The following is a 70,407-nucleotide window of genomic DNA, read 5'->3' on the forward strand; positions in this document are numbered from 1 at the left end:
GTATTTCCCCTTTAGCTTTTTTTTCTTCTCACTTTCTTTCTTCAACATTTCCCCCCTTCCCTCCCACCTTTACCCACTCTCTCTTTTACATTTTATCGCCTGGATACTCGAGCCCGTGATTGCGTCCACCTGCAGGGGTCAGGTGCAGAGACGCGAGTGGGCTCTCGCCTGGGCAGTTTGTAAGCCGTAAAGCGCTACCGGCCCGGTGGAACCTGGTTCAATCAGGACCTTAACGCAGCAGGCACTTTCCTTCCTGGAGTGATATGAGGCTGCAGAAAGGGTTTTCCGTTGTTAGAAACCAAGGTCGGGGCCCCGTGGGGGAGGGGGCTGGAAGCTGCATTCCCCTACTCACGGGCCTCAGAATCAACCAAGATGGTGTTTATTGTAAGTCAGATTCCAGATCCCCCTCCAGACTCACGGACTCGGAATTTCCCCACACCCGGGCAGGTCTGCATTTTCACCACCGGTAGGTGTAACTGCCCAGGAGTTTCAGACCTTCAACCGAAGTGCAACTCGTTCCACTGTAACTCTGCCCATAAGCGCCTTCACTCTGCTTTTACAAAAATGAGCAACTCTTATTTCCGTTAGGCCAGGGTTAGGGGGATGGGTGATCTTCATCTTGCCTGTAAACTCTGGGCCAGCCCACTTGAAAAAGAGCCCAGATCTCCCAGCGAAGCCCCGCCTTGGGTTATGTAAACCTCTGCCCTGGGTTTTTCAGTTTCTTTTCCGGACCCAGCAGTGGCGCCACGGATCTTCGCGAGAAAGACGCCCCTATGCTTGTGAGTCCAGGGGTCCACAGGCAAGAGTGGAGGGAAAAAAGCAGTTTATGGGGCAGAGGAGAAGGGGCCTGGAAGCAGGGTGGGGTGGAGGGGAAACAATTTGTACAGAAGACGACCTGAGTGGCGTGGTGGGGGAGGGACAGCCACACCTAGATTATGGGGAGCACCCCAGATCTGGAGCCCTAGTCCATCAGAGCCTCTCCTACTCTCCAGTAAGAGGAGGATTGGCTTCATCTCTGTTGCAACAATCTTTAAATGCCTTGGAACAAACCTAGCATATTATTATTGTTGTTATTATTATTATTATTATTAAAGTATTAAAAGTCTTTTTTGGGGCGATGGATGAGCTGATTGAGACAGTTTGCTGGAGCTGCCACACTAGGAGGTCCTCAAAGAGGGTTGACATCATGGAGGGAAGGGCTTGCGACCAGCCCTCAGGAGAGCTGGGTTCCATCTGCCTCTCTACACTCTCAATCCCCTTGTGACCTTTAGCAGTGACAAGAATCTCTCTGAGATGGGACAGTACCCAATCCCTGTCATGCTAAATAAATTGTGATGTTCAAAGTAATTAATAAAAATGGATGTGAAATCTAAGAAATTGTTAAAACTTTCTGAGGCATGACTTTTCTGTCCACAGAAAAAGTGTAGAAGGGTCTTAGCAGAATGGTCAGTAATGATGGGTATAGTTCAACTTTAAAAAAGCATTTGCAGGGGAGACAAAGGTGAAATGAACTCAGTTCCTCCTCCTGGAATGGCTCACTGTCTAATAGGGGGAGGATAAGTTGGTAAGATGGGGTACAAGGCAGGGCACACTTGGTACCATCAGGGAGGTTCAACCATGGGCTAGACCAGTGGTTCTAAAACTTGCCTGCACATGGGAATCACTGAGGGAGCTTTAAAAGATACTAAGGCCTAGGTCCAACCCAAGGGATATTGATTCAATTGGTTTTTGCCTTGTCCTGGGCATAGGGATAGCAAAAACTCTCCAGGTGGTTCTAAAAAGCAGCTAAGATTGAGGACCATGGTCAAGAAGTGCCAAAGACCAAAGATGGGTGTTGGGGGTAAGACAGAGCTTTCAGTAGAAGGAGGCTTTCAGGATAGCATTATTCTTATTATTATTGAGACATAGTTCATATGTCACATAATTCACCCTTTTAAAGTGTACAGTTAGGTGGATTTTACTATAATCCCAAGGTTGTGCCACTATCACCACCATCTAATTGGAATGATCTTTTAGGATGTGCAGGTCTGATGGGCTGGAAGGCAGAGGTGAGAGTAATCCAGAGGAGGGAGATGCTTAAGCAGTGGCATCCTGGTGGGACAGGGTAAGGAGATGGGGGGAGTCCACTTTTACTGCAACCCAGGGGACATGTCCAGGGGACATCACCTCCCAGAGAAATGGGAGGTGATGCCAGGCAGCAGATGTGGCAGCTGTGGGCTTTGATGGTGGAGTAGAGGCATTATGTGTTAAATTCAGCAGAGGGGGCAGCTGTGGATGGTGTGGGGCCTAGTGGTTATAACTGGGGACAGGCACAGTGTTCAGGAAGCCTTTGCAATTTTCTAGGCTGAGGTAGATGAAAGCCTGGACTAAGGAAGTGGCTGTGGGATTGAAAGGAGGTTGGAGGAGCTGACTTTGAGTCCATGAGGCAGGGGAAAGGGGAATCAGATGGGACCAAGGATAGTAATGCTAAGAGAACTAAGGGAGGAGGAGAGGCTGGTGTGGTGGGAGATGTGTAGTTTCCTTGTAAACCTGTTGGATTTGAGGGGCAGATGGGTCCAGAGGTCCTGAGGCAGGTTGGAAAGGGGAGTCTGGAGAGTCATTGTTGTTGGAGTGGAAGGGGGGAAGCCACCTCATTGGGCTGTGATGCCCCAGGGACTGACTAGAGAGGCCACCCCGGGAGAGCTCTGACCCTCACAGGATGTGGCCGCAGGAAAGGAGACCTGGCTGGATCTGGAGTCACTGGGAGGTAGAGGAGGCAGCAACATCTAAGAGAGTTTGAAATGTGAGTGATTCAACTGGGGACCTTGCTTCTGAGAGGCAGAGGTTGCTGAAATCTGCAGACAGGTCTGCAAATCTGCTCACTGGTGATGTTGCCAACAATGTTGTGCTCGGTTAGGGAGGGAGATGTGTGTGGGACAGAAGGTTGTTCTGGAAGGAAGAAGCCAGGGAAAGGTCAGCAGTTGGGTATCTTTACAGGAGCTCTGTGAGACCAGCCTTGCTCCTGCGCAGGGAGTCGCCTTTGCTAGGGAGGGCGGCAGTGATCTGGGTGCCTCTGAGGTTGTGGCCCTAACATTCAGCTGCTCAGAGCCTGTCCCTGGGACATTTGGCTGTACTCATCTGGGGTCTTACCTGCCTGGGGATCCTGAATCACAGGCTTTTCAAGCCTGGGAGTTTTTCTTGCCTCTGGGGCCAGGCCCGCTGGCTGAAGTTCCCCTCTTCCTTTCTTGGGCTTTTCTGCTGTTAACAGCAAAGCCCTCCCTCTGCTGCTCATTGGACGGTCTGTGAGCCGCGCCAAGGGATCGCGTGTTTTGGTAATAAATTTCAGAGGCGGGCTTCCCTCTGCTTAGTTGACTTCTGCTGCTGCCTGGGCCTCTTCAGGTTGACAAAGTCAGGGCCATGGGGCTGTACCATGTCCTGCCCTTTCTGGCTGTCGCTGCCATTTATGCATCCATCGGTACTGCCGCTGGTGAGTGGGGTTCATTGGGGTCCTCGGCCTAGGATGAGCTTGGAGCAGTTCCCCAGGGAGGGGCGGGTACTGGACGAGGCCAGTTGCCACCACCTCAACCCTGCTATTCTCATCTTTTTTCAGCAATCTTATTATTATGATTGATAACCAGGACAGATCAGAATTTTAGTAATGTTATATAATTCAAAACACCTATATTGGTAACATTTACCAACATAATATCATAGGTTCCCATGAAATAACGTTTAGCTATCCATTTAAACAAGGTGACAACCAAAGATCTTGAAGGCAAAGACAGCCAAATAGTTAAAAAAACTTTTATCTTTTATACCTCTATTTAGTTTTCTTGTCCGTAATAATTATAATTAGATTGTCTACAAAAACCTCATGAGACATCAGACAGAAACAGTTATTATTCTGTTATTAATTTTGATGATAAATTTTGTAAGAGATAACATGTCTGTATCATGTCCAATGTTGATAACTTTGAAAACATATTTATTTTAAATCAAACCAGCAAACTTAAACAGGCTTTTATTTACCAAAGATCATTTTATATTATGTTAACTTGAAAGACATCTGGGCTAGCTCTATTACATTTAGAAATAACTTGTAAAAGTGTTTCCTCCAAGCCAATTAAATAGAGCTCCTTTAGAAACTGTACCATTCGGAGGCAAACAAATAAATATAGATACAGATAAACACCAACAGAGATTTTCAAAATTTTAGCCATGTCTCAGGTACAAAACTCAAAGGAATAGTTAGATCTAAACTATTTTTCTAGCAGGTGGATCTGCTCAGATGGCCAAAAATATTTACTACGGATTTTTTCCTTTTGTTGTAAGGCCTCTTTACAGCTGTTTTTGGAATAACTTTGTCTTTTCGAAGTTTCTGTATATTAATCAAAGATTGCATCCCATCGTGAGAGGATTTGAATCCTCTCTTTTAAGGATGACCCTTAAGGTGGACTCATCTGAAACAGAGGTTTCCCAGAACGGCCATTACAATTCCAAATTATCTCAAAAGTTTACTTATTTTCACTTGCTCAATTTTAGATCGGGAATTTGGGGGAGTTGAAGTGGGGAAGCTCGGGCAAGAGGAGAGAGGAACAGCAGAATCCTTCTGCTTCCCCTGTGGGCATGTTTAATTATTTAATTATTTTATTTTAAAGTGGCAGTACAGTATTCCTGATTTCATTTAGAAGCCTGAAAAAATTAAAATAGGCTTCCCGTTGGTTGTTTAACTCTGTGGCTGGCTTTTTCCAATTGCATATGTAAATACACCAGTTTGGGTAAACTGAAATTGCCCCATTTTGGCGATTTTCAAGTGAGATCTCCTTTAGCGTGTTTAAGTAGCATTGTCTGAAGGGTAGATTTATATGCTTTTACAATATCAGGCAGTGAAAACATTCCCTTTCCCCAGTGAGACACAATGTCTCTCCTCATAATATAATCTATAATACAATCAGACAAAAGAGATGTAATCATTTTACATAAAGCCTATTTAAATATATCAACTTTTATAAAACTTTATCTTAATTTTATCAACTCTTATACCTCTAACTACAACGTTTATTAGGATTCCATTAACAAGTTTCAGTATTACAATAGTGTGTAGGGGGAAGCATTCCCAGTCAGACATAACAGATAATTTAGTCTTTATCTTCTCATTAACCTGAGCAGCCTAACTGTTGCCCCAAACAATTGTTGGTCGGGTTTCTCATTGTGATTTCTGCCTTTTGGCTTTTTAAATTTTTCAAGCTGCAGTCAATAGAACAGTCTTGTCTGAGAGCCTTTAATGTTGGGGGGCTGATAGGGGATCCCTTTTAGCCCAGCCAACCTTAGGCAGAGTTTTATTAAAACCTTTGTTTTAATTTCATTCATGTCTGTTCCCTTTATCCTATTTTTCTTTTCTTTGTTTTGGGGGAGGAAGATCAGCCCTAAGGTAACATCCAATGCCAGGCGTCCTCTTTTATTTATTTATTTTTTTTGCTGTGGAAGATTGGCCCTGAGCTAACATCCGTGCCCATCTTCCTGTACTTTATATGGGACGCTGCCACAGCATGGTTTGACAAGCGGTGCATCGGTGCATGTCCGGGATCTGAACCTGGGAACCCTGGGCCACCTGAAGCGGACCGTGTGCACTTAACCGCTTGCGCCACCGGGCTGGCTTCCTATTTTTATTTTTAATAACTAGAGATTTCCATCCTGCTGAGATGAGTCCTGTGACTCCTCTCTTTTGATTTTTCTTTGTTTTCCCCCTTTAATATTAGTCCGATTTAATCCATTATCTTATTTACTTATTATTATTTTTTAACTCTTCTAAAAATTTCCAGCTTGTTGAGAGGAGTCCCTTTTTTCCCTCCCAGCTTTCCTTCACTCCTCTGTTAACTCTATGCCTTCATTAGCACGTGTAAGATCATGGAAGGAAGCTGAAACCCCAAGTTTAACTAAGTTCTTAAGACTAGTCATTGTATTTTCCTTTTAGTAGGTACCAGTAAAACAGCTGTTTATGACCAGAGCTCTTTAAAACTTTTCCAACTTAAGGATCCGCTGTTTGGCCATTTTTTTTTCCTCTGGACTCTAAAGAATATTGTGTCCACGTGGTGTTACAAAAGAAAATCATCCCTTTTTAGACATTGGCTTATAACTGTAATTAGACCATCTACTCAGAATCAGCCCCAAGGAGCTCCCGTTGGGGACAGATGGCACATTCCCATACAGAGACATGGACAGACGCACAGATCCAGACACAGAAAAACCAGATACCAGTGAACCGGTTCCCAGATTTAGGGTAGAAAGTCCTACAACTGTTCCCACTCCAGTGCGTGCCCAGATGGCCCCTCCGCGAACAGAAGGAACCCCAGATGGAGGGGAAGAGAGTTCATGGGTGTCCCCAAGCCAACTTACCCCATTTCTGCTGAGTCTGCTGGCTCACCAGAAGCAAACACAAACAGACAAAAAATTCTAGAGCCTGTTTCCTAGGGCCAGTGGTGCCGGGTCAGATGGAAAGTACTGGGAAGAGTCCCTAGGGCAAATCACCTAGGCAGCTGCTAGACTGCTTCCCAGGAAATCCCAGTCAGCCTGTAGCCGCGGAGCCACGGATTCGCCAGGAAATCTCAGTCAGCCCGTGGCCACGGAGCCATGGGCAAAGAGCCTCCTGGCTCCCTTGCCAAATTGTTACCAGATACATACCCAGGTTCTTTACCCGCCACACAAGAGGGGCCAAATAAAGCTGGAACATCAGGCTTATGGCAAGACAAGAGTTTTTATTTTAGGTGACATCAGCCGGGAGACAAGAGCTCTCAAATTTGTCCCATCTCCCCAAAGGATGGGAGGCAGAGGGGTTTTAAAGGTTGTGAGAAATGTGGCTGCTTGTAGGGAGGGAGAGCCTATGGCCTTGCTGCTCAGCGCTTTCCCAGCTGTCTGCCTTTGGCCTTGTGAGGCTGCTGGCAGGGAGGAGGATGGCGAGGTAAGGGAATCTGCAGGTGTCATTGGTTTTCTGTCTCCGTGGTGGGTGGTGGATTCTGGTGCCAGGAAGCCAAGGAGTTGAGGTCTGAGAAGCTTTAGCTTCTTGATATTCACAGGATATCAATTTCCCTGTAACAGACCTAGAGAACTGGTAATTAGCAACTTTAGAGAAGCAGGGAAAGAGAATGAGTGCTTTTGGTTTTAACCCCATATATGCTGGGTTTAATGTAGGGGAACTGATATCAGGTCTGGCATCATTTCCCTGTGCCTTCATGTTGGGATGTCTCGGTCCTTCTGATGCCCTGGGCCCTGGGCTGCCGCTTGAGTTGGGGCTTTGAATGACATTGAAGGGCCCTTAGAGGTGTGGGGCTCAGGCCACACTTCCCACCAGTTTGGGGGGGCACCCTCTCAGGCCCCAGAACACTGTCCTCTCTGCTCATGTCTCAATTCCTGCCTGGGGTGACAAGGATTTTCCAGGCAGGCAGCTCTCAAGGGCCTCAGTGTCTGGAGTTAGGGGCCTTTTTCTAGTGACCAGGAGCTCTGTGGGGAGCCGAGGCTGTAGCCACACTTCCTCCTGCTGTGGGCACTGTGGCCCCTTTGACTCTCACACTGAGGGAGGGTAGAGTCTGAAGGCTTCTGGCCAAGGCATTCCTCGTGTGACCTCTCTGGTCTCCACCATCCTCCTCCCCTCTCACTTCCCTTTCCCAATGTTATCTCTAATTTTTTCATATGCCAATGTTACCACGCCATATTCTCTCCTGGCCTCCTCCCCTGCCATCTCATGTGCCCCCTCAGTCCTTTGACCTCTCCCCTCTGCCATCCCCTCCACAGGTGCTGGGCTCCTCTCCCTGTTCCCTCTGCACCCCTCCCCCCATGGCACCTTGTTCTAATCCCACCCCTTGCCCACTTGTCTGGGGCCCTCACCAAGGTCTCATCTCTCACAAGCCCACTCTGGTGGGGCCCTTGCAATTACCACCCCACCCTCACCCAGAACACCCCTCCTCTCCTGTCACCACCCTAACCCAAGTTACCCCAGGGTCATCCCTGCACCATGCTCATCCCCAGCCCCCAAGTCCCAGGCCCTCAGCATTATCTTCCCTGCTGCCACTAATCCTTTCAATCTCTCCACTCCTTGCAGACCTGCAAACTGTTCTTGGTCCAACTAATCTTTGGCCTTCAATCCCCTGCCCCTTTTGGTTCCTTGACCCTACTGGGCTCTCACTCCCTACACCATGTATCCAAAATCCTTGTTTATGGCCCTTAATTGGCTCTGGTCTTTCCCTACAGTGGGCCTTCTCCCAGCACCACCCCAGTTAGACCTGTGCTGGAGGTCTAACCGAATGCTCTTTGGAGGTAGGAACTGCCCCACCTCACAGAACCACTCCCACTATGTGGGTCCTTCCCCCGGCCGTGCACCTTGGCATTTAAGTTCTATTTTCTCTTTCATCCCTCCCTCTCCTTTCTAACTCTAAACTACCTGCGGACACACTGCACTGACTCTTTGAGATCCTGCCACCCGACTGTCCCCAGGTGACACAGGCAGGTCCTCTACCTCCCTACCTGAGTTCTCTCCATGCCTCTTCCACTCTGGGCCCAGGCCCACACCTTCACCTCCCCCAGCGGTACTGGCCTACCCTAAACACCCTTGTGTCACAATCCACCCCTCATGCCCTCTGCGTCACTGCCACAGCATCCCTTGGCCCTGCCTTGTCCATGATGAGCCTTCACCACAGGCAGCAGCCCTTCGCTCCCCATCTCACCCTAACCTGCCTTTGTACCACAGTCAAACTGGCCATGGATCCCTCCCACCCTGGGCCCCTCACGTCCCCTCACTGCCCACTGAAGAGACCTCCCTTTCACCATGGCCTTCTTGCCTCTCCCTTCCCCCCTGCAGGCCAGCCTCTCGCCTTGACCTCCTACCTGTTCCCTTAGGCAGCCTGTGCCTCCCTCTTCTGGCACCTGTCCCACATGTTTGCCCATCTCCATCCCCTTCTTTCCATTCCTCAATTCTCTCTCCCTCTTTACCCTTTCCTACTTTCCTACATTGGAAATATAATTCTTGTCCCTTTGCACATGTGCATTTTCTGCATCCTCAAGACCTTGAGAAGCTCAGGACAGCAGAACTTTTCTGTTAAACATCTGATGTGCAGTTGTTTCCAAGAAGTAGTTTCATCTGGTGTCCTCTTTGCCAGGGTCCCACAGCCTTCGTTATAACCTCACAGTGGTGTTCCACAACAGATCTGTGCAATCAAGACTTTTTGCTGAGGGGCACTTAGATGGTCAGCCCTGCCTGCACTATGACAGTGAGAAAGGCAAGGCTGAGCCCCAAGGACTGTGTGCAGAAACTGTCCTGGGAGCTGAGACGTGGGACACAGAGACCAAGGACTTGACAGAGAAGGGGAAGGACCTCCGAAGAACCCTGGCAGACATCATGGCTCTGCAGGACCAGAAAGGAGGTGAGAATGGGAAGAGGGCACAAGTGATACGCAGCCTTTTCCAGGAAAGTTTGGGGCAAACAGCAGGGACCTGTGCCTTTCCACGGGATTTGGATGGGGGTGGGGGTGAGGACAGGGGGCTGTGGAGTTCAGCACAGAGGTGGCCATTACTCAGCCAGCACAGGAAGCCATGGAGGAGAGAAGGGAGGGCCCCTTGGCTGGAGTTTCTCACTTGGTCAGGGAAGGTAGAAGGACACAGGGAATGGAGAAGTCACTGCTGGGTGGGGGCAGACTTTCATTCCCTCCAGGAGATTTGGGGCTGCGAGATCCAAGAAGACAACCATGCCAGGGGCTTGAGGCATTTCTACTATGATGGGAAGCTCTTCCTCTCCTATAACTCCACGACCTGTGGATGGACAGTGCCCCAGTCCTCGGCTCAGACTGTGGCTATGGAGATCAAGAAGTCCTGGGACGCAGATGGCTTTCAAAGCAAGGATTACTGGGCCCAGGTGCAGGGAGAGCTTTGTGGAAAACTGCAGAGATATGTGGAATCCTGGATGGGCTTCATGGAGAGAACAGGTATGATCCTGGGGCAGGGCCCTCCTCTCCTCCAGATCCCTTCCCCCAACTCTGCCCACTGAAACCCTCCCTGTATACGGGATGCATACATGTTCTGTTTGTGTGTTGTGTTGTGATTTGCCTGTTTTGTTAAAGCCACTGGATAAAGACACCACACAGGTGGGGAGAGGAATGAACTGTCCCAGTGTCCATAATCCTGGAAAGCAGTGTGCCCTCAGACAGAACACTGAACCTGGGGAGGTGGGTGTCAGGCAGGAGAGGAAGCCCTCAGACTGAGGGGCCAGTCCCTCTGGCTCCCAGCCTGTCTATCATAGAGAGACGTCCCTCACATCCCCCTCCTCAGCGTCAACACGTGGATCCAGGAGAGTGAACCTCAATCTCACCCATTCTCTTTCCATTCTAAAGGAATTTGGCTTCAGGGTACAGGACAGACTTGGAGAAGGTCTGGGGTCCATGAGAGCTTCAGCCAGAGTTGGAAAGGTGGGGAGGGGCAGCCCTGTTCTCTCCATCTCCCTTAGGAGGGAGCAGAGCTTGGCCACCAGCTTCACTGCCTTTGTGCTTTCTTCCCCAGTGCCCCCAGCAGTGAACGTGACCTGCAGCCAGGCTGCGGAGGGCGTGGTCAACGTGACGTGCTGGGCTTTCAGGTTCTCTCCCCAGAACATCTCAGTGACCTGGCTTCGGGATAAGGAACCCCTGAACCAAGATGTCCAGCAGTCTGGGGGTGTCCTGCCTGATAGGAATGGGACCTACCAGACCTGGGTGGCCATAAGGATTCCCCAAGGAGAGGAGCAGAGGTTCACGTGCTACGTGGAACACAGTGGGAACCACAGCACATACCCTGTTCCACTCGGTGAGCCTGGGGTGTTCCTGGAGGGGGTTCCAACCTCGATAGGATCAAAGGCCATGAGAGGAGAGCAGGCCTGTGGCTCTGGGTGCCCAGGTTATAATAAGGCTGTTTTTCAGGAAAGGCCCTGGTGCATCAGAGTGGATGGCCAGCCATTCTGGGTGTCACTGTTGTTGGTGTTATTGGTTCCATTACTCTGTTTGCCCTTTGGTACAAGAAGAATAAGAAGACAACATCGGCTGCAGAGAGCCCAGGTGAGAAATCTGGGCAGTGAGTGGACATGGGAGGGGCTCTGCCTGGGATGTAGGAACCCTCTTATCTCCCTCTGCACAAATAGGAGTGGAGACGACCAGCCTCTGTAACGGGAGCTGCAAGTTGGGGTACTTGTGAGGAGAATCGGAGCCACCTCTGTGTCTATACCTTTTAGCCCTGCCCACAACCAGGGTCACGTTGGGGCCCTTGAGTGTGCAGCTGTGGCCTCTCCTTGCTCTGGATAAGGACTGGGCAGCAGGGAGGACTGTGACTCCCTGCTCTGCTCTCATCCCTGTGTCTCTGTAATTCAGGCTCACCAGCTCGCCCCGGGGGATGTGTTGGGAACATGTGCCGATTGGGGAGGGCCTGGGTGATCATGGAATCAGAGGGGACAAGCAGTAAAAGCGTCTGTGACCAACTCGGAGGGTTACACACTGGGGAGGCATAGGAACGAGAGGGGATGCCTCTAGTCCCTTCCTGCCTGTACTCACTGCCCCCAGTCCTCCAGCCACCATGAGGAATCCAAGTAGAAGACGCACGAGGCCCAAACTATGGGTCACTGGATGGTGCCAGAGCCCTGCCTATGACATCCGCTGGGAGGTCCCATTTACAACAGACAGATGGGTCCTTAGCACTGGTGGCCATTTTCTGTCCATCTTGCAGACCCTGTGCTTGGATTCTGTGCTTGGGGCTTCACCTGGCCCTCTATGAGCCTGTTCCCTTCCTCATGGTGGTCACTGGCCTGTAGGTTTGGAGGAAAGGATGGTCAAAATAATTTCCCTTGAGGGGAGAGGAAACAGTAACAGGGATTTTTCTGTTTGTGCAAAGAACAAGCCAGTGCGTCAAAGAGTGAAGGGGGTGAGGGATGCAGGGACTAGGGTCTTTTGTTCCCACCACATCGATGTGAAGGTTGTGGGGGGTGGTTCTCACCCTTGAGACTAATATCCTGACGGTTGGCCCTCAGTCCTGAGCAGACTGGAAGAGTTTATCTCTCTGCCCCACAGCAAGGGGCTCTGTCCATGTGGCACTCAGAGCAGGGGCCCCTGCGGGTCTGTGGTTGCTCCTGCTCTCACCTGGGAAGCCCCCACAGAAGGATCAGCAGTTCTGGTTCCCTTGGGGCAGAAACGGTTGCCTACTTTGTCATTGGAGCATTAGCCAAGATAAGAGTGTGCAAGTCACATGCTCATTTCTCAATATTCTTAATTTAAATTTTGATGTCCAAAAGAAATGTTTATGATTTCAGCTGGCTAACCTTAATATGATTTCCTCCAAAACTGTCCTCGCAATGCATATAGAATGAAACGAGAATTCAGCTAGGGAGCTCCATGTCTAGGAGGGTTTCATGTGGGAGGTGGGTGTGGTGACAGTGGCAGTCCCAGGTGCAGAGATGGGCCAACATAGCCTCAGGCTGAGGGGTCTCAAGAAGCCCCGACATGAGCCAGCCCTGATGGCCTAGCAATTAAAGTTTGGCAGGCTCTGCTTCAGTAGCCTGGGTTCAGTTCCCGGGCCCAGAACCATGCCACTCGTCAGTCAGTAGCCATGCTGTGGTGGCGGCTCACATAGCAGAACCAGAAGAACTTACAACTATACACAGCTATGTACTGGGTCTTTGGTGGGGGATGGGGAGAAGAAGAAAGGAGGGAGATTGGCAACAGATGTTAGCTTAGGGAGAATCTTCCCCTGCAAAAAAAAAAGAAAGAAACCCAACTCCAGATTGAGAAGCAGATTTCCTACAGGCAGTGAGGGCAGTGCCCTGTTGAGTCCCTGCTAGAAATGGGAGCAGGAAGGCCTGGGCAGCCTCAGCCTCGCAGCAGCACTCGGGGTGGAGGTGCCATTCCAGGAGCCATTGGGCCAGAAGGAGCAAAGAAGACCAAGTGCAGCCTGAGAGCCTGGGCCGGGTGTGAGGGTCAAGGCAAGGCTGGGCCTCTGCGAGCATGGGGTCCTCCAGGGTCAGGTCAGGTCCAGACCCCACAGCAGCCCAGTTTTTCTGGGCTGGGCCTGCTGGTCACCTGAGCTTCCTGATGGGTCTTCCAGTTCAGAGCTGCTGGCTCAGGGCAGGAGGCTGAGCTGCAGGGGGAGGTCAGTGCCTGTGGTTGAGTGGGGCCAGTGGAGCAGACCCCGGCCCTGTGGGCAGGTGCTTGTGCAGGTTAGGAGGCTGAGAAGTAAGGAGAGGAGGAGCTGTGTGTGACCACTCCCAGGCCTGGAGGACCAAGGAGCAGGGGCCTGTCTTTCAGGGAGGCCTCCCACTGTGTTGGGGGATTGGTGGGGGCTGAGAGGAGGGGAAGGCAGTGGGTTTCCAGTCCTGGGTGTTGTCCTTTAGTCCTGTGGCCCTTTCTTGTTCCTGCATGGTGAGTGGTGGAAGCAGGGACTGGGAGACTTGGGAGGAGACCAGCAAGGGCTGGGAAATATGTGGTGAGAGGGAGAAAAAGTAGGGGTGCTATCTTCCCTAGAGAAATGCAGAATCTGATTCTGGGGCAACTGAAAGAGCATTCCTGAGGGAATAAGAAACAATATTCTGCAACCAACTGTACATTTATTGGCTTCTCTTTCCCCCAGAGCTCCTTAGCCTACAACACCTGGGTCACCGCCAGATGCCACCAACAGACCTGAATGACACCAGCCAGCTGGGATTTCAGTCTCTGTTGTCAGCCCCTGAGTCCATTGATTCAACTGAGGGAGCACAGAGTCTGCAGCCAGGAGGCCTGAATTCAGCTCCCTGCTCTGGTCTTACCAGCACTTTCCCTCTTGGTGCCTCGGTTTCCTCATCTATGAAATGGGGGAAATAACAGTATTTATTTCCAGTTTTGGTTGGCAGAATCAAAACTGTTAATATATATAACACGTATATTATGTCATATATAACATAATTTGCAGCTCAGTACATTATTTAACAATATTTTTGTTATTTTATGTTACAGTGTATTACCTCTATAATAATTATATTATTGTCACTGAGCATTATCTGTAAGTTCCTTTGTCATGGTTCTTCCTGAGGAGTCCAATACCAGCTTTCCTGGCACCTGGAAGTCCATTCACCCCCCATCATACTCGTATATGCATTACTTCATATCTACCACGTCTGTATAATTTCCTATTGTAAGTGTTTAAATGCTCTTTCAACATACATATCTGGTCTGTGTTTTACTTCACGTGCCTGGGAAGGGACAGAGTGTGAGGTTCTGGGGAGAGGGGGAGGTGTATCTCGATGCCTTGACACAGCACTAAAACATCTCCACCTTCCTCTCCCCCAAGCTCCCAGTGAGTGACAGGTTCACAGTAAAGTTTAAAGGGCTGGGAGAAGATGGGATGGGACATCTGGGGCCAATGTTCAGGGGTGACCCTGTGAGGGGAAAATCTGCCTGCGAAGTTGAGACCCTCGTGATGCAGCAGAGCTGAGGTGTGATACCAGGGGAGGGGGACAGTGCTTTCGGGGTTTCCTGGTTATGAAGATTAGGGGCCGGTCTGCTTCCACAGTGAAGTGACTGCTGGGGATATGTGGACTGAGGTGATGAGAGAATTAAATGAACACAGAATGTGGGTGAATAAATCAAGCATCAGCATCTCCCTCCATCAGTTCAGGCTGATTTGTGCAAGGCAGGTGGGGAGGTGAGATATTCCTCACCTGATGCTCTGCCCACCTGACTGCTGGTCTTGGGGCACACAGATGGGTGGTGTCTCATAGAAAAAAAGATCAGATTTGTGGTTTCCAGAGGCGGGAGGTGGGGAGTAGGGGAATTGGATGAAGGTGGTCAAAAGGCACAAACTTCCAGTTATAAGAGACTCGGCACTGGGGATGTAACGCACAACACCAACACGATGACTGTAGTTAACACTGCTGGAGGGCATGTTTACAAGTTGCTGAGAGAGTAGATCCTAAGAGTTCTTGTCACAAGGAAAAGAAGTCTTTTTTTCTTTTTCTTTTTTTTGCATCTATATGAGGTAATGAATGTTAACTACTTATTCTGGCAATCATTTCACAATATATGTAAGGCAAGTCATTATAATGTACACCTTAAACTTATACAACGCTGTAGGTCTATTACATCCCAATAAATATGGAAAAAAAGAATTTTGTTCATATTTCTATTGCAATGTATGTCATTCTCAGGTTTGTTGAATTCCTAAATCCATTTGGTATTTTTAATTAAAATTTAGGTAAGTTCTTCAGCAGATGACACTTATAGAAAAATGTGTTTTTGTCAAAACAGAAATAACATTATGTCAATTTCTTGTTCTAAATGCATTCCGGATAATTATTTTTTAAATTGATACACATACGTATCAGTTAGAATTTGTCTCAGTTGTAAGGTAAAAAGTAATCACAGTCATAGAAACAAAGAGGTAGAATTTTTCCCTTATGTGGTTATATTTATTAATTAGTGTCCAAACAGCGCTTTCAGAATCTATTTTACTCCTTTGGGCTGCAGAGTCAGAAATATTTGTGTTCAGATAATCCACCCCACTTTAGGACAGGATGACTGTGCATAAGCTGCCCTGTGTTTCTGATGCTTAGCAGCCCATACTGGGTCACGGCCTTAAGACAATCCCTAGAGTACAGTCAGCCAGGAAGCACAGTGATTGTCCTGTGGTAGGAGCGCAGGCCTGGTGCTGGCGGCTAAGGTTCTGGGGAAGCAGTGATATTAATGATTATAAGTAAATATTCTCCAAAACATTCTCTCCCCAAATTTCCAAGCATATACCCTGTGCTATTTCTGGTCTATTTCTGTTTCTGATCTATTTCAGATACTGGCTCCTTTGCTTGATCTCCTGTTTCTGACTGTGACGAAATATCATTCTATATCCAGGAATTGTCCAGATGCTAAGATGAGGACCTTACCCCCTAGCAGAGATGGTAGAAAAATCCATTAGGAGTAGAGACACATCTAAGTTCAGGAATAGAAATCTGCTGTCCTGGCACTGCATCTATGAAGAGCTTAGTGCCTGCCTTGCCCCAAGCCCCCTTCTGATAAAAGCATCCCCACAGAGTTCATCCTGCAAGGTATAAAGGCTTCTGCCCTGTGCAACCTGCTACCTGACCATAGTATTTGGGCCCAGACATGGATTTGAGCCAAGTCCACCACGTGCATACTATCTTGAGGGACTGACTAGTAGATGAAGGAGACTCACCTCATCAGATCTTCTCTGTTGAGTAGCAAAATACTCAGAAACTCCAAGATATTAACTTAGGGTTGTGTCTCATAATACAAGGTTCTACTGAGAAACCAAATGGCAGAATTAGGAAAATATCTAATTTTAGAAATTCTTCAGCTAATAAATGAAGAATGAATTAATAGATTTAGTCATTAAAGAGCAATGGCAATTAACATTACAATAAAAGAAATAACTGGAAACTAAATGCCTCTTGGTAGAAGAACACAACACCCTCAATAAAGTACTCCTGCGCCCCCACAAAAACAATCAAACTTGAATATAATCAAGCTTCTATATCCAAATACCATTTATAAATATACAGACGACAGAGATACATATTCAAATAAACTGGAGATGGGGGGAGTCAGCAAAATGCAAACTACAAGAAACCCTACAAGACACATAAATTTTAGCAGGATAAAATATATAAAGGAGGAATCTACAGAACAAAAGAGAACAAAAAACATTTTTAAAGGTAAAATTAAACTATAATTTTGAATGATGAAATTATAAAATAGAGCAAAGAAATGATTATGATAAAAGCCAGGACATGTTTTTACTTGGGGAGAGAAAATGTTATGATTGAGACGGGGCAAATGCTAGGGCGTGTGAAAACTGAAAATCTCTCTCTCTCTCTGGGGGTTAAAGGGTGTTTGCCTTTTATTAAGGGGCACAATTTTTAGATAGTTGTTCTTTTTTGGTACCTGTGTTTTATTTTACAATAAAAAAGACTAATGAAAAGTAAAATAACATAAGTAATGGGCTATAAAGAGTTTCTATTTTACACAAAGCCTCCTACCTATCTCTTGTCAGAGCACTGAGCACCCAGAATAACTGGAGGACCAAGGACCCCCAGGAGGGGCTACCTCACTTCTGGCTGTGCATCTTGCTCATGTCACCTGAGGCAATGTCCAGGGTCTATTGCTTGAGGCGTGCATGAACCTGATAGTACACAGCAGGGGACAAGTCTCCCCCAGTCCGCAGGCTCTGGGGCCATCGGTGTGAGAGAGCAGGTCCTCCCCTCTCCAACAGACCAGTCCTGGCCCAGAGCTTCCTCTCAGCATGACGAGTGAGGCTTGGCCCTTCCCCTGAACAGGTTGATGGGGATCTCCACAGAGGTGGAGATGACACCATTCCTCTCCCAACACAGTCCCACCTCATGCCTTTTCTGCTTTACTGGAAAGTTGCTGAAGGCCTGGGGTCCAGGTTGATCTCAGGGTCCTGATTGATCTGGGGAAAGGAAGACTACAGACCACAAGGTGGTTATGAGGCTTCCCTCCTGCTCCCAGGAGATGGTAAAAGATCTGAGCCACAAGGTGGGGAGAGGGATATATTACCACTGATCCTTTAGGATGCAAAGAATAAACCTCCTGCCCAGCCCATCTGGTTCTCCCTCGTTCCTCAAGGCTAAAAAGGATCAGAGCTTGAAGCTGAGGGTGGAGAAGCTGGGACCCGACTATGTAGGCTTTGAGGCAAATTTCACCAAGACCCTAGGGGATCCAATGCTGAGCAACCTGATGTTCCAGGGTAGGTACCACAGCCAGGACAAGTCTAGTGAGTGACATCAGGCTCCTGGCACAGATCTAGACCCCCACCCCCACCCCCAGGCACTGATGGGCCCTGGTGGTGTGGGCGGGGCTTAATGCTCACCCCTCACAGGTGGGAAGGACAACTGGAGTTTTCCTTCAGGTTTCATTTTCCTTTTAGATCATAACTGACTTTTGCTGTGACCAATCACGGGGAGGAGGCTAGAGTTAGAGGTTAGAGGGGGCCCGAGGCAGGGTTGAGGGGGGCAGGTGGACCAAAAGGGGAGGGACGGGGAACCAAGGTGTGGGCCGGTGGGGGATAGGATAACCAGGACCCAGATAGACTCCCACCGGGTCCGGGGTCCCACACCTTGCCGATGCTGTGTGACTGAGATGTGATGCCAGACGGGAGTTTCCTCAGGGATACGTTCAGTCCACCTAAGATGGTCGGGACTTCATCTTCCCAAAGGAGGGCTTACAAACCTGGACAGTGGTGCAAACCACGGCTCTGAGGATCAAGCGCACCTGGGAAAGGTGCAATATTAACCAGTTATTCAGGAACCTCAAGACCCAGATAAATGGAAAGATATTCCATGCTCACGGTTTGGAAGAATTAAAATTGTTAAAATGTCCATATTACCCAAAGCAATCTACAGATTCAACCCAATTGCTATCAAAATTCCAATAGCGTTTTTCACAGAAATAAAACAAACAACTCTAATATTTGTGTGGAACCACAAGACTACAAATAGTCGAAGCAATATTGAGAAAGAACAAAGCTGGAGGCATCACACTCCTTGATTTCAAACTATATTACAAAGCTATAATAATCAAAACAGTATGAGATTGGCATAAAAACAGACACACAGATCAATGGAACAGAATAGAGAGCCCAGAAAAAAATCCATGTGTATATGGTCAATTAATTTATGACAAAGGAGCCAAGAATATACAATGGGGAAAGGAAACTGTCTTCAATAAATGGTATTGGGAAAATTAGACAGCAACATGCAAAAGAATGAAACTGGACCACTATTTTATACCATACACAAAACCAACTCAAAATGGATTAAAGACTTGAATGTAAGTCCTGAAACCATGCAACTCCTAGAAGAAAACATAGTTGGTTATGTCCTTCACCTCAGTCTTGGTGATGATTTTTTGCATTTAACACCAAAAGCAAAGGGAACAAAAGCAAAGTAAACAAGTAGAACTATACCAAAACATGTAATCTGCTGAAGCGCTTACCTTAACTCTACTTAAAAATACCAAGTGGGTTTAGGAATTCAACAAATCAGAAAATGGCAAAAAACGCAATAGAAATAAGAAGAAATTTCTTTTTTTCCAGTTTTATTGAGATAGAGTTGACCTATAGCACTATGTCAGTTTAAGGTGTACAGCACAATGACTTGCCTTACATATATAGTGAAATAATTGCCACAATAAGTTTAGTTAACATTCATCATCTCATCTAGAGCCAAACAAAAGACAAAAATGTTCTTTTCCTGGTGACGAGAACTCTTAGGATCTACTCTCTCAGCAACTTGTAAACATGCCCTCCAGCAGTGTTAACTACAGTCATCGTGTTGTGCGTTACATCCCCAGTGCCGAGTCTCTTATAACTGGAAGTTTGTGCCTTTTGACCACCTTCATCCAATTCCCCTACTCCCCACCTCCCGCCTCTGGAAACCACAATTCTGATCTCTTTTTCTATGAGACACCACCCATCTGTGTGCCCCAAGACCAGCAGTCAGGAGGGCAGAGCATCAGGTGGGGAATATCTCACCTCCCCACCTGCCTTGCACAAATCAGCCTGAACTGATGGAGGGAGATGCTGATGCTTGATTTATTCACCCACATTCTGTGTTCGTTTGACTCATCAACCCAGTCCAAGTATGCCAGCAGTCACTTTACCCCAGAAGTAGACTGACCCCTAATCTTCATAATCAGGAAACCCCAAAGCACTGTCCCCATCCCCCTCCCCTGACATCACGCTTCAGCTCTGCTTCATCATGAGGGTGTCAACTGTTCAGGCAGATTTTCCCCCCACAGGGTCACCCCTGAACATTGGCCCCAGATGTCCCATCCCATCTTCTCCCAGCCCTTTAAACTTTACTGTGAACCTGTCACTCACTGGGAGCTTGGGGGAGAGGAAGGTGGAGATTTTTTAGTGCTGCGTCAAGGCGTCGAGATATACCTCCCCCTCTCCCCAGAACCTCACATTCTGTCCCTTCCCAGGCACGTGAAGTAAAACACAGACCAGATATGTATGTTGAAAGAGCATTTAAACACTTACAATAGGAAATTGTACAGATGTGGTAGCTATGAAGTAAGGCATATACGAGTGTGATGAGGGGTGAAGGGGACCTCCAGGTGCCAGGAAAGCTGGTATAAGATTCCTCAGCAGGAACCATAACAAAAGAGCTTACACATAATGCTCGCTGACCACAATATAATTACTATGCAGGTAATATAGTAAAACATAAATTAACAAAAATATTGACAAACAATGTGATGAGCTGCAAGGACCTTAAATATATTAACACTTTTGATCCTGCAACCACAACTGGAAATAAATACTGTTATTTCCCGCATTTCATAGATGAGAAAACTGAGGCACCAAGAGGGAAAGTGCTAGTAAGACCAGAGCAGGGAGCTGAATTCAGGCCTCCTGGCTGCAGACTCTATGCTCCCTCAGTTGAATCAATGGACTCAGGGGCTGACAACAGAGACTGAAATCCCAGCTGGCTGGTGTCATTCAGGTCTGTTGGTGGCATCTGGCGGTGATCCAGGTCTTGTACGCTAAGAAGCTCTGGGGGAAAGAGAAGCCAATAAATGATAAATTGGTTGCAGAATACTGTTTTTATTCCCTCAGGAATTCTTCAGTTGCCCCAGAATCAGATTCTACCTTTCTCTGAGGGAAGATAGCAAGATGGCACCCCCACTTTTCTCCCTCTCACCCCACATTTCCCAGCCCTTGCTGGTCTCCTCCCAAGTCCCCATTAGCATCATCACCTGTCACTGCTTCCACCACCCAGCATGCAGGAACAAGGAAGGGCCAGAGGGCTAAAGGACACCATCCAGGACTGGAAACCCACTGCCTTCCCCTCCTCTCAGCCCCCACCAATCCCCCAACACAGTGGGAGGCCTCCCTGAAAGACAGGCCCCTGCTCCTTGGTCCTCCAGGCCTGGGAGGGGTCACACACAGCTCCTCCTCTCCTTACTTCTCAGCCTCCTCACCTGCACAAGCACCTGCCCACAGGGCCGGGGTCTGCTCCACTGGCCCCACTCAACCACAGGCACTGACCTCCCCCTGCAGCTCAGCCTCCTGCCCTGAGCCAGCAGCTCTGAACTGGAAGACCCATCAGGAAGCTCAGGTGACCAGCAGGCCCAGCCCAGAAAAACTGGGCTGCTGTGGGGTCTGGACCTGACCTGACCCTGGAGGACCCCATGCTCGCAGAGGCCCAGCCTTGCCTTGACCCTCACACCCGGCCCAGGCTCTCAGGCTGCACTTGGCCTTCTTTGCTCCTTCTGGCCCAATGGCTCCTGGAATGGCACCTCCACCCCGAGTGCTGCTCTGAGCCTGAGGCTGCCCCGGCCTTCCTGCCTCCTCAACGAGGCTCTGCCATCACAGCCTATAGGAAATCTGCTTCTCAATGTGGAGTTGGGGGTTCTTGAGACCCTTCAGCCTGAGGCTATGTCTGCCCATCTCTGCACCTGGGACCACCACTGCCACCACACCCCCTTCCCTCATAGAACCCTCCTAGACACGGAGCTCTCCAGTTGAATTTCTGTTTCATTCTATATGCATTGCAAGGTCAGCATTGGAGGACATCCCATTAAAGTTAGCCAGCTGAAACCATAAACATTTATTTTGGACATCAAAATTTAAACTAAAAATATTGAGAAATGAGCTTATGATTTTCACACTCTTATCTTGGCTAATGCCCCAATGACATAGGAGGCAACCATTTCTGCCCCAAGGGAACCAGAACTGCTGTGCCCTCTCGGGGGGCTGCCCAGGTGAGGCCAGGAGCAAACACAGACTCGCGGGGGCCCCTGCTCTGGGTGTGACATGGACGGAGCCCCTGCTGTGGGGCAGGATGACAAACTCTTCCAGTCTGCTCAAGACTGAGGGCCAAGTGTAATGAAATTACATTCAAGGGTGAGAAATGCGGCCTCCACCCCCTGGTCACACAGAAGTGGTGGGAACAAAAGACCCCAGTGCCTGCACCCCTCACCCCCTTCACTCTTTCATGCACTGCCTTTGTTCATTGTCCAAACACAAAACTCCCTGTTCCCCTTTCCTCTCCCCTCAAGCACACTGATTGTGGGGAAATCATTTTGACCATCCCTTCCTCAAAACCTACAGGGCAGTGACCACCATGAGGAAGGGAACCGGCTCAGGGAGGGCCCCGTAAGGCCGGGAGCACAGCCCAGGTGCCTGCTCCAAATGGCCCCTTGGACCGGGCCCCGAGGGGCTGGGCAGGGAAAACCTGGACGTGGATACAAACAGTGACCACAGCTGCCCCGAGAATGAGCTGTCCCCTCTCCCTAAAGGGTCAAGGGTGATCTGCTCATCTGCTCTTCCATATTATCTGCAAGGAAACTCCAGGATGCATGGGGGCACGTGATGGGAACAGGGAAAGAGTAGAGGCTGGGAGTGACCCCAAGAAAACTCGGGAAACAGTTCTTGGAGGAGCAATTTGAGGGTCTGAAAATGGACTGAAGACCACCACCTCTGCTCAGGACCCTTCTGTCTGTTGTAAGTGGGGACTCCCAATGGGACATCATAGGCAGGGCTCTGGCAGTATCAGAGACCCTTAGTTTGGGCCTTGTGAGTCTTCTACTTGGATTTCTCATGGTGGCTGGAGAACTTGCAGGAGGGGGTACAGACAGGAAAGAACTAGAGGCGTCCTCTCTCTGTCCATATGCCTCCCCAGTGTGTAACCCTTCCACTAGGTCACAGACGCTTTTACTGCTTGTTCCCTCAGATTCCATGATCACCCAGGCCCTCCCCAATCAGCACATGATACCACCACATCGCCCATGGATGAGCTGGCAAGCCTGAGTTACAGAGACATAGGGATGAGAACAGAGCAGAGAGCCATGGTCCTCCTTGCTGCACAATCCTTACCAAGAGCAAGGAGAGGCCACAGCTGCACACTCAAGGGCCCCAACCTGGCCCTGGTTGTGGGCAGGGCTAAAAGGTATAGACACAGAGGTGGCTCCGATTCTCCTCACAAGTACCCCAACTTGCAGCTCCCATTACAGAGGCTGGTCATCTCCACTCCTATTTGTGCAGAGGGAGATAAGAGGGTTCCTACATCCTAGGCAGAGCCCCTCCCATGTCCACTCACTACCCAGATTTCTCACCTGGGCTCTCTGCAGCCGATGTTGTCTTCTTATTCTTCTTGTACCAAAGGGCAAACAGAGTAATGGAACTAATAACACCAACAACACCTAGAATGGCTGGCCATCCACTCTGATGCACCAGGGCCTTTCCTGAAAAACAGCCTTATTATAACCTGGCACCCAGAGCCACAGGCCTGCTCTCCTCTCATGGCCTTTGATCCTACCGAGGTTGGAACCCCCTCCAGGAACACCCCAGGCTCACCGAGTGGAACAGGGTATGTGCTGTGGTTCCCACTGTGTTCCACGTAGCACGTGAACCTCTGCTCCTCTCCTTGGGGAATCCTTATGGCCACCCAGGTCTGGTAGGTCCCATTCCCATCAGGCAGGACACCCCCAGACTGCTGGGCGCCGTGTCTCAGGGGTTCTTCATTCTGAAGCCAGGTCAATGTGATGTTCCCGGGAGAGAAGCCAAAAGCCCAGCATATCAGGGTGACCACGCCCTCCGCGGCCTGGTTGCAGGTCACATTCACTGCTGGGGGCACTGGGGAAGAAAGCACCAAGCCAGTGAGTCTGGTGGCCAAGCTCTGCTCCCTCCTAAGAGAGACGGAGAGAACAGGGCTGCCCCTCCCCACCTTTCCCTCTGGCTGAAGCCCTCATTGACCCCAGAATTCCTTCAAGTCTGTTCTGCATCCTGGGGCCCAATTCCTTTAGACTGGCAGGAGGATGAGGGAGATTTAGGCCTCACTCTCTTGGATCCAAGTGCTGACGCTGAATAGGGGGATGTGAAGGGTGGGCTCTCCATAAGAGGCAGACTGGGAACCAGGGAGCACAGTCCCCCAGTCTGAGGCTTCCTCTCGTGACGGACACCCACATTTCTAGGTTCAGTGTTCTGTCTGAGGACCCACTGCTTCCCTATTATGGACACTGGGATAGTTCATTCCCCTCCCCACCTGTGTGGTGTCTTTATCCAGTGGCTTTAACAGAACAGGCAAATCACAACACAACGAGCCAATACAACATGTATGCATCCCATAGTACAGGGAGGGTTTCCTTGGGCAGACTTGGGTGGGGAGGCTCCAGGGTCCTGCGGGAGAGGAAGGCCCTACCCCAGGGTCATACCTATTCTCTCCGTGAAGCCCATCCAGGATTCCAGATATCTCCACAGTCTTTCACAAAGCTCTCCCTGAACATGGGCCCAGTAATCCTTGCTTTGAAAGCCATCTGCGTCCCAGGACTTCTTGGTCTCCATAGCCAGGGTCTGAGCAGAGGACTGGGGCACTAGCCATCCACGGGTCTTGGGGTTATAGGAGAGGAAGAGCTCCCCATCATAGTAGAAATGTCTCAAGCCCCTGGTGCTGTCGTCTTCTTGGATCTCGCAGCCCCGAATCTCCTGGAGGGAATGCAAGCCTGCCCCGCAGCCAGCAGTGACTTCTCCATTCCCTATGTCCCTCTGCCTTCCCTGCTCAAGTGAGAAACTAAAGCTAGTGGGCCCCTCCTTTCTCTCCTCCATGTCTTCCTGTGCTGGCTGAGTAATGGCCACCTCCGTGCTGAACTCCACAGGCCCCATTGTTCACCCCCACCCACAGCCAAATCCAGTGTAAAGACACAGGTCCTTGTTGTCTTCCCCAAACTTTCCTGGAAAAGGCCTCACATCAGTTGTGTCTCCTCCCCACTCTCACCTCCTTTCTGGTCCTGCAGAGCCATGATGTCTGCCAGGGTCTTTCTGAGGTCCTTCCCCTTCTCTGTCAAGTCCTTGGTCTCTGTGTCCCACGTCTCCGCTCCCAGGACCGCTTCTGCCCACAGCCCCTGGGGCTCTGCCCTGCCTTTCTCACTGTTGTAGTGCAGGAAGGGCTGACCATCCAAGTGCCCCTCAGCGAAAAGTCTTGATTGGACAAATCCATCCTGGGATACCACCGTGAGGTCATAACGAAGACTGTGGGACCCTGGGCAAGGAGGAGACCAGATGAAAGTGTTTCCTGGAAATAACTGCACATCAGATGTTTCACAGAAAAGTTCTGCTGTCCTGAGTCTTGAGGATGCAGAAAATGCAGGTGTGCAAAGGGACAAGAGTGAGATTTTCAACACAGGAAAGTAAGAAAGGGGAAAGGAGGAGAGAGGAATTGAGGAACGGAAGGAGGGGGATAGTGAAGGGCAAAGATGTAGGATAGAAGCCAGAGAGGGAGGCACGGGCTCCCTAAGGGAAGAGGTAGGAGGTCAAGGGGAGAGGCTGGCCTGCAGGGGGCAAGGGAGAGGCAAGAAGGCCATGGTGAAGGGGTGGTCTCTTCAGTGGGCAGTGAGGGGACGTGAGCGGCCCAGGATGGGAGGGATCCATGGTCAGGTTGACTGTGGTGCAAAGGCGGGTTAGGGTGAGATGGGGAGCGAGGGGCTGCTCCCTCTGGTGAAGGCTCATCATGGACAAGGTAGGGCTGAGGGAGGGTGTGGCAGTGAGGCGGAGGGGCGTTAGGGGTGGTGCATTGTGACACAAGGGATTTTAGGGTAGGCCAGTACCCCTGGAGGAGGTGAAAGTGTGAGTCTGGGCCCAGAGTGGAAGAGGCATGGCGAGAACCCAGGTGGGGAGATGGATGGACTTGCCAGTGTCCCCTGTGGAGAGGTGGGTGGTGGGATCTCAAAGAGTCAGTGCAGCGTTTCCAAGGGTAGTTTAGAGTTAGAAACGAGCAGGAGGAATGGAAGAGAAAATAGAACTTAAATGCCAAGGTGCACGGCCTGGGGAAGGACCCACATGGTGGGAGTGGTTCAGTGTGGGGGGCAGGTCATACTTCCACAGAGGGTGGGGTTAGACCTCCAGCACAGGAGGGGCAGTACTGGGAGAAGGCCCACTGTAGGGAAAGGCCAGAGCCAATCAAGTGTCATAAACAAGGATTTTGGATACACAGTGTAGGGAGTGAGAGGCCAGTGGGATGAAGGAACCGTGGGGTGGTGGGGAGTCCAGTGAAAGCCAAGGAGTAGTTGGACCAAGAGCAGTTTGCAGTTCTGCAAGGGGTGGAAAGATTGAAGGGACTAGAGGCAGCAGAGAAGATCATGCTGAGGGCCTGGGACTCGGGGGCTGGGGATAAGCATGGCACAGGGGTGACCCTGGGATAACTTAAGAGAGGAGGGGTGCTCTGGGTGAGGGTGGGGTGGTAATTGCAAGGTCCCCACCAGAGGGGGCTCATGAGAGATGAAAACTTGGTGAGGGCCCCAGACAGCTGGGCAAGGGGTGGGAGCAGGGCAAGGTGCCATGGCAGGAGGGGTGCAGAGGGAACAGGGAGAGAGGGAGTCCTGCACCTGTGGGCTGGAGAGTGGAGGCCTCAAGAAGGTGAGGTGTGGGATGCTGGAGTGGGGAGGGGTGGTGCTGGGTGAAAGGTCCATGATGCAGGAGGACCAAGAGCAGGAGCCTGCACTGGAGGGGAGGGAGGAGGACTGGGCACCCAGACAGGGGACAGGTCTCTGCACAAGGGGGTGTGCACTGTGCTTCAGGGCTCCCCTTGGTGAGAGTGAGAGGGGAGTGGGGATGGAGGGAAGACCACCTGGACAAAAGACACAACCAGAAAGTTAGGGTTCAGGAAAGCTGGGGGGAGGTAGGAGCCATGCAGGTCGAAGCTCCTTGTAGGCAATGACTCATGAGGGGAGAAAGAGGAACCTGTGGTGGTAGAAGGAGTGGAGGGTAAGGACACACTAGAGAGGGGTCAGAGAACTGTAGAGAGGAGGGGATAGCGGGGGAGAAGTCAAAGGACTAAAGGGGCACATGAGACAGCAGGGGAGGAGGTGAGGAGAGAATCTGGTGTGGGAACTCTGGCATTTCAGAAAATTAGAGATAACATTGGGAAGAGGGAGTGAGAGGGGAGGAGGAGAGTGGAGACCAAGAGAGGTCACAGGATGAATCCCTTGGCCAGAAGCCTTCAGACTCTACCCTCCCTCACTGTGAGAGTCAGGAGTGGCCACAGTGCCCACAGCAGGAGGAAGTGTGGTTAGAGCCTGGGCTCCCCACAGAGCTCCTGGTCACTAGAAAAAGGCCCCTAACTCCTAGGACTGAGGCCCTTGAGAGCTGCCTGCCTGTACTCCCTTGTCACCCAAGGGAGGAGTTGGGATAGGAGCAGATAGCACAGTGCTCAGGTGCCTGAGAGGGTGCCCTACAATCTGGTGGGAAGTGTTGCCTGAGCCTCAGACCTCCAAGGGCCCTTGAATGCCCTTCAAAGCCCCAACCCCAGAGGCAGCCCAGGGCCCAGGGGCATCAGAAGGACTAAAATGTCAGAACAGGAAGAGGAAAGCAAGAAGAGCAGAACATCGGGGGTGGGGGGGAGCGAACTGGAAAGAGATTGGAAAAGCAAGGTTGAGTTGGGGTGGCAACAGGCTGTGTCCAGCCCCCGCATCCCAGCCCCCACCACAGACACTGTCACCATTACTTATAGACACTCACCAAAACCCTCCAGGACCCCTGCATCAGCCCAGGTTCCTGCCTGGCCAAGGACCACAATGAGCCCCACTTACCAGCAGTGGTACCCAGGTGGGCAAAAAGGGAAGCACTGGCCAGGAGCAGCAGGACATGGCACAGCCACATGGTGGCAATTTTGCCAGCCTCCCAGTCAAGGCTTGCTTGAGCAGTTGAGAACTGCTGGCAGAAAATTATGAACTAAACCATCTGGCCCACCCCGCTCATCTGAGAGAACAGACCTTCCGATCATGAGCAGAGGGAGGGCTCTGCTTGTTACCAGAAAAGTCCCCTGACTCAAAGCCAAGAAGAGACAAACCAAGAGCATAGAAAATCCTCAGTGGCTGCACTGAGTCTGATCACAAAGCCAAATAAAAAGCTCTAAGACTGAAGAGCAACAAGCTGGCCTTTCTCTGACTTCTTCCTTCCAGAGCAACCTTCTCTCCCACACACACCTCCCTCCCTAACCAAGCACAGCATTGTGGCAACATCACCAGAACCAGATTTGCAGATTTTAGCCACTGCTGCCTCTTAGAAGCAACTTTCCCAGCTGAACCACTCACATTCCAAACTCTCTTAGATCTTGCAGCCATTACAATCTCCGCCTCCTCCTCCCAAGGACTCCAGATCCAGCCAGGTTCCCGTTCCTGTGTGCACATCCAAAACTGTCAGCTCTCCCAGGGCGGCCTCTCTATTCAGTCCCTGGGGGATCACAAGCCCAATGGGCCAGCTTCCCACCTTCCACTCCAACACCAACCTCTCTCCAGACTCCCCTTTCCAACCTGCCTCAGGACATCTGCACCTCTGGACCCACCTGCCCCTCAAATCCAACAGGTCTACAAGGAAACTGCACATCCCTCACCACATCAGCGTCTCCCCTTCCATTAGTGCTCTTAGTATCACCATCCTTGGTCCCTTCTGATCCCCCTTTCCTCTGCCTCATGGACTCAAAGTCAGCTCTTTTAACCCCTTTTCAATCCCACAGCCACTACCTTAGTCCAGGCTTTCATCTACCTCAGCCTAGGAAACTGCAAAGGCTTCCTGAACACCGTGCCTGCCCCCAGTTATAACCATAAGGCCCCACACCATCCACAGCTGCCCCCTCTGCTGAATTTAACACATGACGCCTCTACTCCACCATCAAAGCCCACAGCTGCCACAACCCGCTGTCTGGCATCACCCTCATTTCTCTGTGACATGTCCCCTGGATTGCAGTAAAAGTGGATTCCTCCCATCTCCTTACCATGTCCCACCAGGATGCCACTGCTTAAGCATCTCCCTCCTCTGGATTACTCTCACCTCTGCCTTCCAACCCATGAGACCTGCACATCCTAAAAGATCATCCCAATTAGATGGTGGTGATGGTGGCACAACCTCAGGATTATACTAAAATCCACCTACTTGTACACTTTAAAAGGGTGAATTATGTGATATATGCACTATATCTCAATAATAATATTAATATTAACAATAATGCCATCCTGAAACACTCCTTCTACTGAAAGCTGTGCGTGATCCCCAACACACATCTCTTGGTCTTGGGAACATCTCGCCCATGGTCCTCAATCTTGGCTGCTTATTAGATCCACCCGGAGAGTTTTTACTATTCATATGGCCAGGTCACAGCCCAAACTAATTGAATCAGTATCCCTTGGGTTGGACCTAGACCTTCATATCTTTTAAAGCTCCCTGGGTGAATCCAATGTGTAGGGAAGTTTTAGAACCACTGGCCTAGGCCATGGTTTGAACCTCCATGATGGTACCAAGCGTGCCCTGCCTTAAACTCCATCTTACCAACTTATCCTTCCCCCAATAGACAAGGAGCCACTCCAGGAGCAGGAACAGAGTTTATTTCACCTTTGTCTCCCCTGAAAATGCTTTTTTAAAGTTGAAATATACCCATCATTACTAACCATTCCACTAGTCCCCTACCCCACACTTTTTCTGTGGATGGAAATATCATGCATCAGAAAGTTTTAACAATTTCTTAGATTTCACATCCATTTTTATTAATTAATTACTTTGACCATCACAATTTATTTAGCACGACAGGGAATGGGTCCTGTCCCATCTCAGAGAGATTCTTGTCATTGCTAAAGGTCACAAGGGGAGTGAGAGTGTAGAGACGCAGATGGAACCCAGCTCTCCCAACAGCTGGTCCCAAGCCCTTCCCTCCATGATGTCAACCCTCCTTGAGGAGGGTTGGCAGCTCCAGCAAACTGTCTCATTCAGCTCATCCCTCCCTCAAAAAAACACATTTAATACTTTAAAATAAAAAAATATATATGCTAAGTTTGTTCCAATGCACTTAGGAATTATTGCAATGAGAGATAAAGCCATTCTCACTCTTCCTGAGGGGTCGGAGAGGCCTTGATGGTTAGGGCTCTGGATTTGGGGTGCTCCCCAGGATCTAGGCATGGCTGCCCCTCCCCCACCAGGCCTCTGAGGTTGTCTTCTGTATAAATCCCTTTCCCCTCCAACCCACCTTGCTTCCAGCCCCCTTCCCATCCTCCTCATAAAGTACTTTTTCTCCTTCCAATCCTGCCTTTGGACCCCTGACTCACAAGCGTAGGGGCGCCTTCCTCGCGCAGACCTCAGGGGCCACTGCTGGGTCTGGAAAAGAAACCGAAAAAGAGGCTTACATAACCCAAGGCGGGGCTTCGCTGGGCGGCCTGGGCTCATTTTCCAGTGGGCTGGCCCAGAGTTTACAGGGAGGGTGATGATCACCCATCCCCCCTACCCTGGCCTAAAGGAAATAAGAGTTGCTCATTGTTATAAAAGCAGAGTAAAGGTGCTTATGGGCAAAGTGGGAGGCGACCGAGCTGCACTTAGGTTTCTGGTTCCCATACTCCTGGGCAGTTACACCTACCGGTGGTGAAAACGCAGATCTGCCCGGGTCCGCGGAAATTCTGAGTCCCTGAGTCTGGAAAGGGATCTGGAATCTGACTTATTATAAACAGCATCTTGGTTGATTCTGAGGCCCGTGAGTAGGGAAATGCTGCTTCCGGCCCCCTCCCCCACGGGGCCCCGACCTTGGCTTCTAACAACGGAAAACCCTTCCTACAGCCTCTGGTCACCCCGGGAAGGAAAGTCCCCGCTGCGGGAAGATCCTGACTGAATCAGCTTTCACCAAGCCGGTAGCGCTTTGCCGCTTACAACCTGCCCAGGCGGGAGCCCACTCGCGTCTCTGTACCTGACCTCTGCAGGTGGACATAGTCACGAGTGTTGATTACTGGGCTCCATTACGCAGGAGATAAGATGCAAAGGAGAGAATGGGGAAAAGAGGAAGGGAAGGGGGAAAGTGTTGAAGAAAAGAGGATAGGGCAAAAAACGAAGCAAAAAGCTAAAGGGGAAATAAATTTCAAAAGATGTAGTATTTTTATTTCTAACCATTATTATCCCCCTCTGTCTAGTTTTGTCATTTGTTAACATTTGACTTCAGCTGTCTGATCCCTCTCTGAAAGCGTAAATAGATGCTTATTGTTGTTATTGCGGGACCATTTGAGAGAAAGTCGCTGATCAGGACACTTTACCTCCAGATGTGTTAGGGTGTCTCTCAGCAACAAGAACAAGGTGTTTTGTCGTTTTTACATAACCAAAGTACAAATTTCAAAGAGGATAACGTTTTTAAAACCAACTTCTTTGGGGCATACTTACATACAATATAACGCATCTATTTGGAATGCACAGCTGGTTGAGTTCTGGCAAGTGTACACACCCTGTCACCACTACCACAGTGAAGAGGCAGGACATCTCCATCGTCCCCAAAGAAAGGGCATGTGATAAAATTCTTTGCAGCTAATAAAAGGCATAGGGTAGATGTTAATGTATTGCTATAAAAAGGTGTGCCCAACACACTGTTCAACTTTGTCAAAGATTAAGAACAAGCTGCATTACGACGCCACTAATCCCACTTACATAATACATGTTTTACATAGGGGAAAACCTAGAAGATTCCTCACCAAAGGTTTGACAGTGATATCTCAGGGAGTGGGATAACTTGATGACTTCCACTTTCCCTAATATGCCAAAATTTAACTTTTAGTATACATTTGCATTTGTATGGGAGTCAGAGAGACTATCTCAGTTTTAAAATATTGTAAAACTAAGCCCCAAACTCAAAAGTTACAGATTTTTAAAAACCAAAATGTTAATTAAAACCCAACACTAGATAGTTTCTTCTCTAAGATAATCCTTCACATTTCGATAGCACTGAATCTTTCATAAATTGTTACTGAAAGGGATGTTTTTAGTGGAGTAGACAGACAAGTCACAACTATGACAAAGGGCGTGGGCTAGAATCAAAAGAAGCACAAAATCAGTGCCAGCACCGGGGACTCTGTCACAGTTACACTTCAACCACGTTCGAAACCCGAGTTGCCATAACGTCCTTGGGTCTTAGAAAAAGTCAGGGCAGATCTTGTTCCTTGAGCGTCGATTTGCCCTTGAGAAAGGTCAAAGGCTTCAGAGCAAGTCTGAAGAATGACACTGACTTTCTGATCTAAAGAACTCTCAAGAATATTTGGGCAAAGGTAGTACCTGTAAGAGGATTCAGCCCACCTGGGCAAAGCTCCCTAGGGCTCGTTCTTTGGCAGTGGCCACGGGGAGAGGAGGCTGAGAAGCTGCACTCTGAGGCCCCGAGGGGCTTCCGGGCCTAGAGTGCCTCCTGTGCTTTGCTCTGGTGAAGGTTGAGGTATAAGCGGGGAGGCAGGAACTCAAGCAATAACTGCAGAGAAAGGAAGTGCAGAAGGGAGTGCCTGAAGCCTCCACACTCCTCCTTCCTTCCCCCACCTCGTACTCCGCCTCCCTCAGCCCAGACCGTAGACAGAAGTGCAGAGACCCGAGTAGAAAGAGCAAGAGTAACGAGCTTCGTGATGGTACTTGGCTCCCTTCTTCAGGAGACTGGTGACGAGTTGAAACTGGGGGGAGACTGTAGAAGTTATCCTTTGAAAAGTAGGTCCTTGTTTCCCATGCTGGCTTATTTACCAAATTCATCTTAATAAAATACAAAAACAAAACAAAACAAAATTCTGCCCTGATTTTTCTGGCCAATAGAAGGTCCTGCACCCTCCCCATTCCTCATGGCCTTCAGGCCTCCCCACACCGAGGCTCCAGGCTCCAGCTTGCCTAGTAATATTCTAGCTTTGGCCCAGTCTTAGCATTTTAAAATTTATATTTCCCTTGGTGTTTATTTTTAAATAATTCATGTATATTACATTGGGTTTGTTGTAGTAAGCCACCTTGAATCAACTGTGGAATGATTCCACAATGTGGAACTGCTGCCATTGGGCCAGGGCCTCTCCTCCTGGACTCTCTTCACCTCCTGCCCAGCCCCACTCTCCTTTGTCTCTACTCCTCTTCCTTTTCCCCTCCCTACACCCACCCTGAATATCTCTTACCTTTTTCAAGGCTTTCTCCTCCTGAGTACAAATTCCTCCCAACTTCAGGAAAAAAAAACAAACACCAATGGACAAACCCTGCAGGGCACCTGGTGCTCCCACTCTGGACATCAGCTCCCACTCCCACCCATCCCTCTCTCTCTGTGTAAATGGAGAGTCCAAGTCTAGGAAACCTCCCCACTTTGGCATTGCAAGACTTGGTGTTATGTGCACATGTGTTTTATTTCAGGACATGAGACAATGATATTCATCTGATCAGCAAACTGTGAAGACCCTTGCTCCCCAAAAAACTTAAAGCACTCTGCATTAGGGAGGAGGGAGAGAGTAGGGGAACCCCTGACTCCAAGTCTACTGATTACTCTTACACAAAGGGACACTGAAAAGAAGCGCAGGACAGTCCATTCCCTCCAGGAACCAGGCAGGGAAGTCAGAGCCACCGTGAGTGGATGTCAAAGTCTATCAAAGGAATATCATTACAAGAAAATCCGTATGTCACACTTTGAAGCTGACACAAATTATCAGATAGAACCAACATCAGAAAACCAAAATCCTAGCTCAGGTGACATCACTAGAGTTGGCTATAAGGCTTTGTGGGACCTATAGGTAGAAAGAAGGACATCTCTAGCGGTGCAGCCCAACCCCTATGTCTTGGGGCCCCCAGAAAGGACCCTCTCTCTTCAGCAGTGCACAGAGGCCATTTCTGGTGAGAAATCTAGAATCTCTTTGGACTTCTGAGATTTTTATACTTACTCAATGACTTTGTAGATGTTGAGTTCATCTTTGAATATCTTGGAATTAATTTGCTTTGACCTTGTCTAAGTGTGAAATCTGAAACTCTCTCTGAAGTGGGGAAAAAAGGACTGGTTCTGTGAGCTATGGCCCCACATGAAGGTTAATTTTCTTTGTCGACTTGGCTAGGCTACGGTACCCAGATATTTGATCAAACATTATTCTAGATGTTTCTGTGAAGGTATTTTTTAGATGAGATTAATATTTAAATAGGTAGAGCTTGAGTAAAGCAGATTATCCTCCATAATGTAGGTGAGCTTTCTACAATCAGTTTAAGGACTTAATAGACAAAAACCCTGACCTCCCCCAAGGAAGAGGGACTCGTGACAGCAGACTGCCTTCACACTTGAACTGCAGCACCAGCTCTTCCAGGAGTCTCCATCCTGGTGTCATACCCTACCCAACAGATTTTGCACTTGATGGCCTTTGCAATCATATGAGCCAATTCCTTAAACTAAATCTCTCTCTCTCTTTCTTTATACCTATATACATGTATTTGAAATATAAACATACATAAAAACATATATTTATAATTTACAAATATATAATTATATATTTTTATATTTTTAATATATATTTTATAATTTATAAATATAAATATACCAATATATTAAGTACATTACATATAAATAAAAATATTAAAAAGTAACACACACATAAATATTTGCTGAAACTCTCCATGCCAGTAAATGTTTCAGATGTTCCAGCTTGCCTAGTAATATTCTAGCTTTGGCCCAGTCTTAGCATTTTAAAATTTATATTTCCCTTGGTGTTTATTTTTAAATAATTCATGTATATTACATTGGGTTTGTTGTAGTAAGCCACCTTGAATCAACTGTGGAATAAAGAGAAGGAAATAAATGTGTGATTTTCCACTGAATTACTGCTAAGACCATCTTAAAAACTTATCAACACTGAATCCAGTCACTTCTCACACCTCTACAGCTTCCATCCTGGAATGGAACCATCCTCTCTGCTACAGTGAACATGTGGGCCTTCCAGCTGGGCTCCCTGCTGACCCCCAAGCACTGCTGTCCACTGTCCATGTGACAGACAAAGCCATCTTTTTAAAGGTGAATTAGAACATGTCCTCACCACCACATCCCACCTAAGACTCCAGTGTCTTCCCTTCTTAGGCAGAATGGAATCCGAATCCCTCACCACTGCCTACAAGGCCCTCAGGACAGGGCCCCTCTGACCACTCTGGCCTCATCCCACCACTCTCAGCCCAGCTCACTTGTCTCTACTCACACCGGCCTCTGGACACTGCCCAGTCCTGTCTCAGGGCACCTGCTCCTGCTGTGACTCCCCATGTGCACGCCCTCCCCAGGGACCCACATGCTGCTCCTCATACCAGTCAGGTCTCTGCTCAAGTGTCCAGTGGTCAAGTCCTCAGAAAGGTCATGTCCAACAAACCTGTCGGAAATATATGCCCTGCCATCTCCCCTCACCATTCTTCTAGCCCAGGCATATTTTTCCCCACGGCAATTATCACTAATCCTATGACAAATTTTATTTGTTTATTGTCAGTTAGTATCACCGAAATATATGTTCCTTGAGCAAGAGGCCTTGTCTGTTTCTTCACCACTGTATCCCTAGCATCATCCCCAGCACAGAGTAGGGTCTCAATAAATGTGTTAAATGAATGAATATGTCAGTACAGTGATTTCAAGAAGCAATTTGACCACATGTATGAAAAGGCTTAAAAACGTTTAAACTCTTTGACCTAATATTTTCCATTCTATTAGTCCATGAATTTAAAAAATAAAAAGTACAGAGAATCTTTATGCATTAAAATACTTGCCAGATCATTATTTATAGGAAGAGGAGAGGAAAGCAGATGGAAACAAAAGGGGTCTGGTAATAATCTTTATTTGAAATGGTGTGCAGCTTGTAAAAGAGGTGTAAAATCTATGCAGAGTTTATAACATGGAAAACTATTTGTTGTGTAACAACAAATTTTATTTCAGAAAATAACATTCAGAATAACCCATAATATATGAATGAAACTTTGTAAAATGAACAAATACACACATATATATGTAATATTATTTATATAATAATAGTATATATAATATTATTTTATTATTATATTACATATATATTTAATGTATGTAAACACATAGAAAACTACAGAATGAATATCAGGACCACTACAAACAGCAGCTCCAGGGAGCACCATTTCCACTGGAATCTATGCAGCTTCAACAATGTAGCAGTTAACAAAGATTTTTGGAAGAGAGGCCATATTTCTATATTTCTTCTGTGCATTTTAAAGTTTTCTACATTGAACAGGTTTTCATTTTCTAATATAAAAAACATATTTTAACTTTCAAATTAAAACATTTGAAATAAAGTGATAATGAAGACAAGTCCAGATCTCCTTCCTACCTCAACCTGACACACAATCTCTCATTTGGACTTCACAGGGCAGAAATCCCTAATGATGACTCCTCAGAAAGAAGAAATGAACTCATTCTCCACAATCCATGATCCATCCTTTGGTTATAGAGTGCAGCTGAGCAATAAAGGCAACGTTAAGAATACCATTAATTTATAGATGACTGATTGTTGTATATACATATATATATGAATGTATGTATGTATTTATATACATGTATGCATGGATGTATATTTTTTTATCCCACCACACCTGAGAGAGTAGATGAATTCTTCCCTTTCAAAGCTTCAGAATTTTTTTTTAAAAGATTTTATTTATTTATTTTTCCCCCCAAAGCCCCAGCAGACAGTTGTATGTCATAGCTGCACATCCTTCTAGTTGATGTATGTGGGACGCGGCCTCAGCATGGCCAGAGAAGCGGTGCGTCGGTGTGCACCCGGGATCCGAACCCGGGCCGCCAGCAGCGGAGCGCGCACACTTAACCACTAAGCCACAGGGCCGGCCCAAAGCTTCAGAATTTGAGTCCCTGAGAACCTGAAGCCTTAGCCTGTGTTCACAGAAAACGTTACTCTTGAGAACTAAAGGACACTCAGCCTCCTGCAGAGCCCACATGGACATGAGCCATATGGACAGAAGCTACTGGACAGCAGGAAGAGCAACTGAGATCCCAGGACCTTGCACACTCTCAGTCTGTCCACATTCGGTGGAACACAGCTGAGGGATGGGCCAAGGTAAGAGTTCTTTCTTCAGTTGTGGGTGGCAGATGAGTGAGTCATTCAGCCAGCAGCAAGGTGCCTGGTGTTTCTAGAGCTATCTTTAGTTCCTCTGCTGAGGACTCCACCTGCACGTACCCAAACTGCGTATTCATTGTGAGCAGGCTTCCCTTCAGAAATGCACACATGACATCCCCAACATGAAGACCCAATCATTGTTATCTGCAGTGAATCCTACTAATTGGACACTCTCCTAATTCCCACTGAAAATTAGCCTCAGACTTGCATCTGAGAATTTGGATCCAAAGTAGGAAGTCATTCTGGGGTTTAGACCCTGCTGATCTGGGAGGATGTTCTGAAAGGCAGCTTTCTACAGGCAGAAGATCAATTGTGAGCTCTAAGTAGGAGATGAAGTCCGGAGGGGGGAAGACAGATGGGCAGATTCTGAAGCAAACCTTAGTATTTACTATACAAAAGTTTTTTGGATATATTCCCCAGCCTCTTCTTTTTAATTGATATAAAATATATGTAATATAAAATTTAACATTTTTACAATTTTAAAGTGTACAATTCAGTGACATTTAGTACATACACAATATTGTACAACCATCACCACTATCTAGTTTCAGAGCAATTTCATCACCCAAGAAGGAAATTGCTTACCTGTTAAGGAGTCACCCCCATTCCTATCTATACCTAGGCCATGGAAACCACTAATCTGCTTTCTGTCTCTATTCATTTGCCTCTTCTGGATATTTCATATAAATGGAATTATATAATGTTTAGCCTTTTGTGTCTGGCTTCTTTCACTTATCATAATGTTTTCAAGCTTCATCCATGTTGTAGCATGTATGAGTACTTCATTCCTTTTTATGACCAAATAATATTCCATTGTATGGATATATCTGTCATCTTTATCCATTCATCAGCTGATGGACATTTGAGCATGCAATTGTCTTTTTTTTTTTTTAAAGATTTTATTTATTTATTTTTTTCCCCCCAAAGCCCCAGTAGATAGTTGTATGTCATAGCTTCACATCCTTCTAGTTGCTGTACGTGGAACGTGGCCTCAGCATGGCCAGAGAAGCGGTGTGTCGGTGCGCGCCCAGGGTCTGAACCCGAGCCACCAGCAGCGGAGTGCGCACACTTAACCGCTAAGCCACGGGGCTGGCCCTGCAATTGTCTTTTAAATCATGTAGAGAAAAAAAGGAGTTACAAACAAACAAAAGCAACAATATTGGCTTTTACATTTAGCTATGTAGTTCCTTTACCAGTGTTCTTTATTTCTTCATCTAGCTTGAAGTTACTTTCTAGGGTCCTTTTATTTCAGCTTAAAGGGCTCCTTTTAGCATTTCTTGTAGGTCAGACCAACTAGAGATAAACTCCCTCAGCTTTTGTTCATCTGTGAATGTCTTAAATTCTCCCTTATTTCTGAAGGATACTTATGCCAGATATAGAATATTTGGTTGACACTTTTTTTCAGACTTTAAATTTGTCATCTCATTGCCTTCTGGACTCCACAGTTTCTGCGGAGAAATTGACTGTTAATCATATTGAGGGTCCCTTATAGGTGACTAGTTACTTCTCTCTTGCTGATTTCAAGATTCTTTGTCTGTAGATTTTGACAGTTTGATTGGAATATGTCTCTGTAACTTTCTTTGACTTTATGCTGCTTAGAGTTTGTTGAATTTATTGGATGTGCAGATTCATGAATATCATTAAATTTAGGAGGGTTTTGGCCATTATTTCTTTAAATACTCTTTCTGATGCTTTCTCTCTCTCTTCTCCTTTGGGGACTCCCATAATGTGTGTGTTGGTTTGTTTGATGGTATCTCACAGATCTCTAAGCCTCTGTTCATTTTCACTCATTCTTTTTTCTTTCTGCTCTTCAAACTGCATAATTTCAATTGACCTACCTTCAAGTTTGCTGATTCTTTTTCTGCATATTCAAGTCTGATGTAGAACTCCTCTGGTGAATTTTTCATTTTACTTATTGTACTTTTCTGCTCCAGAATTTCTATTTGTTTCCTTTTTTAAATTTGTGTCTCTTATTGATAGTCCCTATTTGGTTAAACATAGTTCTCCTGGCTCCTTCACTTCTTTGTCCCTGGTTTCCTTTAGCTCTTTGGGCATATTTAAGATAGTTGATTTAAATGTCTTCTCTAGTAAGTCCAAAGTCTGGGCCTCCTCAGGAATAGTTTCTGTCAATTTCTTGTTTTTTCCTCTGAATGGGCCATAGTTTCTGGTTTCATTTAATGCCTCATAATTTTTGCTGAAAACTACACCTTTAGAATACTATAATGTAATAACTCTGAAAATCAGATTATTCCCCCTCTTCCTCCCTGGGGATTGTTGTTACTTGTTGGTTGTAGTTGTTTGTTTAGTGAATTTTCTTAACTATTTTTGTATGGACTGTATTCCTTGTTGTCTGTGGTCACTGAAGTCTTAGTTCTGTTAGCTTAGCGGCCAGTTAGTGATTTGACAGAGATTTCCTTAAATGTCTGCAGCCAAAAAGAAAAGAAAACATTTCCCAGTCTTTGAAGCTGAGCTCTGTGTGTGTGTATGTGTGTCTGTGTGTATGTATTTTGGGGCATGCATTCCACACTCATCCAGGCAGTTTACAACTGCCTTTGCCTTCCCTTCCTGCTTGTGTGGAGACTGAAGATCAGCCAGAGGTAGGATCTCATGGCCTTCTCAGGTCTTTTCTGATCATGTGCCCCAACCTGGGTATGCACATGGCCTTCTAGATTCCTGAGAATTTGTGGAAGTTTTCACACCCCGTATTGCCCAAAGCACCTCACTCCCCAGCTTTTCCTCCCAGGCTTTTCTGCATGTCTATCATTTGCACCAACTGATGTTTTTGCCCCAGGTGACAGCTGCTGACTCATTGACATTTCAATATTTTTAACAAATGCCCTTTGCCCTAGCTCCTTCTCTGCCCTGAGAGAGTTTTGAGTGAGGGGAAATAAAGACAAGCCATTTGCCTTCATCCTTCAGATTATACCAGAAAAATCACAGTTCTTTGAGAACAGGGTCCACTCTGATCCTTCTAGCACCAGGAACCCACACTAGAGGCACAGGCTGCTGTCTTCAAAATCACAGCTGAGCTAGGGCCAGGAAACGGGCCAAGGCTAAGTGAAGATACCACAAAGCTCTCCTACTGAGTTTCTGTTGCCTTTTTCTGTTTTTAGCATTTTCTTGGTAGCTATAAACACTGCATGATTTTCCAGAGTTCTGATAAGTTGATTCTGATGGCTTTTGCTAGCTTTTTCATTGTTCTGTATTAGGACAAGGCCCTTGAAGTTCCCTATGCCATCATTTTCTCTGATGTTACTCCCTTAAGCCTCTTTTATTTATTTATTTATTTTTGTGAGGAAGATCAGCCCTGAGCTAACATCTGATGCCAATCCTCCTCTTTTTGCTGAGGAAGATTGACTCTGAGCTAACATCTGTGCCCATCTTCCTCTACTTTATATGGGATTCCACCATAGCATGGCTCGACAAGCAGTGCATGGGTGCATGCCCGGGATCCGAACCCGTGAACCCTGGGCTGCCACACTTAACCGCTTGCTCCACCTGGCTGGCCCCCTAAGCCTCTTTTCAATTGTACGCACGCATCACTATTCCTGGTCTTCTAAGGACTTCCAGGAAACTCATTCATTTGGTAAACATTTGTTAAATACGTACTTTATTCAGGGTACTGTATATAAGGAGTGGAGACTGAATAAAAAGAATCAAGCTCTCTCAGACCTCAAGGATGATACAGCCTAGGTGAAGGTGGGAAGATAGGGAAAGAAATTGTGACACAACATGTTAAGTATTTTATTTATATTACTTCTGTGCTTTGAACTTCACATTATTAGTATTAATATAGATAGGATTGATTTACCTATAAATCATTTATCATGGTTTTACATTACCAATTAATTTTGCTGCTTGCTTTCTTTCTTACATATCTCTATGACCTTGCGAATATATTTAGAGTAGATATTTTGCTAAGAAATTAACAATTATATTGATATGATATTGTCCTTTTTAATCTTATACATGAAAGATTTTCCAGTCCCAAATTCCTGGTGTGACATTGGTTTTCCCTCAGCCTTTGGCAACATTATTTCATTGTCTTCTGGCTGCCATTCCTGACAGGGAGAAGTTGGCTTCATTGTAACTGTAGTAGTTCCTTTTGAGATAATCTGTTTTTTCTTTTGAGATCATCATTTATCTTTATCATCTGATGTTCCTGTGAAACATGAATCCACATGGGTCACTTTTTATTCATATTACTCTGTATACCTTTGCTTAATCCTTAGCCATAATCTCTTTACACAATTCCTCCCTCCGTTTATTCCCTTTTCATCTTGATAAATAAATGACAAGCAATAGGATATATTGGAGTATATGAGGAAGCCATGGTGTAAAACTAATTCACCCTGAACTTTTTTCCAAAAGGGCTTGACATGGCTGTTGAGCATGCATTGTATATCTGATTTATTTATTTATTTATTTATTTATCGCAGTAACATTGGTTTATAACATTATATAAATTTCAGGTCTACATCATTATACTTCTATTTCTGCATAGATTACATCATATTCACCACCCAAAGACTAATTACAATACATCGTTACACACATGTGCCTAATCATCCCTTTCGCCCTCCTCCCTCCTCCCTCTCCCTCTGGTAACCACCAATCAATCTCTGTCTCTATGTGTTTGTTTTTTGTTGTTTTGTATATCTGTTTCAAATATTTACTATGTCCCAAAGACAAGAACAATGCCCTCAAAGATAAGGATGTAACTTCCCCCACATCGACATTTCCTTAAGGATAAGCATCTTTCTCTAAACTAAGGATTGATTGCTGACCTACTGTGCTCACCTTATGACCACCCACCTTGCGACTATCAGCCTGCTGTGTTCACAGAATTGCTGTGCCGGCAAAGCAATCTCATGACTATTGTAAAAGGGACATTCCAATCATACGTGATACAAGCTCTTTGACTGTATATAACCACTATGTACACTCCCACTTCTTTGGAGCACTCCATTCTTTTATGAAAGGACTCTCCTGGGCTATATGGTCCTCAGGGTTGGCTCATAATAAACTCACTCCAATTTTGATTTATAGATTGGTTACGGATCATTTGTGTCGGCAATCTTCTGGGACTTTAACTAGACTAATATTAAACCTCTTCATTCAATCACCATATATGATGTGGTAGGTAGAATAATGGTCCCACAAACACATCCAAGCCCTAATCTCCAGAACCTGTGAATGTGTTACCGTGTACAGCAAAAGGATTTTGTGGATGTGTAAAGGCGTGGACCTTGGAGTGAAGAGATTATCCTGATTTGGGGGGAGGGGTTAATCTAATCACGTGGGTTCTTAAAAGTGGCAGACACTGAAGAAGAATTTTGAGTCAGATGGAGTGTTAAATTTCATCTGTAGTACTTTCTACGTCTACTAAGATATGACCATGCTTGTCTTTTCTTATTCTTTACTTAAGTGGTGAATTGCATTAAAAAATTTAAAGTTTTAATATCCTTGCATTCTTGGGATACCTAACTTGGTCAAGATATTTAATTGCTTTATAGTACATTGGTGGATATTGTCTACTATTTTTCTCAAGCTTTTCACATCTGATTTGTTAAGGGTGATTTTCCTGTAATATTTTTTTTCTTACTGTTCCCTAACTGGTTTTAGGATCAATGTTATTCATGTCTAATAAAATGAGTTGTTTGGTTTTCCCATTATTTCTCCATTCTCTTGAATAGTTTATATAAGATCAGGAACCTTGTTTGAAGGTTTGGTAGAACTTACCTGTAAAACATTCTGGATATGGTTGAAGGGAAATAGAATTTTTACAACTGCTTTAACTTCTTTACTTGCAATAAGTCTTTTCACTTGCCATAAATTTCTTCATAGTTTTAAGGTTCTTTAAATCTCTCCTGTGTCTGCAGTGACATATTTACCTGAGACAACTCTGTTTTGTGCTTAATTAATTTTGTTTATTTTATTTCTCTTTTCAAAGAAACAGCTGCTATCAGCAGGCTGGGCAGTCAGCAGTGGCAGATGCCAGATCAGCCTTGGTAAGTGGAAAGGCACATTGTTGTACCCATGCACTCTCCATCCAAATCATTATGGCCACTTTGCACAGGACTCCATGAGCAAGCCCTGTGGTGCTGGGGAGAGGCTGAGTGACAGCCTCCATCAAGTCATCTCCTCCACTCAATTACAAGCAGTCACCACAACATGGATACCCTCTGCTGTACCACATGCGTACCAGTATCTTCACCTTCCTCTGCACATGGCAAGAGGTCTATGAACACATCTCTCCTCCACCTCTCAATTTTCCAACTTTATTTTGTGCAAGTTCCTAACCAGCGAGCCAACCCATTAGCCTCTGCCCATGAGTCATTCATGCATTACTTAGGGGCATCTTTCACACCCTCCACCTCCCAGGGGCTTGTTTGGGTTTTGATTCCTAGTTCCTGGCTGGACAGCCATTCCCAAAGCTGTTCATGTGTCAGCTCCCAGACTTACTGGTCTTGCTTTAGATTCTCATCTTTATATCTGAATGACAGGCATGTATTTCCTTGGATTTTTAAAAAATTGCAGTGATTTTTTTTCAATTCAGCATTTCTAAGGGCTTTCAGTGAAAAGAATTCTACGTTAGCTTAGAAAGAATTGTTTCAAAAAATCCAGAAAAGTGTACTTTCACGAAGGACAACACTCATAGAGAGAGGTGGACAAATCATAAGTGTACAGAGGATTTTCACAAAAAGAACATTGGGATAAGCAACACCCACATCAAGGAACAACATTTCCAGCATCCTGGGAAACCCTCTTGAATCCTATTCATTCATAAACCAACCCCTCAACAAAGTAACCGTTATCTTGATTTTTAACACCATAGATGAGTTCTGTCAGTTTTTGATAGAATGGAGTTATACAGTGGATACCCCTCTGTATCTGGCTTTCTCACTCAACATTATGTCACCAGGTCACATCCCTGTTGCTGTGTGTGGGTGTAGCTTATTCACTCTCATGGTTATAAGGTGTTCCAATATATGAATTATATGGAATAGTGTGTTCCATTCCACACTTCTTGTCCTCTACTGTTCATGGGCATTTATTATATCCAGATTTTACAAATCATGCTGCTGTAAATAATTTTTTCATGTATTTGGCACACATATGTATCATGTCTATTGGGTATATAACTAGGAGTGGAAATGCTGGATCATATGGTGAGCGAATGTTTGGCTTTAGTAGGTACCGCCAAAGAATTTTTCTAAGTATTTTAATCAATTTACTCCCCCACTAGCAAAATATGAGAGCTATGATTAATCTAAATTCTTGCCAACAATTGATTTTGTCTGACTCTTTCATTTTAGCCATTCTGGAAGGTGTGCAGTGATACCACATCATGGTTTAATTTGAATTTCCCTTCTGAACAAAACTGTTGAGCAATTTTTCATAAATTTATTGGCCATGAAAATATCCTCAGTAGGATGATGAACTGGACTAATTGTTAGTGACTGAATGGGACTCTAGTAATGTGCCAGCATCTTTTAATTGTTATGGTCCTTTTACTATAAGGGATCTGTAGTCAAAGACCAGAGGGTGGCCTGTGGTATAATAAAAATATTTGGTCTTTATCCCTGGTTCCTGGCTCAGAGCTTCTCAAACCTTTGGAATCTGCTGAGTTGTAAGAGTATCTTTGGGATGCTAATGAGATGACTTCTGGCTGAGGGGTCCTAGATAGTTTCAGGTCGGGGCTGGTCACTGAAAGACTAAGCTGTGATTAGAGGTTTGGAACTTTCAGCCTCACTCCTCAAATCCTGGGGGGAGGGGCTGGACGCTGAGTTCAATCACCCATGGCCAATGATATAATCAATCATGCCTATGTAATGAAACTTTCATAAAAAACTCTGACATGACAGAATCTGAATTGGTGAACACATCCACATGCTGGGAGGGAGGCACACTCGAAGTCCATGCTGTCAGAGGCTCCTGTGCTCAAGACACTTCCAGACCTCACCCTACATACCTCTTCATCTGGCTGCTCACTTGTATCCTTGATAATAAACTGTAATAGTAAGCATAGCATTTTCCTGAGTTCTATGAGTTGTCTAGCAAATTATCAAACTTGAGGGGGGAACCCCTAACTTTGTAGCTAAGTCGGACAGATGTGCAGGCAACATGGGGAACTGATACTTGAGACTTGTGTCTGAAGTGAGGGCAGTCTTGTGGGACTGAGCCCTTAACCTGTGGGTCTAATGCTAATTCCAGGTAGTTAGTGTCAGAATTGAGTTGAATAGTACGACACCCACTTGGTGTCTGAGAATCAGATTATTGGTTGGGTGGAGGAAAAAAATTCCTCACCATCCCACAAAGAAATTCAGAGTAAGAGTAAGTAAACCTTAGATGACCTTGAATGTCATTTATTAGTCACCTGTTCTTCCACCTAAACCTGAGTGCCTACAAAGGACCAGATGGAGTTCCAGTCTCAGATCATTGCTCTAAAAATTGAAATCTGTCATTCTTTTTCCGTCCCTTGCCCCCTAGCACCTGCATTAGGAGAATTCCACACTTAATGAATCTTGGTGGGAGGCAGAGACCACCTCCCTCCATGAGAGAGGAAAATCCACTTTCCCAAACATTCTTGCAGATGGACACAGCATGAGGCTTAAGCTCCACCAGTCAGATGACCACGTCAGACTCTGACTCAGGACATGGTGACACAGAGATGCTGCAACTGTGCAGAATGCATTTGGCAAGGGTGGCATGAGTGGCAGCAACAACATCCAGTTGCCAGGAGCAGTAGTGACAGCAGTCCCAGCCCCAGGGTTCAGGGTCCATCATGAAGGGTGTCAGTGGTGTGAGCAGTGACATCTGTACCTAGCAGCAAGGGCAGTGGTTCCTATGTGGGACCCAACTGAGAGTGAATTGTTGATTTTGTTCCTGACTGTATAGACTCAAACCTGTTCTGTGGTCCTCTCCAAAATAATATAAGCCCCCAGTATTATTTATATATATATATGTGTGTGTGTGTGTGTGTATACATATATATATATATATATGTATGTATGTGTATATGTATAACTTTATGTCTAAACTAGAAAAATTTTGGATTCCATTGTTTGCTCCAAGAAGTGAGTGAAAAATCTATCTGGGGAATAATTTCAGAGAGCAAGGATTCAGAGTTTTTCGTTATGCTGAACTGTGAACCACTTCCTAAATCTTCCACCTGACTATACACTGTGGTAGAGGAAACAACATGTATTTCCTGACATCACTTCTCATAATTGATAATACAGGTCCTCCCTTTTCTTTCCTAGGGAAAAAAAATTAATATGGATTTAGGACCCCCTCCCCACCCTGGGCACTCTCTGATCACTGACCTCAGTAGTTCCCAATCTGGCTGAGCACCAGGACTGCTTGTGGGGCTTCTTACAAAATGCTCGGGCCTCTTCCCAGACCCAGCATCTCAGAGTATTAGGCAAAAGACCAAGGGATCACTTATTTCACAAACCCTACAGGTGAGGCTGATTCACAGCCATGAAGGAATCCTGGTCTGCATTCTTGCCACTGAATGTGTGATCTGAAGACCAGGAGCATCAGCACCTTGTTATAAATACAGAATCTCACACTCTACTCCAGACTTGCTGAATCTTAACCACATGTCCAGGGGATTCCTGTGCACAGGAAAGTCTGGGACTCCCTGACCTCTGTGCCTTCTAGATGTGGTGTCAGAACTGTGCAGTCTACCCTGGGTGCGTGGTCTGATCAGAGCCCTTAGCACTGAGGAGGCCAGGGTTCAGTCCTTGTTCCTTTCTCTCCTATAGTGATCACTCCCTTGGTAACTTCATTGGTTCTCAAGGCTTTAAATATCATTTATATGGTGTCACCTCCCAAATCTATTTCTCCAACCCAGATATTTCTCCTAAACTCCGGACTCATCTTTCCAACTGCCAATCCAACTATCTCACTTGCATTTCTAATAGACATCTCAGATTCAACATCTCTTAAACCAAATTCCTATAAATATGCTTCTTCCAGAGTCTTCCCTACCTCTGCTGACAGCAACTACATCTTTCTACTTCCACAGTCCAAATTTCTGGGTCTCCTCCTTAACTCTTCTCATTCCCCAGATTAATCCATTAGGAAATGCTGTGAAGTCCATCCTCAGAATGTATCCAGCATCCAATCACTTCCCACTATTTCTACCACTCACACCAGTGGAAGCCATGGACACCTCCAGCCTGGAACACCGCACTAGTCTCCTGCTGCTTCCCTTGTGCCTTCCCTTTGCCTCCCAATTCTGCTCTCAGCACAGCAGCCAAAGTGATCCTTTTAAAGAAGTCATACCTTGTCCCTCTCCTGCCCTAAACTGTCTTGTAACTCCCCATCTCACTCAGAGCAAAGGCCAAAGCCCTTCTAACATCCTCCAGGCCTACATGGTCTGGATGCACCTCTATCTCATCTCAATTGCTCTCTGCTCCAGCCTTACTGGCCTCCTCGCTCTTCCCCAAACACATAGACACACTCCTGCCCTAGCACATTTGCCCTGGAGGTTCCCCTGCCTGGGAAGAACTTCCCCCAGACATCCTCGTGGAGAATTCCTCATGTCCTTCACATCTTTCCTCAAAAGTCACCTTCCCAGTGAGGCCCACACTTACCTTCCAAATTAAAAGAGCCATCTTCCCTGTCCCCACCCCCACCCTCTGGATTGCCTTCCCCACTGCGTTTTTTCCATAGCAATTGCTACTTGCTAACATAAACACTTTCCTTATTTACTATGTTTATAGTGTATAGTCTGTCTCTTCCCACTACAGCATATGCTCCACAAGGCCAGCAACTTCTGTTTTCACTTCAATTTTTCATCTGTTTCTTAGTTGCAAAGATAGTATGTCACACATCTGGCACACAACCAATATCAGTTGAATGAATGATCAGTGTAGAGCACCTCCCTAATCTACAGACAGTATCTTTATTAATGTAACCTCAGGCCACACGCTGTTTTGTGGCAGCTACAGCACGACATCCTCTCACACTGACATCAATGCCGCCTGTACTTTTCTCACAAGTGCTGCTCTCCCTCCCGTACCAACCCTCCTGCACACCACAACACACAATACATTTCTCTCGTCGGAAAACAATGATCTTTGACTATGGGTCCTATTTTCTAACCAAATATAAATCTACTCTGCTTTATACAATAGAGTTCAGATTGGAGCCAGCACTAGGATGACTAGAGCTAAGGGCCAGGACAGAGGGCAGGCTAGAGAGCAGAAGAATCCCAACAGGAACTTCTCTAGCATGAGAAACTATGGGATCCTTCCTCTCTAATTCCAGAATCTGGCTCCTTTGAGAAGGTTGGGAAAAGGTGGAAATGACAATCAAGCCCTAGAAGAAGACAGAGCTGGACGAGTCTGAAAATTCATCTCTGGACACCACACAGATGCCTGTGTGCAGGGGCTACCTGGCCTTGTGGGGACAATGACAGGCCAAACTCCTGCTGCTGTGAGAGATGGGGGACACCTAGAAGAGAATGAGATTAGAACTCACAAACAAGAACAAGAACAGGCCCAACCTCTACAGAAACAAAGAAAAAACAAATAGAAATCCAACAGAGGAGCTGAGGGCCAGACCCAGGCCTGTGCCTCAGCTGACCTGGCCACATGAAGCCCTCACTGCCTGCAGTCCTGGTGACAAGGCCCAGGTGATGTCCCTGTCACCGTGATCACAGGTCTTGGTGGGACAAAGTTCTACCTAAGGGACAAGGACAAAGGAGCAGAGAGATTACCCAGCCAAGGAGTGACCACATCAAAGCCCATGATGCACTGAGCACTGACTGGACACAAGCCCCGTCCATGCTCAGCTCCTCACAGCCTTCTCCTGTCCCCACCTGCAACAGACTCAGGAGAGCAAATATATGGGTTCTGGAAGTTCTCAGTGCTTCCCTTTATTTCCTTTCTCAAATTTTAGGATCTTCTCCTTTAATTCACCCACCAACACCTCATGGCTTGAAATTGAAAAAACAAATTCATATACAGATGTTTATTTTCAATAAGGAAGAAGTTGCAACTCAGTGCAACATGAAGTAAAGACAGGAAGGGAGACAGCCCAGCCCCACCTCTGCTGGCACAAGAAAGTGGATCAGGGAAGAATACAGGTCAGTGAGGGGAGGGGCTTGTGGGGGAGACCAGTCTCCCCACCTCCTCACATTATGCCATTAGGAATGCAGACACATTCAGATGCCCTTTGCAGAAAGAGAAGTCAGAGATTCCTGAAGTCACAACGGAGGGTGCAATGGGAACAAATCCTGCATCACTCAGTCCCCCACAAGGCAGCTGTCTCACACTATAGAAGAAAATAATTATGAACAAATTTAAGTCCCTCACTGTAATTGGTGACATTCTAAATGGCCCACCACATGCTCAAAATGTCCCAACCAAAGAATCCCCATAACCCAGTCTGTCCCCTCTGCCACAACCCCTCCCACTTCAGGGCCTCCAGAGTCTCACCTTTGGGATCAGTGAGAGACACATCAGAGCCCTGGTCACTGTCACTGCCTGGGGTAGAACAAAACACAACTCGGTCAGAGCCCACAGGAGATAAGACTAAAGAAGGAACTATAAGGTGGGTGAGCTCCCCCATGGGCTCCTGTCTACACTATCACAGTGGTCTCAGAGATCACCACCCCCATACTTACTTGCAGCCTGAATGTAGCTTCCTCCTTTTTCACCTGTGAGAAGAAAACATCCTGTGAGAAGCCAGGAAGGAGGCAGGGCCATGAGGTCCTAAAGGAACCCCCTAGTCTTGGACCCCAGAGAAGTCTCCAGAACTGTGATTACAGACCTAAAGCAGAATCAGGAAACCTAGGGACAGTACATATGTGGAGACTGGACCAACTGCCCTCCTGCAGGTCTGTCCTCACCAACAACCTTCCCCTCTGACTTGTGACTGCTGGCAGTCAGGTACCCATCACCAGACTCATCAAGGTGATAAATTTGTCCTCCATTTTCACATGTGCTTTACTAAAAAGTAAGTGTTAGCCCCAGACTAGGAAAGTACATGTGCCTTGGATGGGACTTCCCATTAAGGAGGCAGGACAAGCTTCTACCTGGGCTTGACACCCCCTAGTGCGACAAGAAAACTCCGACCACACCCCTTCCCTACCTGAGTGCTTCTTCCTCCAGATCACAGCTCCAGCCACCACAGCTCCAGTGACCACAAAGAGAACCAGGCCAGCAATGATGACCACAATGGGGATGGTGGACTCAGGAGGCGGCTCTGGGAAGGAAAGGGAAGGTAAGGGCTCTGACCCTGCTGAGTTCTCCAGAAGGCCTCCGGATTTCCCTGAGAAGAGGCTCTGAGCCCGTATCACCCTCCTTACCCCATCTCAGGGTGATGGGCTCAGGCAGCCCCTCATGCTGCACATGGCATGTGTATCTCTGCTCCTCTCCAGAAGGCACCACCACAGCTGCCCACTTCTGGAAGGTCCTGTCCCCTGCAGGCCTGGTCTCCACAAACTCGGTGTCCTGGGTCAGGTCCTCCCCGTCACACTGCCAGGTCAGGGTGATCTCCGCAGGGTAGAAGTCCCGGGCCCAGCACCTCAGGGTGACCTCATGGTCAGAGATGGGGTGGTGGGTCACATGTGTCTTTGGAGGGTCTGAGAAGAAGGGTCAGAAAATTCAGGAATTTTACATCCCTCTTGTTGCCACTGAAGCAGTGCTTATGTGACCATCCTGAGCATGGACAGGACAACTGGAGTGGGGGAAGGGAGCACAAAAGCCAGGCACCAGGCTGGACACAGGCATCCGGAATAATCTCTGTTCTCTGGAAATTTCTAGAATCAATGTGAGACATCCTAGGGTAAGAGACAGGTCACTGAGGAGGAGAAAAGGGATTTCTGATCCTGACCTGAGTGGAGGCGGAGGGACTCAGAAAAGCTGGAGTCAGACCTCAAACACATAGAGTGTGAGTCAGAGAACAAGGCCTGAGAAAGTCTCCATGGTTTCCAAAGCCACTGCCAGAGTTAAAGAGAACCAGTGATCAGTTGTTTCAAGAATGGCTTCCCCCTCCATCCCAGAAGACACTGCATCCCTTAATTGTCTTCAGAGAAGCATAGGCACTCTGGGCAAGTCACTCTCTGGCACCTAATCTGAACACCCAGGTGGATTCCTCACTCTCCTGGCAGATGGGAGGCGCCTATTCTGGCCTAGATCTTATTTCCCTCCCCCAGTAGAGGGATGTCAGCCCAAGCCTGAGGGGAGATCCAGGAGGCACCTTCCGTCCCTCGTCCCTCGTACCTGCGCGCTGCAGCGTCTCCATCCCGTCCTCCAGGTATCTGCGAAGCCACTCCACGCAGTCCCCATCCAGGTAGGCCCTGTTATGCTGAGCCTCACTGGCCTCCTCCCACTTGCGCCGGGTGATCTGAGCCGCCGTGTCCGCCGCGGTCCAGGAGCGAAGGTCCTCGTTCAGGGCGAGGTAATCGGTGCCGTCGTAGGCGAACTGACTGTACCCGCGGAGGAGGCGCCCGTCCGGCCCCATGTCACATCCACAAAGCCACTGCAAGGTATGAGACCCTGACCCAGCCACTAAAGTCAGCCCCGCCCCGCGGTCAACCCCGCCCACTTGGTCCCGCCCCCGCTAGAGACCTCTGGGCGGTGATTGGCCAGAGCCTTTTCAGTCTAAACCCGAAAACAAAATCCCAGCGAATCCCTGTGGGCTCTTCCCGGATTAAGGGCCCTGTTTGTGGAGCTCGGGGTGACGCTCTGACGCAGAGACTCAGGGCGACCCTGGGGTTTGGAAGGTCGTGACCTGCACCCGGGCCCGCGTCGCTCACCGGCCTCGCTCTGGTTGTAGTAGCCGCGCAGATTGTTCAGGCCCACTCGGAAATTCTGTTCGGTGACCTTGTAAATCTGCGTGTTCCGCTCCCAATACTCCGGCCCCTCCTGCTCCACCCACGGCGCCCGCGGCTCCATCCTCGGACTCGCGGCGTCGCTGTCGAAGCGCACGAACTGCGTGTCGTCCACGTAGCCGACGGCGATGAAGCGGGGCTCCCCGCGGCCGGGCCGGGACACGCCGGTGTAGAAATACTTCAGGGAGTGGGAGCCTGGGGGCGGGGAGGGGCTGAGAGCCGGCCCGGCCCCGAGGTGGATGGGGCCGGGAGGGGGGAAAAGGAGAGGGAGTCGTGAGACGGAAATGGGGCGGCAAGAGACCCGACTGGAAGAGAGGAAGGGACAGGAGACCGGAGAGGATAGGGGAGGAGGCGGGGCGGGGCGGGGCGGGGCCGAGGTGGGGGAGGGGGTCTGGGCGGGTGTCGGCGGACACGCGCCTTCCCCGGGGATTCTGCGCCCCCGCCGCGCGGTCCCCTCACTCCGACCCCCGCAGAGGCCGTTTCCTCCCGACCTCGCACTCACCCGCCCAGGTCTCGGTCAGAGTCAGGGCCCCCGAGAGCAGGAGGAGGAAGGTTCCGGGCGCCATGACCCTCATCCTCGGATCTGTAGAGAATCGGGCGTCGTGACCCTCATCTTCGGGTCTGTGGAGAATCTGGAGTGCCGGTGGTTCCGTGAAGACTATTACCGGAAACCGCGGAGACGCTGATTGGCTCCTCTAGAAACCGGACACGCAATGGGAGTGGGAACTGCGGCCGCGTCATGAGTCTCCAGGCGGGAGGCCCTGACACAGGTAGTGATAGGGAGAAGTGAAACTCAGGGAGATGGGGACTCCCCAACACTGAGCTTCCCCGCCCCAGACACCGCCCTCGGGCCTGACTCCTGAGAGCCACGTCCGGGCACTTGGGACTCTGCCCTGACCCCTCTCCTCCTGCACCGAGAGCTCTTTGTCACACCGTCTCCCTGAGTCCTGGCCCAGGGGCTGAGGAAACCAGGAAGCGACTCCCAAGTTGGGCTCAGCCCCTTTTCCTGCACTGTTCTTTCCGGAATCCTTCTTGCTGAACTGAACTCCCTGCCTCTCATCCCCGACCTCTCCCCCTGGACTCTTCTAGAAGAAAACTCACCACTAGGGAACTTGATGCCAGAGAGTGAGCTCCCCCTGGGAATGGAGGTGCAGGGACAGGGGTTTTCGCTGTAAACCTGGAGGAGTTGTGCCTGAATACACCAGATAGAGGTTCTTATGGAGACCAGGTTACTTTTTGTTCATTAACTACAGTGGGTAACACAATCTTGAAAACCCCTGAACATCAGGAATCTAATCTGTGAAACTGATTTTGGCCCCTTATTATAGAAATGTGTCTAAATAGCCCTGCAATCAGACTCACAAAGCTCCTAAATTTTAACTTTCCCAAACAGTATATCAGTGACCACTGTGTTGTTGTATTTTAAAATTATCTTCATTCCATAGCCTTGAGTTTGTCTGTGTGAGTCCCAGATATGTTCTCAATACAAAGAAGCATATGGAAGTGATACTGATACTGGCTCAACACAAGGTTCACATGAGGGAAGCCATATTGTAGAAAAGAAACAAGGGAGACTTGTGTTGAGCTGGGATCAATACCCAGCCTCTTAATCTCAAATTCGTGTGCCGATGCACAGTAAACCAATCACTGAGCCATTGGTGCTTGGAAATGAAGAAAGGTTTTATTCTTATTTGAATTGGCCAAAAGGAGATGGTGGGAGGATGAGTTCTCTCAAATCCGCCTTAACAAGAGAAGAAAGCAGGGGGTTTTATGGAGGAGCTAAGGGGCTTGGCAGGAGGAGTTTCAGAGAAACAAAAGGGTAATCTTTCACTCCAGAGAAGCCCTTGGGCGATCTGACTTTTGGGCATCAATTCTGGGGGCTGGTCATGTGGTGATTGCAACCTCCCCTAAGGCATTCTCTTTCTTCTACAAAACAAGCTCACAAATTCTTGTGACCCCCTGAGTCACCCTTCAGGTTAAACAGCAGACTGCAAAACACAATCATGATCTACTGTAACCCTCAGGTACTGGCTTCAATCCCTACTCTCTTCATCTACGTCTGTGGTGGGAACAAAGTGGAAAGGCAATCATGTTCATATTGAATATCTACAATAACCCTCAGGTACCCAGCTTCAAAAGCACAATTTGTTACTGTATATTTCAACTAGAAGAGTATACAAACTTTAATCACCTCAAAGGTACAAGTATTTAGTGCACTCAAAATGCCCTTCACCAATGCTCATGCATGGCCTATATTTATGAATTGATACCTAAGAGATATGCATATTTCATTGGGGCACTTGGTATTATTTTTTTTTACCCTGATTAACATAAAGAGGCAATTGGTTTTTAGGCAGGCCCACAGAATGTAGCAAATACTAGATGCAAAGAATATCCTGCTAAACCCTATAGATACATATTTATTAAAAATCTATATAACAATGGATTTAAATTTGAGAATTCCACTGCTTTAGGATTCTTTGCCTCTGCATCTTTCCTCACTCCTGCTTCTCTAGCCCTTTTCTGTCCCTTTCACTCCTCAGGCCTTCTTTTCCCCTTGGTTTCCACCACCCACTCACTCCTGAATTGTGGCACCAGTGACACCCCCTCACTTGCCACCCAAGGACTCTTCTCCCCACAGGGGTCAGTGATCCTGCTAAAGTGAGTCAAGATGTGTCATTTCTTCACTTACAACACTCCAGTGATTCCATCTCACTCTTGGGAAGCCTCTAGAATGTAAAGCACATGAGCATAAGGGCTTTGGGCTATGTAGGTCAAAATTGTATCCCCAGCATAGAAGGCTGGTACATAGTAGGCGTTAAATTAGTTGTTGTTGACTGAATGAATAATTTGACTGTATTAGAATTTAGTTGCATCGCAAAATCAGAAAAGGTTTTATTTCATGCAACTAGTGTTCATAAATTCATTCCAGTGGAAAAAATGCTATGTGCTTACCTGTTGCACAGTGAGCCTATTTATTAGTTTCCTATTATTGCATAAAAATTACTTAAAAATTACATAAAAATAAACACTTGCTTAAAACAACACCCGTTTATTTGCTTACAGTTCCTAAGTAAGAAATCCAGGCATGGTGTGGGTGGGTTCTCTGTTCAGGGTTTCACAAAGCTGGGTTCTCGCCTTGAGGCGGGATCCCCCTTCAAACTCATATAGAGCTGTTGCAGAATTCTGTTTCTTACAGTTATAAGACTGAGGTCCCTGATTCCTTGCCTCCTGGTGGAGGGGGAGTGGGTGCTGGTCCCAACTCCTAGTGGCCACCAGCATTCTTTGCCATGTGGCCCTCCATTTGCAAAGCCAACAATGGAGAACCCTCTTCACACTGAATCCTTCTCACACTTTGTGTCTCTGCTCAGGAAGAACCCACTCCTTCTAAGGGCTCACCAGATTAGGACTGTCCAACCCAGAGTAATCCCCCTGTCTTAAGGTCAACTGATTTGAGACCTTAATTATACCTACTATGGGAGATCAAGATTTGGCCACCCTGAAATATCTCGCTTTACCTTGATTGTTTTCTCTGATGGACATTTGACCTCCCCTACTAACTGCCTAAAGAATTTGACATAGTAACTCCTTCCTGGAACAGATCTTCCATCTGATGGCTGTAATATAATGTAAAATAGATGTTACAATAGGAAAGGCACCAACAAGCCCATCTTATCAGAAGTTCTGTCTCTCTGGCCACAGTCTCTGGATGGCCCTGCGAGGAGTTGCCAGACAAACATTTACGTTTATAAGGGAAATCTCCATTTGTAAAGGTATCTCCCTCTCTGTATTGGGAAGAGGGGGGATGACCTCATTTCTAGAAACTTATCAATGTGGAAGGTGAGGCCTTAAATCTGCATAATAACCTTACTCTTGTTTACTGTGCTTTAGTGGTAATCTCCTGTAACTGACACCTCTCCACCCCCAACATCCTCCTTTGTCTTTAGCTGAACATGGTATTTGAGATGAGAATTTCTGCTATTGTGTTGAGAAACGCAGTGTCCCTGGTTTCTCCCATGTATACATGTTACTAAACTTGCTATTATTTTCTCCTGCTTACCTGTCTTTTTAATTATTTGGCCAGCCATAAGAACCTTAAGGGAAAGGGCAGAGGGAGATTCTCCCTCTTCCCCCACACTACAAAATCACTTCACAGCAGCACCTGCATTAATGTTTGATTGACTAACTGAGGGGAAGGTGAATAACCAGGGGGTGGTTATTGGAGGTCCTTCACAGAATCAAGCTAGCTTGGCCTGGTTCTTCCTTTTCTGTTTAATTGGGTCACACTTGGAAATTGAAGTTCAGGTAAATAGACTGTTTAAATGGTGATAAAATACATCCTGTGTATTAGCCATGAAAATTCTCCTTAAGTCCTAAAACCAAATGACATGTTTAATATCTTATAGTTAATTTAGAGCAAATGAAAATTAAAGTGCAATAATTCGTTTTCCTCCTTAGACATTGTATTAGTTATCTACTGCTGCATAACAAATTACTCAAAACTTAGCTGCTCAAAGCAACAAACATTTATTATCTCCAAGTTTCTGATGATCAAGAATCTAGGAGAGGTTTACCTGAGTGTTTCTGGCTCAGGGCCTCTCTCAAGGTTATCAGCCAGGGCTGCATCATCTGATGGCTTGACTGGAGCTGGGGGATTCCCAGGAAATATGGCTCACTCATATGGCTGTTGGAAGAGGGCCTCAGTTTCTAGCCACATGGACCTTTCCATAGGGCTGCTTATGACATAGCAGCTGGCTTCCCCCAGAGCAAATGATCTGAGAGAGAGAGAGAGAGCAACCAAGATGGAAGCTGCAATGTGTTTTATGTCCTAGACCCAGAGTCACACACCATTCCACCAACCTTACTCTAACAGTTAGCAGTGCGTCATTAAGTGCAGCCCACACTCAAGAGGAGGGAAGTAAACTCCACCTCTAGAAGAGAGGAGTGTCTAAGAATATACATACAGATTAAAACAAAAATTAAAATTAAATATTGTTTTAGGATTTTGTAAGTCAAATGTTTCTTTTATCTGATTCTTTTTTAATGCTTTAAATTTATCTTTTTTTTTTTTAAAGATTTTTTATTTATTTATTTTTCCCCCAAAGCCCCAGCAGATAGTTGTCTGTCATAGCTGCACATCCTTCTAGTTGCCGTATGTGGGACGCGGCCCCAGCATGGCCAGAGGAGCGGTGCGTCGGTGCGCACCCGGGATCCGAACCCGGGCCGCCGGCAGCACAGTGCGTGCACTTAACCGCCAAGCCACGGGGCCGGCCCTAAATTTATCTTTTGGAAAGTAATGATTAATAATAAGTTTGAGACCAGAGAAAGGAGCTACAACAATATTTCTAAGTTTTTCTTGCAAATGCCTTTAATAATAACGTTTTGTTTTCTTTTAAAAATAAGCAATACTTCATGAATTTGCTTGTCGTCTTTGCACAGGGGCCGTGCTAATCTTCTCTGTATGTTCCAATTTTAGTATGTGTGCTGCCAAAGCAGGAACAATATTTCTTCAATAAGAAAGAACAAGTTGAACGAAGTTGAGAACATATACTTAATAGCTAGATCAAATGGTCCCAAGACTTCCATGCCATAACAATAATGCCTATAAACTAATCTTTGTTTTTGCTTCGAAGTTTTGTTTCCTTTGTTAAGAATGCCAAAAATATTAGCTAAAATGCCAATTTCTCACTCAAACATCATCTTCTAAAATATTTACCTAGTCAGATTGCTTTTCAGTTAGAAAAATGTGATTCTCATACCTCATTCTATACCAGGCTTAGCATCATGACAAGAATTTTGGTGTGATGCGATAGACAGAAACAGTAATTTCAATCTGGGAACAAAGTTTTCCAAATACTAACTATTCAGTTGACATCTTACAATAAATTTAACATCTTTCACTGTGTTTTTCTATGACGTTTGGTAGATAGGATTTGGACCCCAGTGTGACTCTAAAATGTATTGTTATTATGTTCCTCTAAATTTTTTTTAAAGCATCTTTATTGTGTTTTCCATTCATATTTTCTGCTCTATCACTAGTTATTCCTTTAAAAATTTTCCAGTTTAACTTATATTGATCAACAATGTACTTTGCCAATTCTGTAAATGTATTTAGTCCATTGAGGTTAAATGTAAGCAGCACATCAAATCCTTCACAAGATAGAATTGCCTTGCACATCAGGTTGAACATTGTATACGGGAAAATCTAAAGAGATGCCAGTGAGCAAAAGATCACATGACCCATTTCTAGCCAATACTAATTTTTTATGGTATCCTGGCCCTCTTTCTTACATGGCTCATAACATTGGCTGTGGCTTTGCTCCAATGTGGTCGCCCTTGATAAGGATCGTGGCCATGAACTTTGGTAATTTCTTTTCTCTTTCATTTAAAAAACAACTAGCCAGCAACGCATCACAAGCTTCAGTTTGAAAAATGTCAGTTTAAGAAGTTATGACCAAGTAAATACCTGGGCACCCTCTACTGGTGTAAGAAGCAGAACCTATGAAGCCACCATCGGTGCCTCGCCAACCCCATCTTCCAGATGTAACCTCTATCCTAGACTTGTGTTTACTATTCCCTTGAGTTTCTCTAAAGATTTTACAGTAAGTGTATATATCACCAAACCAAAAATTATTTAGTTTTGTCTGTTTTTAAACTTTATGTACAGTGAAATACTGCATGTATTCTTTTGTGACTCAACATTCCCTGTAGGAGAATTATTCCTCATGTGTGAGGCTGTTGCTCATTCATTTTTACTGCTAAAGTTTTATATTTTGTGAATATATAAAATTTTGCTATTTTTCTATTGACATATTTGTGGTTTATTCCAGTTTTCGCTATAAACATTAGTGCACATGTCTCCTGGGACACATAGGCAAGAAATTCCCCAGAGTGTATGATCAGGAGTAGGACTGCTGGATTATATAGGGTATTTAGTATAACCATACAAGATAATGCTAATGTGATTTCCAAAATGCTTGTACCAATTTAAACTTCTACCAGAAATGTGTAAGTGTTCATGTTGCTTACGTGTTTGTTCTGAAACTGAAATAAACTCAGCTGAAGGGGAGGAAATAAGAGTTGCAAGTCACTTCCTTAGTTGCAGAATCACCCAGGCATTTTTTTTCAGACTCTCAATTACTTCCTTTACTTTACTTTTATTCCATATATGTTGGCCTTACACTTTTAGCATAGACATCCAGATAATACTTCCTTTTAGCATAGCCACAAATATCCAATAATAAGAATTCCTAAAGGAAGGAGGGAAGGAAGGAGAAAAGACAAAAGAAAATAAAAATATAAGAAAAAAGAGGAGGAGTTGGAATTGAGCATAGATAACATTTTCAAGTTTCAAGGAACTAAAAGAGATGTAGACAATACCTATAAAATAATAGTAACTCAACAGAGCCTTATTAGCTATCTACTGCTGTGTAACAAATTACACTAAAACTTAGTGGCTTAGAACAACAAACGCCTATTAACTGAGAGAGAATACAAAGACAAGTGAAATAGACCAGATGCTGTGGGAGAAGTTGGATAGAGAGAGGATTTTACAAGATGGACCTACAAGTAGTAGGTCGTTGGTATATGGATGAAAAGATTTTGTTAGTCGGAGTCCTCCAAGAAGCAGATGCCAAGATAGGATTAAACTCAGCAGTATTTTTTTAGGGGAAACACCTATCAGAGAACATGGAGAGGGAGCCAGAAAACGCTGGGCGAGGCAGCACACGGGGATGCAAGTCCGACCCCAAGTGATGATCGGGAGAGAAGATTTCTTGGACTGTCCTCAATCACCAGGCAATCTAAGTGAATGGAGTAAGGCTGTAGGGGAATCCTCAAGCCACAGCTGGCCATCAGAGGAGTCCCATGTGTCCCAGGAATGGCCTGCTTTAGTGTCCCTGCTGTGACCAGTCATTGTCTGGGAACAGCTCATGGGAAGCAAGGTCTCTGCACAAATGCTGCCATGGGTTTCAGAGCACAGGAGTGGGGGTCCTGGTGTCTTACTTGGGGATTGTGACTAAACCTTCCTACCTGACAGGTCTGAGCCCTTGGAACTCAAACCCTTCTGTTATGGACTGGATTGTATCCACCCCCAAATTCTTACGTTGAAACCCTAACACCTAATGTGACTGTATTTGGAGATAGGGCCCTTAAAGAGGTAATTAAGGCTAAATAAGGTCATAAGGATGGGGCCCTAATTAGATAGGACTGGTATCTTTGTCAGAAGAGGAGGAGACACCAGAGCTAGCACTTCCTCTCTCTTTCTCTCTCTCTCACTCTGTCTCAATTCCCCTGTGCTCACAGAGGAAAGAGTGTGTGAGGACATAGAGAGAAGGTCACTGCAACCCACGAAGAGAGGCCTCACCAGACACTAACTCTGCTGACACCTTGACCTTGGACTTCTAGCCTCCAAAACTGTGAGCAAATAAATTTCTGTTAAGTCACCCAACTTATGGTATTTTGTTATGGCAGCTCAAGCAGCCATTCTCAGGCAAGGTTGCTGCATGTGTCCAGTCACAATTACAGGGAAGGGGAAACTGGGAGGCACCCAAGTCTATTACTGGGGTTCCACACATATTCCTCCTGCCTCCACGTGTGACACAGCCCCATGCCCTCCTGCGGATCAGGGTGGATTACTCCTGCCTCGAGAAAAGGGGACTCCTCTCTTCACCTGCTGGTCTCTGGGCACATGGAGTCCAAACTTCCCTGGTGGCAACCATAATGTGTAGCGGTGTAGTTCAATGGACCCTTGTCATATTTTCTTGTAAGAGTGCCTCCCTTTTGGGGACCAGCACCTCCAACCCTGCAGAGCCCAGAGTTGCCAGGAGGAGAAGCATAAAATTCCCCAATGGATGATTGGAAGTAATGGTAAGTGGGGCCACACCTGCTTCCATCCCTTGGTTTGTGGACCCATCTTCTCTTCCTATTGAGAACATGGCACCATATAGAGGTCTGTGATTCAATAAAAACACTACATCCTGAGAGATGGAACCCCATCCCTTCAGGGCATTTCCTCAAAACTGGAGCTTTAGTTACTCCTTCAGAAGGCCTGCCCAGAGTTCCATGTGGCCAGCAGCCCCTGGATGGTACAGATTGGGATATGACCAGTGGATACCAAGATCATGGCCCATCCTGCACCTCCTTGACTATAAGGTGGGTCCCCCGGTTGGATACTCTGCTAAGAGCAATTCCAAGACCATGGACCAGACATTTTAATAGGTCCCAGATCATGGTGCTGGCTGAAGTTCTGATAACAGGAAAGGAAAACTCACACATGGAATAGATGTCTATCCCTGTGGGGATGAACTTCTGGCCCTCCTGGGATGGAAGGAGCTCAAAGCAATCAATTTGTCACTTAGTGGCCAGTTAGTCACTCAAGAGATAATGCTATATCGGGGCCCAGTGTTGGTCTCTATTTTTGACAATTTAGACATTCAACAGTGGCAGTAGCCTTGGTAAGTGGGAGTCAGTGCTGCTGGACCTGTATGTAGACCTCATTCCTGCCATCGTGGTCACTCCATTCAGGTGCCTATCCGCCAGTCCTGGGTTGACCAATGATGAGGGCTGGCTAAGGTCAATTTATCTGCTTCATTGCTCAGTGCCTCTTCAGGGGTAGATGGTTTCTGATGAGTGTCAACGTGTGATTCAGGCTTAACCACAGATGTACCATTCCCATCTTATTATGGACTGCTGTGGACCTGTCCAATTGGTGACTTAATGAGTTACCCAGAACCCAGTGCATATGGTCATTTTTAATCACATGGGTGGTGTGTGTCCCATAGTCAAGCATTCTGTCTTATCAGGGCCCAGTAACACACCTAAAGTTGCTTCTAAACGGGAGCATATTTCTCTGCTGTGGATGGCATGGCTTTACTCCAGAATCCCAAGGAGCAGCATGTAATTCTCCCACTGGTATTTGCCTTTAGCTCCACATGGCATCTTTTCCACCACCGATACCTCCAACACCATGTGAGGAACTCATGGTGTCTTATTGCAACATAGCCTGGATTTGCTGCAGTGTCATTTCCTGTCCAGTTCCCACTCAAAGCTGACATCCTACGTCACCTAGAATATGGGCCAAACAATATACCTAAGTGTGGAACGTCTTGCTGCCAGAACCCAGAAAGGCCTACCAGGCAGTGTGCCCCCTTCTTTGCAGTGAGGGATGCAAGACGTAACTGTGTGTCTTTTACTTTGGAGGGGATATCCCTGCATGCCCCTAACCACTGGACCTCTAGAACTGGACTGAGGTGGCCACTCCCAGATTCTGGCGGGTTTATCTTCCACCCTCTGGAGTACACGTGTTTGACCAAGGCCTCCAACCTTCTTTGACTAAAGAAGTATCCAAATCCCTAGAAGGAAGGACCCTGTAACACCATGGCAAGTATGTAGTGGGACAATGCCCTCAGTTCTTCTGCAAAGGAACATACAGCCGTTTACTCAGGTGACTGTATACCGGGGAAAGAGAAATTGCCAGAAACGTTGAGGAATATTGTACACCAGGTTTGAGCTGACATTGATATCTAGATGCCCACAGCATCATCACATCACCCATTACAGTAGGGACTTACAGATGCCAGGTAATAAATGGAGTCCTGGACAAATTTTGGCTCATAATGGGACCCCTGGTTCCATATATTTATCCTGTTATTTCCCCAATCTCTGAGTGCATAATTGGCATTGATATACTTGGCAATTGGAGTAAGCTCCACATTGGGTCCCTCCCTGGTCTGTGGAGTAAGGTCTCTCATGAGATAGAAGCCAAAGGGAAACCTCTGAAACTGGTCCCATCCCAGCCAAATCAGGGGTTCACAGGAAACGGGGGTTCCCTAGGGCCCTACATGCTGCAGCTGAGCCATGGTTATGAGCTGGGCAGATGGGTCCCCTTCAAAGACTCAGGAGTTGGAGGAGACAGCTGGTGGTTTGCCCAGCCTATGGGCAGTGCCTGGGTGGCTGGACCCTCAGTGCCATGCAGCTCTATGAATAGTGCTTTTTGGGGGCTCAGGAAGCTGGGACCAATTGGTAAGTACCAAACACACACACAGCACAGCAGACCCCCAAAACCAAACACCAATAAACACCCCTTTTTCAGCCCTAGACTCAGCTTTAAAGAATCTGGTCACAGCATTTATTCATTCACTCTCAAATATTTACTGAGTGGCTCTGTACCAGGCATTGTTCCAGACCTGATGATCAATTAATCAAAACAAACAAAACAGCTGCTCTCTTGATGCTTATAGTCTGACAGGAAAGACAAACAATAAATAAAAACATAATAATAGTTGTAAATTATATGGTATGTGTGCCTGTTATCTATTGCTGGGCAACAAACAGTCCCCAAATAAAACAATAACCTTTTTATTCTCTCTCATTGTGAGAGTTGACTGGCTCAATGGGCAGCTCTTCTGCCCCATGTGACATGAGCTGAGGCTGCAGTCATCTGGAGGCCTGACTGGCCTAGAACATTCTAGAGATATTTGAAGGAAGAACATTCCAGGATCTCCCTTTGCACATACCCAGGGCTCTATGCCAGGGCAGGCACTCAAACTGCAGCAGGAATGGAAGTGGACAGATTTTAAAAAGATTTCCTACCTAACTTTACATCTTAAGGAACTAGAAAAAGAAGAGCAAACTGAGCCCAAAGCTATCAGAAAGAAGGAAATAAGAAAAATTAGCATAGGGCCGGCCCCGTGGCTTGGTGGTTAAGTGAGCGCGCTCCACTGCTGGTGACCCGGGTTCGGATCCCGGGCTCGCACCGACGCGCTGCTTCTCCGGCCATGCTGAGGCCGCGTCCCACATACAGCAACTAGAAGGATGTGCAGCTATGACTCACAACTATCTACTGGGGCTTTGGGGGGGAAAATAAATAAATAAAATCTTAAAAAAAAAAAAAAGAAAAATTAGCATAGAGAAAAATAAAATAGAGAATAGAAAAACAATAAAGAAAATCAATGAAACCAAAAGGTATTCTTTGAAATATCCATTAAAATTGATAATCCTTTAGCTAGCTTGACTAAGGAAAAAAGATAGAAGACTCAAATTACTAAAACCAGAAAAAATGCATCATTACTACCAATTTTACAGAATCAAAATGGATTATAAGAAATACTATGAACAACTGTATACGAAGAAATTGGAAAACCTAGATGAAATGGACGAATTCTTAGAAACACACAACCTACCAAGACTGAATCATGAAGAAATATAAAATCTGAATAGACCCATAACTAGTAAGAAGATTGAATCAGTAATCAAAAACAAAGAAAAATCCTAGAATAGATGGCTTCACTGGTGAATCCTAACAAACGTTTGAAGAAGAATAAACACCAATCCTTTTCAAAGTCTTTCAAAAAAATGAAAAAGAGGAAACACTTCCTAACTCATCTATGAGGCCAGCATTACCAAGATCTCAAAACCAGACAAAGACACTACAAGAAAAGAAAACTACATTGACCACCCATTGAACTGGACCCCATAGCGTGGTACGTAAGCCCCAAGCCCTTACAGGAATTTACCCGGGATCATGCCCGAAAATAACCTCACCCCAAATTCAGTCACTTACAGATACCACAGATACACACGTGTTACATTTTAATGTTGTTTTAAAAATTCTGACAAATCAGAAATGGGGATTTAGGAGTGGTGATAATGCAAAAGGGGGAAACTGTGGGATGGGGTTGTCAGGGGTAGGAGGCAGTGGTGTCTCCTCCACCCCCACACCTCGTGTCATCTCCTGATTAGGGACGGAATGGATGAATCCTCTACCATGTCTGTTCAACTGAAAAGAAAACATGGCACAGTTGGAATAAGGCATGGAAAGGCAATAGCAAGGATGGCAGAAACACACATGTGCCTACCTGCAGATATTTGTGGGGTGTGTGGATTCAGAGGATAGACTTGGGAGTGGATAAAGAGAAATAATTTTTTTTTGTATGATTCCATTTTTTGTTTGTTTATTGCAGTAACATTGGTTTATAACATCGTATAAATTTCAGGTGTACATCATTATACTTCTATTTCTGCATAGATTACATCATGTTCACCACCCAAATACTAATTACAACCCATCACCACACACATGTGCCAAATTATCCCTTTCGCCCTCCTCCAACCCCCCTTCCCCTCTGGTAACCACCAATCCAATCTCTGTCTCTATGTGTTTGTTTATTGTTGCTATTATCTACTACTTAATGAAGGAAATCATATGGTATTTGACCTTCTCCCTCTGACTTATTTCACTTTGCATAATACCCACAGTGTCCATCCATGTTGTCACAAATGGCTGGATTTCATCATTTCTTATGGCTGAGTAGTATTCCATTGTGTATATATACCACATCTTCTTTATCCATTCGTCCCTTGATGGGCACTTAGGTGGCTTCCAAGTCTTGGCTATTGTGAATAACGCTGCAATGAACACATGGGTGCATGTATCTTTACGCATTGGTGTTTTCAAGTTCTTTGGATAAATACCCAGCAGTGGAATAGCTGGATCATATGGTAGTTCTATCCTTGCTTTTTTGAGGAATCTCCATACTGTTTTCCATAGTGGCTGCACCAGTTTGCACTCCCACCAGCAGTGTATGAGAGTTCCCTTCTCTCCACATCCTCTCCAACACATGTTGTTTCCTGTCTTGTTAATTATAGCCATTCTGACAGGCGTGAGGTGATATCTCATTGTAGTTTTGATTTGCATTTCCCTGATAGTTAATGATTTTGAACATCTTTTCATGTGTCTGTTGGCTATCTGTATATCTTCTTTGGAGAAATGTCTGTTCAGGTCTTTTGCCCATTTTTTAATTGGGTTGTTAGTTTTTTGGTTGTTGAGATGCATCAGTTCTTTATATATTTTGGAGGTTAAGCCCTTATCAGATGTATGGTTTGCAAATATCTTCTCCCAATAGTTAGGTTGTCTTTTCGTTTTGTTGATGGTTTCCTTTGCTGTGCAGAAGCTTTTTAGTTTGATGTAGTCCCATTTGGTTATTTTTTCTATTGTTTCTCTTGCCTGGTCAGGCATGGTGCTTGAAAATATGTTGCTAAGACCGATGTTGAAGAGCGTACTGCCTATGTTTTCTTCTAGAAGGTTCATAGTTTCAGGTCTTACATTCAAGTCTTTAATCCATTTGGAGTTAATTTTTGTGTATGGTGTAAGGTAAGGGTCTACTTTCACTTTTTTGCGTGTGGCTATCCAGTTTTCCCAACACCATTTGTTGAAGAGACTTTCTTTTCTCCATTGTATGTTCTTGGCTCCTTTGTCAAAGATTAGCTGTCCATAGATGTGTGGGTTTATTTCTGGGCTTTCGATTCTATTCCATTGATCTGTGTGTCTGTTTTTGTGCCAGTACCGTGCTGTTTTGGTTACTATAGCTTTGTAGTTTATTTTGAAATCAGGGAGTGTGATACCTCCAGCTTTGTTCTTTTTTCTCAGGATTCCTTTACCTATTCAGGGTCTTTTGTTGTTCCATATGAATTTTAGGATTCTTTGTTCTATTTCTGTGAAAATTATTGTTGGAACTTTGATAGGGATTGCATTGAATCTATAGATGGCTTTAGGAAGTATGGACATCTTAACTATGTTAATTCTTCCAATCCAAGAGCACAGAATATCTTTCCATTTCTTTGTGTCTTCTTCAATTTCTTTCAGAAATGTTTTATAGTTTTCTGTGTACAGATCTTTCACCTCTTTGGTTAAATTTATTCCTAGGTATTTTATTCTTTTTGTTGCAATTGTAAATGGGATGGTATTCTTAATTTCTCTTTCTGCTACTTCGTTGTTAGTGTACAGAAATGCAACTGATTTTTGTATGTTGATTTTGTATCCTGCAACTTTACCATATTCGTTTATTACTTCTAAAAGTTTTCTGGTGGATTCTTTAGGGTTTTCTGTATATAAAATCATGTCATCTGCAAATAGTGACAGTTTCACTTCTTCCTTTCCAATTTGGATCCCTTTTATTTCTTTCTCTTGCCTGATTGCTCTGGCTAGGACTTCCAATACTATGTTAAATAGGAGTGGTGACAGTGGGCATCCTTGTCTGGTTCCTGTTCTTAGAGGGATAGCTTTCAGTTTTTCACCATTGAGGATGACATTAGCTGTGGGTTTCTCATATATGGTCTTTATTATGTTGAGGTACTTTCCTTCTATACCCATTTTATTCAGAGTTTTTATCATAAATGGATGCTGGATCTTGTCAAATGCTTTCTCTGCATCTATTGAGATGATCATGTGATTTTTGTTCTTCATTTTATTAATGTGGTGTATTACATTGATTGATTTGCGAATGTTAAACCATCCCTGCATACCTGGAATAAATCCCACTTGATCATGGTGTATAATCTTTTTAACGTATTGTTGTATGCGATTTGCTAGTATTTTGTTGAGGATTTTTGCATCGATGTTCATCAGTGATATTGGCCTGTAATTTTCTTTTTTTGTGTTGTCCTTGTCTGGTTTTGGTATCAGGGTAATGTCAGCTTAGTAGAATGAGTTAGGAGCTTCCCCCTCCTCAATTTTTGGAAGAGTTTGAGAAGGATAGGTATTAAGTCTTCTTTGAATGTTTGGTAGAATTCACCAGGGAAGCCGTCTGGTCCTGGACTTTTATTTTTGGGGAGGTTTTTGATTACTGTTTTGATCTCCTTACTGGTGATTGGTCTATTCAAATTCTCCACTTCTTCTTGATCCAGTTTTGGAAGGTTGTATGATTCTAAGAATTTATCCATTTCTTCCAGATTGTCGAATTGGTTGGCATATAGTGTTTCATAGTATTCTTTTATAATATTTTGTATTTCTGAGGTGTCTGTTGTAACCTCTCCTCTTTCATTTCTGATTTTACTTATTTGTGCCTTCTCTCTTTTTTCTTGGTGAGTCTAGCTAAAGGTTTGTCTATTTTGTTGATCTTTTCAAAGAACCAGCTCTTGGTTTCATTAATTTTTCTATTGTTTTTTGGTCTCTATTTCATTTATTTCTGCTCTGATTTTTATTATTTCCCTTCTTCTACTGATTTTGGGCTTTGTTTGTTCTTCTATTTCCAGTTCCTTTAGGTGCATTGTTAGATTGTTTATTTGAGATTTTCTTGTTTGTTGAGATAGGCCTGTATCGCTATAAACTTCCCTCTTAGAACCGCTTTTGCTGTATCCCATAAATTCTGGCATGTCGTATTTTCATTTTCATTTGTCTCCAGGTATTTTTTGATTTCTTCTTTGATTTCTTCGTTAACCCAGTCGTTGTTCAGTAGCATTTTGTTTAATCTCCATGTATTTGTGGCTTTTCTGATTTTCTTCCTATAGTTGATTTCTAGTTTCATACCGTTGTGGTCAGAAAAGATGCTTGGTATTATTTCAATCTTCTTAAATTTATGGAGACTTGTTTTGTGGCCTAATATGTGATCAATCTTGGAGAATGTTCCATGTGCATTTGAAAAGAACGTGTATTCTTCGGTTTTTGGATGGAATGCTCTGTATATATCTACTAGGTCCATCTGTTCTAAGGTGTCGTTTAAGGCCAATGTTTCCTTATTGATCTTCTGTTTGGATGATCTATCTGTTGGTGTAAGTGGAGTGTTAAAGTCCCTACTATTATTGTGTTACTGTCTATTTCTGTTTTTATGTCTGTTAATAATTGCTTTATATATTTAGGTGCACCTACATTGGGTGCGTAGATATTTACAAGTGTTATATCCCTCTTGTTGGATTGTTCCCTTGATCATTATGTAATGCCCTTCTTTGTCTCTTTTTACAGTTTTGTTTTAAAGTCTATTTTGTCTGATATGAGTACTGCTACCCCAGCTTTCTTTTCATTGCCATTTGCGTGGAGTATCTTTTTCCATCCCTTCACTTTCAGTTTGTGAGTGTCTTTAGGTCTGAAGTGTGTCTCTTGTATGCAGCATATATATGGGTCTTGTTTTTTTATCCAGTCAGCCACCCTATGCTTTTTAAGTGGAGCATTTAGTCCATTGACGTTTAAAGTAGCTATTGATAAGTATGTACTTACTGCCATTTTTTAACTTTTTTTTTCCTCAGTGTTTTAGTAGTCCTTCTCTGTTCCTTACTTCTTCTATACAGAATTGATGGTCACTTTAGTTTTGACCTCTGTCTGAAAGCTGTACTCTTTAACTACCCTCCTCCCTCCTTTTATGTTTTTGATATCATATCTAACCTCTTTTTGTGCATTTGTATCCATTACGTTCTAATCGTGGAAATAGATAATTTTCCTATTTGTGGTCTTCTCTTTTCCCCTTAAATCAGTCCCTTTAACATTTCTTGTAACACTGGTTTCTTGGTGACAAACTCCTTTAATTTTTGCTTATCTGGGAAAATTTTGATCTCTCCTTCCATTTTGAGCGATAACCTTGCCGGGTAGAGTATTCTTGGCTGTAAGTTTTTCCTTTTAGCACTTTAAATATATCGTGCCATTCTCTTCTAGCCTGTAAGGTTTCTGCTGAGAAGTCAGCTGATAGCCTTATGGGGTTTCCTTTGTATGTAACTTGACATTCTCTTGCGGCTTTTAGGATTCTCTCTTTATCTTTAATTCTGGACATTTTGATTATGATGTGTCTTGGTGTGGGCCTCTTTGGGTTTATCTTGTTTGGGGCTCTCTGTGCCTCCTGTACCTGGATGTCTGTTTCCTTCCTTAGGTTAGGGAAGTTTTCATCTATTATTTCTTGAAATAGATTCTCTGCCCCCTTGTCTCGCTCTTCTCCTTCCGGGACACCTATAACACGGATGTTAGTGCGCTTGATGTTGTCCCAGAGGTCCCTTAGACTGTCCTCACTCTTTTTAATTCTTTTCTCTTTTACCTGTTCACCTTGGGTAATTTCTTCTAGTCTTTCTTCCAGCTCACTGATCCGTTCTTCTGTATCCTCTACTCTGCTTTTGAGTCCCTCTAATGAGTTTTTCATTTCCAGTATTGTATTCTTCATTTCTGATTGGTTCTTTTTTATAACTTCCATTTCTTTGTTGACATTCTCACTGAGTTCATCTATTCTTCTCCCCAGATCAGTGAGCATCCTTAACACTCTTAGTTTGAACTCTCTGTCAGGTAGGTTGCTCATTTCTGTTTCACTTAGTTCCTTTTCTGGGGTTTTGTCCTGTTCCCTTACTTGGAATGTATTCTTTTGCCTCCTCATTTTGCCTCTTTCCCTGTGCTTGTGTCTATGTATTAGGTAGGTCAGCTACGTCTCCTGCTCTTGGATAGGTGACCTTATGTAAGTGATGGCTTAGGAGGCTTCCAGTGTGCTTCCCTCAGTTCTCAATGTTCCAGGATGGCCCCTATGTGGGCTACGTGTGTCCTTCTATTGTGGCCTGTTAGCTCTCCTATAGGCGCCCAGGGAGGCTGAGTTATGCTCCTGGCCAGCTGTTGTAATGCTCAGCTGCTTGTAGTTGTTGTGGGCCCTTCAGTCTCTTTATCAGGTGTGGGGAGCCCCAGCACAGTTGGCTGTAAGTTCTAATACCACATTTGTGTTGCAGTATTTCTTTTAAGTGAGTAGGCCCCCAGTGTGGCAGGTTGTTAGGCTCAGGGCCTTAGAATTGCTGTAAACCTCTAGCCTATTAGGTCTCTTGTCAGCTCTCTGAGGATTGCAGCTGGGTGGGGCTGGCCTCAGGTACAGGAGCACCCAATTGTTTCAGGCTTTGGAAGGTGGGGCAAACCTCCTATGTGGGTCTTTGAGA

The 70,407-nt window shown here is 45.9% G+C and overlaps 3 protein-coding genes and 1 non-coding gene across 5 annotated transcripts; 1 reads left to right on the forward strand and 3 right to left on the reverse strand.

Annotated features, from left to right (window-relative positions):
* Positions 1 to 2,148: 2,148 nt before the first annotated feature.
* On the forward strand, positions 2,149 to 14,170 carry LOC101392258 (MHC class I polypeptide-related sequence B-like). 2 transcript variants are annotated; one of them, XM_087438318.1, is made up of 7 exons: positions 2,149 to 3,466; positions 9,129 to 9,392; positions 9,663 to 9,950; positions 10,356 to 10,430; positions 10,522 to 10,800; positions 10,914 to 11,048; positions 13,603 to 14,170. In XM_087438318.1, the coding sequence occupies exons 1-7, from the start codon at positions 3,397 to 3,399 to the stop codon at positions 13,830 to 13,832; spliced, it is 1,341 nt and encodes a 446-aa protein (XP_087294444.1). In that variant the 5' UTR covers positions 2,149 to 3,396; the 3' UTR covers positions 13,833 to 14,170. The 2 variants fall into 2 exon arrangements, with proteins under 2 accessions (XP_087294444.1, XP_087294445.1); XM_087438319.1 differs by lacking the exon at positions 10,356 to 10,430 and having other exon boundaries at positions 2,155 to 3,466.
* Positions 14,171 to 19,717: 5,547 nt separating this feature from the next.
* Positions 19,718 to 30,189, reverse strand: LOC101391994 (MHC class I polypeptide-related sequence B-like). The gene is made up of 6 exons (XM_087437808.1): positions 30,072 to 30,189; positions 24,758 to 25,021; positions 24,198 to 24,485; positions 23,341 to 23,619; positions 23,100 to 23,228; positions 19,718 to 20,535 (listed from the first exon to the last, which is right to left on the reverse strand). Exons 1-6 carry the CDS (start codon positions 30,187 to 30,189, stop codon positions 20,408 to 20,410), a joined length of 1,206 nt encoding a protein of 401 aa, XP_087293934.1. The 3' UTR covers positions 19,718 to 20,407.
* A 10,313-nt stretch (positions 30,190 to 40,502) lies between these two features.
* Positions 40,503 to 52,396, reverse strand: LOC101402165 (HLA class I histocompatibility antigen, B alpha chain-like). Its single transcript, XM_004424382.3, has 8 exons — positions 52,244 to 52,396; positions 51,667 to 51,936; positions 51,131 to 51,406; positions 50,215 to 50,490; positions 49,998 to 50,111; positions 49,531 to 49,563; positions 49,343 to 49,390; positions 40,503 to 41,049 (listed from the first exon to the last, which is right to left on the reverse strand). The coding sequence occupies exons 1-8, from the start codon at positions 52,314 to 52,316 to the stop codon at positions 41,024 to 41,026; spliced, it is 1,116 nt and encodes a 371-aa protein (XP_004424439.2). The 5' UTR covers positions 52,317 to 52,396; the 3' UTR covers positions 40,503 to 41,023.
* Positions 52,397 to 57,135: 4,739 nt separating this feature from the next.
* Positions 57,136 to 57,237, reverse strand: LOC147915657 (U6 spliceosomal RNA). The gene has a single exon (XR_015554184.1). It is a non-coding gene; the product is annotated as a U6 spliceosomal RNA (small nuclear RNA).
* Between the last annotated feature and the right edge of the window lie 13,170 nt (positions 57,238 to 70,407).

This window comes from Ceratotherium simum, chromosome 13 (assembly GCF_057802395.1).
Source record: "Ceratotherium simum simum isolate JZ-2026a chromosome 13, ASM5780239v1, whole genome shotgun sequence".
Taxonomy (NCBI): domain Eukaryota; kingdom Metazoa; phylum Chordata; class Mammalia; order Perissodactyla; family Rhinocerotidae; genus Ceratotherium; species Ceratotherium simum.

Excerpts from the sequence above, each read along its gene's own strand:
- LOC101391994 (XM_087437808.1), bottom strand. The coding sequence starts at position 30,189 with ATGAGCCCAGGCCGCCCAGCGAAGCCCCGCCTTGGGTTATGTAAGCCT. Across the intron at positions 25,022-30,071 it reads AGGAAGGCGCCCCTACGCTT|GGTCCCACAGTCTTCGTTAT; the intron begins GTGAGTCAGGGG and ends CTCCTTGCCCAG. Across the intron at positions 23,229-23,340 it reads CACATACCCTGTTCCACTCG|GAAAGGCCCTGGTGCATCAG; the intron begins GTGAGCCTGGGG and ends GCTGTTTTTCAG.
- LOC101402165 (XM_004424382.3), bottom strand. The coding sequence starts at position 52,316 with ATGAGGGTCATGGCGCCCGGAACCTTCCTCCTCCTGCTCTCGGGGGCC. Across the intron at positions 50,112-50,214 it reads GCCCATCACCCTGAGATGGG|AGCCGCCTCCTGAGTCCACC; the intron begins GTAAGGAGGGTG and ends TTTCCTTCCCAG. Across the intron at positions 41,050-49,342 it reads GTCTCTCACTGATCCCAAAG|GAACATCAGATGATAAAGAT; the intron begins GTGAGACTCTGG and ends CATGTTTCACAG.
- LOC101392258 (XM_087438318.1), top strand. The coding sequence starts at position 3,397 with ATGGGGCTGTACCATGTCCTGCCCTTTCTGGCTGTCGCTGCCATTTAT. Across the intron at positions 3,467-9,128 it reads ATCCATCGGTACTGCCGCTG|GGTCCCACAGCCTTCGTTAT; the intron begins GTGAGTGGGGTT and ends CCTCTTTGCCAG. Across the intron at positions 10,801-10,913 it reads CACATACCCTGTTCCACTCG|GAAAGGCCCTGGTGCATCAG; the intron begins GTGAGCCTGGGG and ends GCTGTTTTTCAG.